The sequence below is a fragment of the Oxyura jamaicensis genome, chromosome 1 (assembly GCF_011077185.1).
Source record: "Oxyura jamaicensis isolate SHBP4307 breed ruddy duck chromosome 1, BPBGC_Ojam_1.0, whole genome shotgun sequence".
NCBI classification, from domain to species: Eukaryota; Metazoa; Chordata; class Aves; order Anseriformes; family Anatidae; genus Oxyura; species Oxyura jamaicensis.
In genome coordinates this window covers 150,304,185-150,376,102 of record NC_048893.1, presented here as the reverse complement: position 1 = coordinate 150,376,102, position 71,918 = coordinate 150,304,185, and the positions used below count along the sequence as shown (strand labels likewise).

Below are 71,918 nucleotides of genomic sequence, written 5' to 3'. Positions count from 1 at the left end.
TGGGCATAGGGGAAGGGCCTGGGTTGCCCTCACTCTCACGAACCAAATGTTTGAGCTGGCTGTTGTCTTTAAATGCTTGTATACCTTTTTTTTTTTTTTTTTTTTTTTTTTTTTAATTTCTTCACAATTCCACATGTTCCTCTATATACTCTTTTTCTCTGTAGAACACACACAGAGAATGCACATAGGACATTCTGTATTCTTTTTCACATAACTGCAGCCTCTCCTTTTGCAAGGCAAGCTGATATAATACAGACCTCCTAAACTAGTTTACCTGAAGACGCTGATTAGCCAGAAGGCATTGTAAAAAATCATGATATACTTTAAAAATTGTCATAACATCAGAACCTGTATGTGTATTTCCACAGACACAGTGGACCAGGTTCATCGTGCCAAAGCCTGGGCACTGAAGTCAGAAACATGGACACCACTAACTGCCTGTGCAGGCATTTTGGAGGCACATTTCATCAGGTCCAGTGTAGGAGGGATGGACTGGACTCCCCAAGCTGCCACATCTTCCTGCTGACTGTAAAACCACCCATGACAGCTGCCTCAAACTAGGCCTGCATCTTATCTGAAGTCAGTTGATGGAATTTTACCTAGGATGACTGCTAAGAAAAAAAAAAGAAAAAAGAAAAAAGAAAAAAAAAACTTAAATTAGAACAAAAAGGGATGTCATAGGGACACTTCCATTTTCTTCAGAAGAGAAAGAAATAGCTCCTTTACAGAAAGCAAAAATAGTCACCCTAAGAGGGTGATGTAATGTAAGATGTGCATTTAAAACAGGTCAGATAAGGATGCTCTTTGTATTCTAAGCACGAGTAAATCTAAACTGCTTGGACAGTGAGACACATTCTATTTTGCAGTGCAGAAATGAGCCACACAATCGTCTTGAAATATCAACATCTCAACAGCAAAATTTACATCAAAATTTACACAAGCAAATACCCCACACTTGAATGACCTCCCCCTGGATACACAGCCAAATCCATTTTAGTACAGAACATTATCATTTATCACATGGGCAAATGCTGCTTGTTTCCATGGCACAAAAAGAGAAAGCTAAATGGCCAGGTGCTACCAATATTAAATGTAAACAAGACAGAAGAGTTAGAGTTTGGTCTTAGAATCAGTAGTAAAACCTCATTAATTTGTACATGACAGAAAATTATATCTGGGAACTGTTAATGTTTGTTTAACCCAGTACATCACCATATTGTTTTGAAAACTGCTTCAGAAGATTTTGCCCATTGCTACAATTATTTTGTAGTAATTGTTTTTTGTCCTGAAAGGTAATTCCTGTTCAGGTAACCTCTGTCCCCAGTGTCATGCTAGTTTTCTACAGGAGAGGGAAGGAACAAGTGAAATGTGTATTCATATTCAAAGGAAGGAGGTTAAACATAACATAGCGCTGTTATTTTAAAAGAATTATATTTTTGCATCAGGTGCTCCTTCCCCGTGTATCTGTATCTGTATGTGTGTTTATGTGTCTCTATACGCACAAATGATAAGTAGCTACATCGTTTACATTTTTATGGCATAAGCCCTTGATTGAATTTTCATAATGCCAGGAGGGCCCATTTGGAATTCTGGTCCTGCTGTGCAAATGCTCTCTAAGACATCTGCCCCAAAGAGCTTATAACTCTAAGCGGATAAAATGTGGCAGTAGGAAATAATTAAGGGGAGATAAAGTGAGTCTCTGCTGGTAGACAGGAGGGTCGGTCAGCTCTAGGACCTGAAAGCATTCGAGCTCACCCAGCACCGATTTACCCGTGAATCAGTCACACCAGCTTGGCTTTAATGCTGTGCTCTTGGCCAGACTCATCCTCGCTCTTCTGCTGGTAGATGACTTGGCCAAGCCACACAGTACCATCGTTCCCTCCCGAGAGAAGACAGACCCCCAGTGGCATAAATCAGCCCTGGGTTTCTGCATGCACGCTTGCTTGAAATCACACCCCAGACACACAGACGTGAAGAGCTGCAGGAGGTAAACCTTCTGTGGTGGTTGTGGTAGGCAGGAATGAGAACAAAGTCTGCAAAAATCTGTGGTTGCCCACTACCACTTCCATTGGCAGATCTAGGTGAAATTCAGCCCCCCCAATGCTTCCATTTCCTTCCACCATACAACCCCATGCCTTATTTTGGTGTTGCCATCATCCCTATGATGCTGGCCCAAGATGCCACAGGAGTTCAGGAAGGTTTTAAAGAACAGGTTCAACTCTTCACCATAATTTATGGCTAACACCTGAACTCCTGTTTCAGGCTCTCAGACTAGTGCATGTGTCTTTAAGTTAAGTCATCCTTGCCTCTGTTCCTCAGGGTTTGCATATGCAGACTGATTAACAGCCACTGAGGTTAATGTTTGGGTAGGTGGTTTCATGAAGTGGAAATCTGCGGAGGGATCTGATGGGATATGCTTAATGGCTATTTGCATAGGATTTGTACATGTACCAAAAGAAAGGTTACTGACAGTGCTTAAATAATGATATGTTTAATTGAGGCTCAGGTTTACTCCTTGGGAATAGAGAGAGTTGAAGAATTAGCAGAAGCTTCTTCTCTCCCACTACTGCTGCAAGAGCAAAGATCATTTTGTATGTCCATCCTTGCGTGGTTACACTTAAACCACACGAGCAGCTTACTTTGTGGGTTTGTGGGTTGATATCCCAAGTGCAACACTGGCGTGTGCATTGCCTTCCCTCCTCACAGCTGTGCTGGGCATGTGGAGCCATAGCTCCTGCTCCCTGTGGGGCCTGCAGAGATATCGCAGGGCAGGGGCTGCCAGAGAGGAGAGAAAACAGCATTAGAAAAGCAAAAGGGAAGGGGGTCATATTCATTCAGAGAAGTGAGAGTCTCAGCAGAGGGGAGACAGTTTTTTTCTCCCCTCCCCATTTCACTGTCACTCAGACGCTCCTATGCACAGCGAATTTATGGGTCTGGAGGCAGTCCAGGGTATGCATGGGCAGGGTTGGACTGTCTGCTGGGCTCTTTAAGACTCCTAAAAATAGAGATATTTCTATTTCCTTAGAGATAGGGGACAAATGAGGTGCATATGTCATCCACCTGGTGAGACTTGCCTTGTCCCCTCCTTCGTTGGCATGGTGGCTGAGTCCCCAGGTCCCACGTTGTTAACAGGCAGCTGTGGGGGACAGGCTTGACAATCTGCCACTGTCGTGCTGCTGGTGCCAGCTGGGTTTGTCCTATGCCTGTGTAAAAAGATTTCTGTTTTGTCCTTGCCAGTGGAAAGTGACTTGGTAGAGACAGGTGGAGAACACTGCTTCACCCTCTGATGTTTCCCTGAGTCTACAGCCTCCTCCCTCTGCTCCTGCTTTCTGGTAGCTAGGCTTTTTAAAGGAGACCGGGCTGGTAGCTCTGCCCAAGGGGTTAAAATGTTACCTCCTGAACTTCCAGAGGTGGATCTGTTGCCTTAAACAGCCTGGTGGGAAATCCCCAGGGGAGCAGGGCCCATGCAAACATCCCCAAGGTCAGCCCAAAGGTGAGAGCAGAACGAAATGGCCAACGTGGTATATACACAGTGATATTCCCAAGACTTACCATTTGCTTTCCAAGAGTGATTGCTGCTGGTTATGTAAGGAATCATATTATAAGCTACCACTTTTTTTTTTTTTTTAATTATTGCTGGGAATCAGACAACATAGAAATCCTGTACTTGCTAAGAAAAAGTCTCCCTTGTCCTCTTCTGGTACATTGCTTCCTCCTGCACATTTTCACAAGCAGGTTAGTAAGTATGGATCTGGGCCTTTGTTGGGGACAGAAATATATATGTTTTGACTTTATATCTCCATGGTTTACTATGTGAATGTAGTTATGCTCCAGACTTGTGAGAGCATCACAAACATAAGCAGTAAATGACTGTAGTATGATACTTATTTAAGGATTGGTGCCCAGTCCTTAGCAGACTGAGTTTACAGGCCTGCCTTTTATTTCTTGAACTTGGTTAACTTAAATCTTCTTCTCCCCCATTGCAAATGTATTAGAGGTTGTTAGAAGAAATCTCAAGCTTTTGCACTGAAGCAATTCTGACAAATTATGAGAATGTTAAAAATTAAAGCTGAAAGAACATTAAATCCATACAGATGTCAAATCAGAAATTAATAAAATATTAATATAGCTAAACTGTTCTCCCTATCCGTGGTGATGAAAATCTTAAAATATTGGGATTATGTTCTGCTGTTGGACCTGACATTCATGTCAGCTGCTGCCAGTTTCTTGATAACATTGCTTTAGTCTTTCCCTTTTCTTCCTAGAAGATGAAGGCCAGAACTGAGTGGTGGGGCAGGGAGCAGGCAGGGCTCTTGTATAAATCTCCTTTTCTCTCTCTCTCTCTCTCTCTCTCTTTTTTTTTTTTTTTTTTTTATGACTACTACTAACTGTAAAAGTACCACTTACAATCAATTAGTTTATATATTTCTTCTTCACTGACTGTACAGAAAACAAGATTTGCTTCATCCCCTTGCCAGCTCAGGATGATATCTGCCCAAATCATTCCAGACAATGATGCTAGTATTGAAGATGTTCCAGGCATTTTGCATTTAAAAAGAGTGCATAGCCTGGATGTAAGAAGAAATGAGTGTGCTGAATAATTTTTTTCTGGAAAATATCAAGTAAAACTGGAAGGTACTAATGCAGAGATTCATTTAAAGTCAAAAGCAAAAACTGCTCCTATCATTCCTGCAACTGCAGAGGCAGTTCCTTTTCTACCTCAAACTTCAGAAGAACCAAACTACACAATGTAGATTTTTAGGTAAGATGCAATGAGTTAATAAAAACACTTAGATTTATAGGAAGCACAGGCTTAAACATAATGTATCATCTTGTTCTTTCTCAATATAAATTTATTTATTTATTTATTTATTTTTGCCTAGGATACTGTGAACTGAAAAAAAAAACAGGTAAGATGCCATGTTCAGCAGATGTTTGTCAGATGCAACATCTCTTCAGGCCTGCATTAGGTGAGCTTCCCTCTTCACCTAAGGTTCTTATCCACAGTTTGAGAATGGGTAGTGATCACAGCCATGGTGCATCCTGCAGACGTTTTAAAACTTGCCTTGACTAATAGCTAGGGGTGAATGAAAGTCACAAGGGCTATTTCTGCAGAAATGGCTTCCCCCTCCATTTCCTGACAGAACCCTTCCTTCACAGCCCATTTTCTCCTCTAACCTGGATGAACACTGTTCTTCCTTTCCCCATCTCTCTTAGCATGCCAGGGATGGTTTCTCATATGCTTTCCTTTCCCTGCTGTTTCTGTTGCTTGCTGTTCTCCCCTAGGTGCTGATGCTGCTGGTGCTGAGAGGGGAAATGAATGAGCTCCCCATGCCACAGATGAGTTACAGACTATTTGCCAGTCACTCAGGCATGTGTGTAGTGGGAACAATGGCCTGGTGGTTGCTTGAAGACAAGGCCACACATAGAAGGACTGCACAATGAGAAGGGTCTCATGAAAGCCTTGCAGCAGTGTGGGTTGCCATTGATTAATGAACATTTTGGAGTGAAGAGTAAAAGTAATGAAACATGAAATATGGGTGTTAAAAACCTTGATAGATGAATCACTCTGTTGTCATACTTTGGAGCTCTAAATATTATGCTGATAACAGCTTTGTACTGCTGTTGTCTGGGGTTCCTCAGCTGGTGTGTGCAAGTATTAGACTTGTATTTTCCTATGAGTCTATTTTCTTTTCCTGTGAAATGGCCCATTTTGCTCATCAGGTACGTTATTACCCAAAGCTGTTCCTTAGAATCATAGAATCATCTAGATTGGGAAAGACCTTCAGGATCAAGTCCAATGGTCTTGTGTGATGAAGCAGAGATCCGTTGAGTAAAGAAGCAGGCAAACGTCCATGGATTTGGGCCATTTATGCATCCATCCACTTATCATAGAATCACAGAATGATTTGGGTTGGAAGGGACCTTAAAAGACCATCCAGTTCCAACCCCCTGCCATGGGCAGGGACACCTCCCACCAGACCAGGTTGCCCAAAGCCCCATCCAGCCTGGCCTTGAACACTTCCAGGGATGGGGCATCCACAGCTTCTCTGGGCAGCCTGTGCCAGTGCCTCACCACCCTCATTGTAAAGAAGTTCTTCCTAATGTCTGATCTAAACCAAATCTAAATCCTAATCTGAACAGTCTTGTATTATTGCACCATTAATCTTCAAGAGATCTCTGAAGGCACTGATTAGGGTCTTGTTGTGTAAGCTCCCCTCTTAGCCACCTCTGGAGAGTAATACATCCCACTATGTACTTTCTAAAAGTAACCCATCTACATTTGGGTCCGTGCCTGATTACTTACCTTTTATGGCCAATGTTGAGAAACAGGTGTTCTAGGTCATGATTCATCTTGTCTAAATTCAGGCATCAAGAATAATTAGGTGAATCACACTCTAAAACCACTCATTTCTCTCCTCTATAATGGAAAATTATAAATGGAGGCCAAGGTGATTAGCTTATATATAGATACCTATCCTGTCAAGGTCTCCAGGGATTTGAGACAAACCCTCCTGCAGGTCTAAGACTGGTGTGATGAATTGCCCTCTGGAGCATCTTACCCCTCTTCTTTGATTAGAAAAGAAGTCATAGAACAGTAGAATGAGTCCAACCTTAATGATTCTATGATTCTACAATTTAGGTTGGAAAAGACCTCTAAGATCATGTACTCAAACCTTTAACCTAGTAATGAAAGTCAAAGGCGGGCACCTACCTTAGATGGGACACTTAATATCTGAGTTACTAAAATTAAATTAAATTAATCCTATCCTCAATGTGAATCTGCCACTAACAAGCGAAGAAACACTAAGAATTCAAGAAATAAATCCAGCAAAATTGTTGATGATTTTTTTAGTGTTTTATTTAAAGTTTTATTTTACATTTTAAGTGGTTTTTGTTTGTTTGTTTGGTTGGTTGGTTGTTTTTGATGACAATAAATGTGTTAATCTAAAACACAGAGTGGATAAATTCTTTTTTGGCATCAGCAAAGTTAAGTTGTGTGCTGTGATGGCAGAGAGATGGTTTGGGGCAGCTTTGGACCTTTCCTCCGTAGTTCTTTTATGGAATCAATCTCTCCTATTTCAAGTTCTTGTGTGTCCAAAACTTGAGTGAGAGGATCGCCTGCTGGAAGTTGTCTCCTGTCACCACATAGAGCAGTAAGTTTCCAAACGTATTTAGTGCTGCTAAAGGTTTAACTAAAATAAGCATAAAAAGGATTGTATTCTTGAAGTGGCAGCTAGCTGCTCGCACTCGGAGCTCGATCCGAATCCCCCGAAAGATGTGGAAGGGGAGGAAGCACACGTAGAAGACCACCAAGAGGACGATGGCGAGTCTGCGAGCCTTCTGCTTGTAGCAAGTCTGCGTGTGGGGCCCTGTAGCCAAGGTATAAATAATGAGCACATAGCACAGAGTCACCGTCAGCAGGGGCAAGAAGAAACCAAACATCGTCAGCAGCCAGTTATACCATCGACTAGTGTCAAAGTCCTCAGCAGAAGACAGGTCAGGGCAGATGGTCCTGTTCTCCATGTGCTTAGTGGCAATTAAGATGCCCAAGGGGCTGACGGCTGCCAGGGAAATCATCCAAACTACTATGCAGGTCACCACTGCCCATCTCCGGTTTTGAATGAAAACGCATCTAATTGGGTGGACGATTACCAAAAAGCGGAAGATGCTGAAGCAGCTAAGGAAGATAATACCGCTGTACATGTTGAAGTAGAAACCAAAGTGAATAAACTTGCACATGAAGTCTCCAAAAATCCAGTTATTTCCATTAGCAGAGTAGTGTATAAAGAAAGGAAGCGTAGCTACATACAGTAGGTCAGTGATTGCCAGGTTTAGCATAATGATGGTGCTGCTTTTCCAGGGCCTCATCTTGACAAAATAAACAAAAATGGCCACAATGTTCCCTGGGAAGCACACCAGGAAGATTAGGCTGTAAAGGACAGAGAGGTACGATTTCACCTGTAAGAAATCTTCATCCTTGCATGTTGTCAAAGGGTCTGCGTGGCCTGGCAGAGCAGTAAAATTGTCTGTGCCTTCAGGTGCCATGTTTGAAGAAACCTTCGTAAAGCTTTACAAAAATCAGATGTTTAATTTTAACTGATTTGTTAGGACAAACGAATTCAATTAAATTTTCCATCGTTGGAGCAAATGTCATATGTTAAAAAACGTACAGCAGGGGGAAAGAACAGGGATATGTTAACATACAAAGCTTTTACATAGATCCCCCACTCCAAATTTAATTTCCCCCTCCTTCCCCTCCACCCCTCCTTTAATTTTGATAATGATTAATTTTACCTTTGCTTTATTTAATCTTCTGCAAGGAAGGTGACAACTGAAGATGCTGCTTATCCGCAAACCTACAAGAGCAGAAAGAAGACTTTTAGGAAACTAGAGAAAGTTTGGGCTTAGATTTTACAAAACTTTGTATTAGCCTTAGCCTTTCAGAAAGCAAAGCTGTACCCACATCTTATCTTCAAAAGTGAGCTAATCAGTGATTTGTAATGATGAAATCAGAGACAGTAGTCTAGTTTCATGAAAATCAAAAAATGTTGGGCTCAGATAGAGATCTCAGGATCTGATTCTCCCATAACCAGACAGTAATGGCTTGTCCCCTGAATATGATCTTATTCTCTTGGAGTCATCAGAGTATCAAACTGGAAGAAGTGCATTTCATGGGAAAATAAAAATAAAAATAAAAATAAAAAAAAAAAGCAATCTTGTTAGTGACATAGTGGCATAAAACTGATTTTAATGACTAAAAAGTGTTTCTCAAAGAGCAGAATAAAGGTAGAAAGCACAGATACTGACTAAAGGCATTGCTCTTGCCTCCCATTTCATGTGAATTGCAACTAGATAGACTTGTCTCTGAAATGGTTTCTGATCTGCCATGGCCAATTTGGATCTCTCCAAAGTGAGTTCAGGACATAACCTCTCTGGGTACTGTTTTAACCTGAGGGAATGGTAACCAAGGACAAAATTATCTCATCTAACCTCAGACTTGTAAAACATAGACATTTAAACTGGAGCCAGTCATCCTAAGACCCTCTTTATCATTGAGAGATCTAGGTTCCTCCAGGGCATAATATATCTTCCCATAAGAGAAGTTTCTAAGATAAATGATTTACTCTTTTGGTATACATATTTGTCTCTATTGATGACAAAAGCAGCCCAAGGAGATGGAATTGGATGTCTAGCCTTTACATATCTCAAGTGAGGCAAAAATGTGGGTCTTCAATGTCTCAGGTGAGAACCACTCCTAAAGAACCTGAACTAGTCCATCTGAGAAAATAGTTTTAAGTGACTTAATAAAGTGCAGGACAGGGTACTATCAAGCCCAAATTCCCCTCTTTTGTCTCAGAAAGACAGCCTTTATGTTAAACCAGTATTACACTGAACAACCATGATGAAGCCATTATTATACCTTATTGCCGTCCTGGAAATCCTCTATATAGAATTAGTTTTTGACGTGATTCATTTAGCAGCATTTAGCATATTGCCTCTATGGCAGTTTCTGCATTATCCCAAAGACTGATAGAACATACAGATTTTCTCTGACAAAGCTAGTCATTAAGGCTGTAACACAACAGCAACGATCTCATCTTAACCAGTCAGAAAGATGGATATCATTTTGTTATTCAGGACTGCTGCTGGGAGAAATTTGAACAGTGTCCCCATAACTTAGTTAACAGAGTAATACTTTTTAACACAAACATTAGCTCAGGTACAGCAGCTTTGCTATAAGATGTATTTGGTAAAAGCTGAGGCTTGTTCTAAACAAATTCAGATTAATGGTCAGACAAAAGCTAGGGATATACACATTTTATCTCTTTTCTGCTGCTTGGTGACACAACTGTCACCCACATTTATATCTTTAACTGATATGTTTTAAATAAAGCTAGACAAAATCTTCTATAATGTTTGATTCATTCCCAGTTTAGTTTCCTTGTACTGCTGATCTGTTCTTCTCTGCAACCTTGAACCCTCCAAACTGAAAATGGAGAAATATTGCTTACCTGAAAACCTGCAATTCTGCTTCTCCCTTTCATTGCTGTGAGCAAAGAGCACTACAAATGAAATGTATTTATGTCTTCCTTACAGTGAAACAGGTCTTAGTACGGCTTTGCAATCACATACACTCGCTCCCTGGCAGACCAAGACTCCATGTGGCAGTAAATTAGGAGAATGGTGTAAAACATCAGCCACTGGCTTAGGGATCAGCTTTTAGACCTGTGTGGTTGCAGGAGATATCTTTTGCCCTCGGTCCCTCATGCTGTCTTGCCTTCCGAGGACAGATCATGCTTTTCTGGCAGCAGTTCTGTGTGCTGAGGTAGCCCTGTAGTATTCAAATAGCAGCTGATCACATTTAAATTAGTGTATGCGTGCATCCGTGTGTTTGTAAAGGAGAAAATTAAATTTATTCTCTGGTTCCTGTGAAGCGAAACCTGATCACCAAACTGAATAAGGCGTGTTGCCATTTCAAGGTTAGGTGAAAAATATTATGACATACTGCTTCTGCATTAAAAACAAATGTCTAACAAAGTCCAATTTTCACCTCATTTAAGAAATGAAGTTTTGGCATGATGTGCTTTTCAGGAACTGTGTCATACTTTCTGCTTGTTTTTGGTGAATAGATTATATACAATTAATGCTGGCCCGTTACTACTGAGATGGCTGAAGTTGCAAACTTGTTTTCTTTTGAGCCTTTGCTTATGGGCTTCATGATTATCAAGAGCTGCAATCATCCATGCTTCTTGAACCAAAAGACTCTTCTTGAATAAAAATCTCATGACCGTCCTTAGCTCGAGGAACAAGATCAAAAGAGATTATTAAAAAAAGAAAAAAGAAAAAGAAAAAGAAAAAAAAAAAAAAAACATAATATGTTGCATATTTAAACTGTAGGCTTCAATCCCTGTTCTTGCAGCCTGGTCCTTACAGAAAGGCCTCAGTTGCCCATCCTTGTGCAGCCCTGTAGCCCTGGTACATCTTATAGGGCCTACTCAGTGATGAGGTGTATGATCCAGATTTCATCTCTAAAGAGTAGGCTTGTTAGTGCAGTTGTGGAGAACCATATAGATAAGAATATTTTTAGGAAGGCCATTTTGACTCTCTTGGGTGCCTGCACCATCAGCCTGAGCTGGGAGAATATTATTTGTTTTGCTAGCCATACATTAGGGAAAGAGCAGTAGTGGGCACAATTAAGACTAGAGCAGCAGCCTGACAGCTAGAACATTATCTATCTGTTACTATTATTCTGTTCTCATCTGACCAAGCTTTTCTCTAGGTCAATGACTAGAGCACTTTTGAAAATGTCTGAAGTTTCTCCATAATTGTAAAATACATTGTCATGTACCAGCTTGGGGATCAGCAACTGTTTAAATAGTTATTACCCTGTTCCTAGACACTGCACGTGTTATTAGAAATCACTGGTATGAGGCTGTGGCCTAATAAGCACAGAGGGAGCTAATTATAGCTAGGGATCATTTAATGCATCCAATTCTTAATCCATTATGCCCCCATGCAGCAGGGGCTGGTATTTATCCCACCTTGGTGGCGGCGGTGCCTTACATGAAATGGAAGTGGGCTTTTCCAGCACCATGGTGGTAGCTGCCAGGGATCCAGGGCAATGGGGTTTTGAACAGGCTCTGGGGTCACCTCCATGGGCAGGAAAAGAGAACAAAACCTCTATTTTTCAGACCAGCTCCAAGAAAGTGGCACTACTGTGAGGTCATTCAGAGCATCTCTGCTTGGAGACCAAGCTGTGCACTTTAGCCTACCCAAAGCTTGTCTAATTTGTGGCTAAAAGGACTGTGCTGCCTCCTACCTGCCCCAGACCTCACGTGACCCTTCCCCAGAGCTTCATCAGCTCCTCACCGAGCATGGACCTTCAGAAACATTGGCTTGTTTTGCAGCCATTGATCGGGCCAGACCCTTGTGTCAGGACAAAGGAACAATTCACATCCGCTTGTGAATGCCTGAACATCACTTGCCTGGTGTTGTGCAGGAGCTCTGTGAGTGAAGACTGACACTCCAACGTGACTTTCATCTCTTCAGCCTGAGGTCTTTCCTCCTCACTAGTAGTCTCTCCACCTCATTTCCATGGATCTTTTAGGCTTGCCTATAGGTAGACCAGTCTGATTCTTACCAAAAGCAGGGACATTTTTCCAGCTCCCCTCCACAAGCAGCAGGTAGAAATCAAAACACCCTGTCGTCTCACAGCTGGCTTCAGTGTCCCTAACTGCAGGCTGCTGTCAGAAGCATTGACAGCACTACCTCTCTTCTCTCATCTTAAAAAAAACATTTGTGGTGCAGTCATGGGATGTGTTGGCTCAGTGATCTGATTGAAAACAAACCAGTTTTCTTATTCCTGGGTTACCTTTCTGGTACATCGGTGAGTGGCTGTGGCTTCTCCTGTGAATGCTTTGGCTCCAGTGATGGGGACTGGGCAGGGGCAACAGGAGGACAACAGGAGCAGACCAACTTGTGCTGGCAGTGAGGTTGCATGGTAGGTAGATTTGTCACATGTGCTATCATTTTCCCTAACCTGGTGACCATTGAGAAAAATTGCAAAAACCAGCCAACAGCAAAAAGGAAGCTATTTGCACCTTCCCTGAAACAACCATTGCAAAATCCTGCAGAGTTCACGTGCGTATATAACTGTTGCCCTTGGTCGCTGTATAGAAAGGAAATGGGAATGATTTGGTAGCAGGATTATTAACTAGATATTTCCTCTTAAAGCTTTATACTATAGGCTGGGCCAGCTATCAGGGAGAGCACGACACATGTTGTATTTTTCCTTCTGTGATGGCAGGGTGAAGAGGGCACACAGGGCAAGAGATGAGTTCGAGTATCGGGAGCACACAGTCTGCTTCAAAAACTTGTGGTCTAGAATACAGAAGTGGAGAACAAAGTCCAATGCTTTTATTTTGCTTTGTTCTGTTAAATCACATGTGGCTGGTTGCAAACAATGACTCTTTCCTCTGCATGGGCTGGCTGTTAGCTTCTGCAGGCATCGGGGCAGAAGAGGTCATAGCAGGGCTTTTTGTGATATCTCAGCATCACTGCTGGACTTGGCTGTAATTAGGACTTGCAGGTGTGAGGGCTGACAAGCTGTTCCTTCACCTCAGGGGCCATTCTCATCTCAAAAAAATCTGATCTAAAATCAACGGGTGTAAGTGAAAGGCTCCTGACGGTGACCCTGGGTTTTGGGTCAGACCTTCAGACGTGGCAGCACACAGTGTGGTGCAGTGGGAATCACAAGGATAACTCTGATTAATTGCAGTGTAGGAAAATAGACAGTTTGTTGGGCAAGTGCTAGGCTCCAGAGCATTATGAGCTTTCATTATACATTTTACTTTTGGTTCAGCAAATGTATAATCTTTCCACAGGCTATTTCCCTTAGCAGACTTGCATTTGTTTGGCTGATCTTACTCTGTATGTGATTGAACACCTAATTACAGCTGGTATCAGACCACCATCAAGAGATGCTCAGTTCTGTTGACAATGATACTGTGCATCTTCATCACACGGGAAAACCAACTCCAGCTCTGCCTTCACATTTCTCCCCTGAGACAGACTGGTAAGGGCAGCATTTTTTAATCCCTAAATGTGTGTTAAGTCTAAATTAATCACTTCTAAATGCTGCCATCCAATTATGTAGGTAATGGAGACTGTTAATGAAAACTTCTGGAAAATAATATTTTACCTTCAGAAAATTGCATGTATAATCTGGAATATAAGCAGTGCTGCCACATCAGCTGAACAGAAGTAGCTCGATACACTTCCAAAAATAGCCTATATGGATCTGAGGCACAATTTTATGGCTAACACCAGTCCTTGAAGTGAACCGGTACTTGTTGACTACAGGGCACAGAAGAAGACAAAACCCATTGAAGCCCTCAGATGATCACTGAACTTTTGGGAGATGTGTTGAGCCATGGGGAGTGGAGAGAAGAAAGGCAATGGGACGATTTGCTTGCTTAAAGCCAGTATGTGGTCAGGTACCTTGGTACAGCTTGGGCAAGACCATAAACTGGTGAATAAAAAATGCTGTGGGAGCACCCAGCTATGAAGCAGTCTTATATAGCAGCTGTGCTGGGCAAAGTTTTCCCAGCAGACATTAAAACATGAACTAAATTAATCGAAGAAGTGGCAAGGGTTGTAATTGTTTAAGGTAATGGGGCATTTCCTGAAATGCCAGCTTAGTTGGTCTGAAAACAGAGAGGACTGATTTGCTGCCTTGTTATTGTTTTTTAATGCAAAGACAAAGCAGTCTCTAAACTCTTCTGAGATGAGATGTGCATATTTGACTTGCAGTGACATGTCAGTACAGGATTCAGCAAAGGGTGCTGGTAATGTGGCCTCCAGTGTCCAATCAAGTTTGCAGTCATTGGAGATATATTATCTTGTGTTGCCATCACTGCTGTAATTTGTTTGCAGGGTGCTATGGCAAGTGAAGGGAAGTCTGCCCTTTGCTTTATGCCACTAACAAAACTTCGTGTTCAGATGACTTGCACCATCACAGCCATCTACATGTGAATTTAATATACGCAGAAATTAGTTTTGCAATTAGCCAGGTGCTCATTCCTCAGCTAACACCAGCCCTTAGCTGTGCAGAAGACCCCTCACTGTGTTCCTGTGCTGGTCTCTGCAGCCCTGCTACCGTCATCCCCCAGCTTGCTCCTTCCTGCACCCACCACCTCTCAGGGGATGATATTTGGTCCTTTTCTTTGGATTTCAGATTGCAGTGGCTTCTCAGACCATCACTGCACCAGTTAGACCAAGGCAACCCAAAGCTGCTGAAGATGCCTACCTTCTTGGAGCATCCTGTTGCCCCTAAGGCTAATAAACCAAGTGTCTGGGACTTTTCTTGCCCTCAGCCCACCATGGACTGCACCATGTGCACCCTCACATGCCATCTCTGAAGGCAGCTCCCTCTGCTCCCCTGCTCTCAGGGTGCTCTGCTGGGTCCCCCTGAGAGTCACTCAGCAAGAATCTGCCCTGCCTTTGGAAGAGTCTCCCGCTCTTTAAATGATGCTTAAGTGCTAAGCATTATTATCCTTGAGCAAATAAATGGCTCTCCAGCAATTCAGACTGGGTGGAGGCTTGGATTGTTGAAATAGCCTTTCAAGGAGATAATTCCTACAAGCTGAGCCTGTAGAATTCATGCTTTCATCTTTATTTTAAATCTAGCCTTTTTCCTCAGATTGTTTTGGGTTCATCTAAATCAAATGTACAAAAGGGAGGTGCTTTTTTTTTTTTTTTTTTTTTTTTTTTTTTTTTTTTCCTGCTGAATCTTTCTCTTGCTTTGCCTTTCCATGCTAGCTTTCACCCAGAGCTTCATGGTCACTCCTGGGCTTTGGTCAGATCTCCTGCTCCCACTCTTGAGATTTGCAGGACTTGAACAAACAAAGCACCAGGCTTAACTGCCATGCCTAGTCAGCTGGAGATCTCTGCCATAAGCTGATGTATTCCATTTGTCTCCATCAGGGAAAAAGTTTCAGCTAAAACACCAGCACTTCAGCACATGCGAGTGTCATTCTGTCCTTTTGAAGACGAGAGCAGTGAACAAGCTGTGGTGGTTTACATAGGCCAAATGCAAAAACTGTGGAGCACAGGAAAATCAGAGCCATGTAACTCAGAAAGTAGCACTTTGCTGCTGGTCTGTGGTGGGACTGGTTCCTGCTGGAGAAGAATCTTTGAAGGAAAATGCCTAGCAAATAGATGAGGGTGTGCACCTTGCTCTCTCAGCCCAAGCAGAGAGCTGGCAGAAAACGGTGCCCCCACCTAACTTCACAAGCAAGCCCTGTGTGTACTCCATGGCAGAGAATAATTATGCAGTGTATTTTTGTCATTGCTCTCAAAGCTGGCACTGCCTATTATAAATACTGTGAAGGTATCTATTAAAGTTGGCAATAGTAGGGAGACGGTGAAGAAATCACAGCACCATATGACAGATTTCACTTCTCCAAAGTAAGAAAATAGAAAATAAAAGACAGAAGAAGCTCTGTGTGCTTGACCCTAACTTTTATTCTTTCTTTCTTTTTTTTTCTTTCTTTTTCAAAAGCCACGGTTTGATTGTTGGCATTAAGATGAAAGATATAGTGTTTGGGGTCAGGGGAAGCGTTGTAGCCACTGTTCTGCATTTTCCTAACATACAATCCTCCTGCTGCGTATTGGCATGACTGATGGCCTGCTAGAACCTGACGAGGGAATTGCTAATGGGGGGCGTTTGCATTAGATTTTGCACATAATTTTCTAAGGAGGTGTAAACTGGTGTATTGCCACCATCTTTGGAGCCAAGTTAATTCACATCAGCAGAGCATCTGGCCCTGCAATGGCACTGTCAGTGCAGCAAGCCAAGCGCAGACACCTCCCCTCCGCAGGATTATCTTGGTGCGTGCAGTGAGTTGCCTGTCTCTCCTGAAATCCTGTGTCCCGATTCAAAGGGGCTTTGCCTTCTGGCATTGCAGGAGGTGGGGTGGAAGGAAACTCCTCAGGAGCCTGTCTGCTGCCCCAGATAAGGTCGTATCCTTGGCAGTCCCAGCAGATGTTTTTTCCAACCTCTTCTCAAATCTCCTCCCTACCAAACCACTCTTGTGCTCACAGCACATGTTGCCTCATGTCTGACATCTTCCCAAGCTAGTCCCAGCCAGGGGCATCCTGCTCTCTGGCTACAGGTACGAAGGTTTCTGTCTTCTTTCCTCCAGTGCTGCTTCTTCTATGTTGAACAAATCCCAGTCCCACAAACTTTTCCTTTTTGTTGGCTTTGCTTTGAACCTCTGTCCACCCCATCCCCTCCCTTCTTGAAGTGCAGAGTTAGACCAGTTGCACCACCTCACCAGACACGTTACCAAAGCAGAAGGGTTACTCGTACTGTCCTGCACTCTGTACTCTTATTTCCACATCCCACTCTACTGTTTGCCTTTTTTTGCAGCATATTTGACTCATATTCAGCTTGTGATCTGCATAGACCTTCGATTCTTTACCGCAGTACTGCTGCCTAAGCAGATAGTCCTGATTTGTGCAGTTTTGGTTATTTTCCCACAAACATAAATTTTTCATTTGTCCTCACTGAATTGCATCCTGTTTTTTTCAGACCATTTCTCCGATTTCTGTAAATTGCTTTGAATCGAATGCTGTACTCCAGCATGCCGGCAGTCATCTTGTCGTCTGCATGCTTAAAGGGTATACTTTCTACCCCATTGCCCAAATCACTAGTGAATATAATAAGGGTGAGCTCACTGCATAATCTGGGCCTGGATGGAAATTTTTGTGATGCTAAACATCCTGGAGCAGGGCCTTGCACTTCTCTCCTAGAAACTCCCAACAGCATTATTTATGTCTGGCGTAGCAGCTCAACCACAGAGCCCAGCAGCACAGGCTTTTGTGTAAAATCTGGGAGAAGCAGCAGATTATCATATTTTGTGTTTCTTGTGTCCCCCTCCCATGCTGATGGAGCACTTCAGAGAGAAACCTGTTCTGTCCCATGAGAGGAGCTGGACCATGCTGGACTAAGCAGCTTCTGTGGCCAGCAGTCTTCTCCATCCCATCATTGTCATCTCTCCCATTCTCCATGTGGGACTGCTTCTCTGGCTGGTAGCTACCCTGGATGCTGCCTACCTGCTTTCTGTCAACATTTTTGATAGATTCAAGACATTCATGTGAAGCGTTTTGACTCTGTTGACTCAGCATTTCCTGAGGGAAAGGCATTCTGCTGGATTTTTTTTTTTATTGTCTGAAATCAGAATGTCTAATTTCTCCCCCGATAAACTAAATACAGAGAAGCCAGCCCTAATTCTGAGAGAAAATGGATCGCTCATCTTGGACAGGGTAATTTTTTCCTAATTCCCACCCTCAATGGTTGCTGTGCAAAGATAACCCTCACCATTAACGTGGTAGCACCTGGATTGAGCTGATGTCTCCTGGACAGCAAGGGTAAATTGCTGATGTCGTTACAAGGCAGTAGAATATCATATGGGCTCTGAATGCCAGGGTGGGGGAAAATAAGCTGTCTGCTATAGAGGTCTGTGCAAGCAATAGAAAGAGAGGTTCGGCAGTGGTACAGTTTATTGTTTCTTTGAAGACCCGGTTCAGAAGCTGCTTAATGTGGCTTTTCTCCCTCCGGTATCTCTGGCTCACAAAGCAGAAGTACAAAAACCTCCACTGTCCACCTAGGAGCAGAAAGGTTTAGAGTGGAAACTTGTGTGGAAGAGATGATGCATTTCATGAACCACAGAAAGACAGCAACAAGAAGGACCTACTGTACAGCTGAAGCCAGACACGTGGTTTAAGCTTTGTTAAACCAGTGGAACGCCTTGAATTTCTCCAGGAGGCCTCAAAAATGAATACATAAAAGTGTCCAGACTAAAGGTCATCTCTTTGTACTACAATATTTTTCAGATAATGCAAGAAAAGGAGAATTTGTATAAAATTTAAAATCAAATGCTCCCCTGAGACAAAAAAATGTGGTGAAAGAACACCTGCTGAGATCCATCTGGTTGTGACCAAAGTCACTTTCTTGACTCCCTGCAAGAGAAATTTGCTAGTTTCCACCCACCGGCACAGACTTTTGTAGAACAAAAACTCTTTCTTCAGTACTACATAACTTTTCCTTAGGAGTGATGAAGGAGGAGATTTTTGCATGGGAAGTACATCACTTGAGGTAGTTCTCACAGTTATCACAGCAAGGACAGGTGGCAGAGGTATTGATAACTTCAGGGTAGAGAAATCTGATCACTTGTGGTGGTCTAGAAGACACCAAATACAGCCCTGTGCTGAATTCCAGATACCTCTCCCTAGCCATTGCTGGTATCCAGCAGAAGTACCATCCAAACATTACACCAAAAGTCAGACGGGGAATATATAATTTAACCTTATTTGTCAGGACTGCATTTCAGGATTAATGTTTATTCCTTCCCTCCCAGTGACGTGCTGTGAAAACCCCATTACAATGGATTCACGTGTCTTGGGATGGTGAAAACACATGCTGCTGCCTGAAGGGCTCCTCTCCGTGGGCCACCGATGTAACCGTCTCCAGACACACCTCCTATTTTGCTTTGATGTGATGACTGTGGAGACTACTGCCCATAGTGTCACATCTCTCCCAATTTGGTCAGCTCGTTTGACTGGAGGGAGAATGGTGGCCATCCATAAGACCGTGTCAGCAGGTGTGGCCTATCCAGAGTGAAGGGGCAACACTCCTTGAATTCAAAAACCCACCTTTACTTTGGGATGAGACATGACAGCACAGCTCTTGCAGTAGGAAACACCGCTGTGCCTGTCCCAAAGTGCCATTAATTCGGCCTCTAACATCAGGGAGAAGAAAGTATTCCACATCCCAGTGTGAGAGCTGTCCCAGCCACAGTACCTTCAGGGCAGGAGGGCTTTTCTTGGTGCGTGTCCCCAGGAGCTCTGGCTCTGCACCCAGAGGGAAGCAGGGCTGCATTGATGGGCGCCTCTGTTTGAACACTGGGCATTTTCTGGGAAAACAGTGGATGGCTAAACAAGTTACACTTAAGAAGTTCAAATCAAAGAGCTGCTCAGCATTCACAAATGTCATTTAACTCACCTAGGTGGTGCTTCTCAGTCTTATGCCATCTTTATAGATCTGGGACTAAATTAGAAAATAAACTCTGAACTCATTTGCTTTCCCTGGCTTGGTACATACTGAATCAGCGTGAAAGCCTGCTTCAGAGATGCAGGGTGTGCGGTGAGAAAGATCTGTTCCCAGTGCCCGTATCTTTGATGCAGACCCTGAGACCACTTGGAGAGAGATCTGCTCTGCTGGGGAGAGCAAGGAGAGAAAGATGTGCTGATGCCACACTTTCCCCTCCCGCAGCCAGCTTTAGAGAAGACTGCATTTCAGCAGTGGAGAGATGTGTGATGAGAAAACACAAGCTGTTATTACCTGCAACTCTAGAGTGGCCAATAATAAGGGAGAAAGGGAGAAATCCACCATTTGTCGTGTTTGGCTCAGCAGTCAGGAGGGGGTGAATTCACTGCTGCCCTGAAGTGGATAAACTAACTCCCTGCATTTATCCTTTCTAACCATTTGCTGTGCTTAAATGGTCCCTATCGCTGCTTGTAAGATAACATCCATGGGGACAATATCAGCTGTATTTGATCTATGATAATTTACATGTTTATAACCACATAGGCATGCTAGCCGTACTTGATTTAAAAGTATAGGCCACAGATTGTGTTTCTTTGGAAAAAGCTGGAACAATGCTCCCACCTTGCTCTTGTGGATGGTATAAACAGCCTTTTGATCTTCCTTTTTCTGTGCCCTGCTGCTTCTCCAGCCCAGACTTCCTTTTCCAAATCACTCACTGGTTTCCCGCATACTTTTTTATTATTTTTTTTATTATTTTTTATTATTATTTTTTTTTTCCCAAGGTGATCCTTTTACTAGAAATGTTTTGTCTACCCTCTAGTGGGAATTTGAATTATAGCACCAGCAGCGCCTCGCTGGTGGAGGACAGGAGGCTGAAGCCCCTAATGCAGATCCGGGAATTACTGCAGTAACTGGTTCTCATGGTGCTTCCAGCACAATACGATGCCCAGTTCCTGTCCTCTCCCTTCCTCGGTGGAACTGAGGTTGACATTTTTGGGAAAAAAAAAAGGGGGGGGGGATATGCTGCCAGGATTTTGTTCTGATAGAGAGTGTTTTCACTGATATTTGTCAGCCACATACTGAACTAGGATAAGTAAGTATTGTGATATTTATAATATTGAGAGGGGATATTCAGAAGACGTATTAAAAGCTGCATCTCAACCCCATTTGCTCTTCTTCGAGATCAAGGAGAGTGCTGTCAGTTGTATCTGAAGGCAGAACATAGCAGACAAATGTGAATCAGGGTGTGCTGGGTAGGCTCCTGGCCCCAGCTCTGCTCAGCTCTGGGCTGTGCTACCTGAACCCATGTGCTCTCCTGGCATCAGTGCATGCACTGGGTGAGCAGTGGGGCCCTGCTCCTTGGGTGAAGGCAGCTCGATAGTTATGTGGCTTTGCACCAAGGGGAGAAAAACTTCCTGGCCTGTGGTGTGACTTGCACATGCCACTGCAAAAGGGTCCCCTGTACTGCTGCTGATGCTTCATGATAACCTGCAAATTAAAACCTCCTTGATACAAACTGATGAATGGGATGAGCACAGCTCACTGCTGGCTCCTGGCTGAGATCACACACAGTGGTAGCCAAATACCTCTGGTGAGCTAGTTCCCCAAAACCTTCTCCAAAGGAAAACAGAAGTGAGGGAAGCTCCTTTCACAGATGCAGAATGCGGCATTGAGGGGGCTGAGCAGAGCAGATGCTAGTCTAACTCAGCTTTTATTCCTGACATGCCACAACTGAGCAATCAAGACTCCCTTAAAAACCTTACCCTAAGCCTTTAATGCACTTTGTAAAAGCTCTGGGCTGGGAACTGATCTCTTCCCTGCCTGGCTGCTAATTTGCTTTGTGACCAGAGGCGAGTTGCTTTAACTCCACTGTGCCTCAGTTTCATCACCTCTAAAATCAGGGTGATGTATAAAATATCTCTGTGCAGCTTACCAACAGACAGGTAAGTGTGAGAAAACTCCTGTGGGCAGCTGCTGCTGCCTTGTCTGTTAAGATAACTTCCTGTTGCTAAAAAGCCTCATGAAGCAAAGGGAAAAGGGAACTTTCAAAAAGATTTATTGCTTTAAATTGTTGCACAGTATATTTGTATCTCTCTGTCTCCTAGGTCTTCTTTATTATTGCCGAGACCATAAACAATTGGACCAGCCTGGTTCACTCAGTGGAAAATTGCCCCTTTGGGATCATTTGGGGATGGAAATAAATCCACCCGTAGTACTTCCCTGCTTTGTGCCAAACCACCTCCTTCTTGCCCAGCTTAGTTTACCAATATAGCCCCAGTACAGGATGTGTGAGTGCTGTTTGTCAAGGTACCTTGGATGCCCTTTGAAGGCCCTCACAAGAAGGTGTTTTTGAGCCCTGTCAGCTGCAAGTCCAGGGCATCAACTTGCATGGTGGTGAAAAGACATGAAAGTCTATGAAAAGAGAGGGAAAGAGCTGAGCTATCATGGGGTGCTCATGTGGTAGTACCAAAATTTCTTGCTACAGGTCCACCAGCAAAGGATGGGTTCTGCTAGATGCAGGACAATTCTCTTGAAAGTGACCTGGGAGGCTGCCAGCTAACCAGTGCTTCTCAGGGGCAAACTGGAACCACAGAGATTTTAGGAGAACCATTAGAAGGCATAGAATGAATTTCCTAATAATTCTTCCAAAAAGCTGATGGAACCTGAGGCTGGTTGTGGTGAAGGGAGAGGGAAGGTCAGAGCAACCTCGTAGCAGGTTTGCTCACTTTGGTGACAAGGAAGCGTGCTGGGAACACAACCATGTTTAATGAAAATACATGAAGGAAGATGTTCCAGGAGATAGTACCTTCTATCTTGTTTTATTAGGATTCAATGTAGTGTTGGCCATCTGCTCCCAAAGCTGTATTCTTCTCTTCTTCACCTTCTATTCTTTTACTGTTTTATAAAGTAAAAGAAAATCTGTAAAGTAATTTGATTGCAAAAGTGGAAAAGCACCTTCCTTCCTTCCTTCCTTCCTTCCTTCCTTCCTTCCTTCCTTCCTTCCTTCCTTCCTTCCTTCCTTCCTTCCTTCCTTCCTTCCTTTCGAGCTCAGAGTTTTGTTTTACTTGTAAAAGCAGAGAGCATCACTGTTACTGAAGCTTCCAGCCAATCACCTCTCTTTAGGTTTAGGTATCAGTGATACCATCCATTGTGGGAGCAGAGAAACTGAGGAGATATCTTAGGAGATAAAATACATTTTACTTCAAATACCTTTTAAGATTCTAGCAATGATGAACCAAACATACTCTGCATTATACTTGCCTGCAGCAACCCAGAGAAATCGCATTCCCTCTGTGTGTTTTAAAAAATCAGCATTTGAGTCTTAAATTTTATTTGGGAAAGACACTCAGCACAGTGTTTACCAACTTTCCTTCTTCTCCCCCTGGGTCCCAGAGTACAGCTCTGACTCAAAGAAGGAATGCATTTTTTCTCCTGTGTTAGAAATTGTCTCACTGGCTCTGCTTTCTACTACAGCACACAAGAATCTTGAGAAACAAGAAAGACATATTAGTTAAAAACACTGATCTTTTCCAGTTACCAGTCAGATGACAAGCATTGCGGTATGCCTTCTTTAGGGCAAACTTCTGTTCCTCCTAGACTTAATTGTGTGGCCGTTGCATCAAAGTGACATTTGCTGACACCACCAAATGCCTCTACTTTCACAAGGAAAGAAGGAAAGATAAAGGAACAGAGCAAGTGTTTTTTTTTTTTTTTTTGTTATTGTTTGTTTGTTTGTTTTTGTTTGTTTGTTGTTGTTTTGTTTTTTGTTTTTACATCTCTTCTCATATTCTGCTGGCAGGGAAAGGCAAATGCTTTTTGGGGCTGGTAGCAATAGAATACAAACTCTTGTTTGTGGTTTCAGTGTTTAGGTTCATTCAACCTGCATTGTCAGAGTACAAAACAGTGACAGAAGGAAGCAGTCATTCCAAGTTTATTCTGCCAGCTTAGCCTCATCAACAAAATGACAACATCTGTCTGAGGTCTAAATGACTCAGTGGTGGGGCTGGCACTACCCTCCCTTCACGTGGCGGATCGCTGCTGTAGAGTTAAACTGTAGAGCTAACATCACAGCAGCCCAACCGCACATACCATTACACAGGGATAAAACTGCAGCCTTGTCTCACATCAACATCCAACACAGACCTTAGGATAGTCAACCATTATCAAGTTATGGTAGCTTTTTGCTCTACTAGCTGTTAACCAGGTTATTCATTCTGGTACCATATGCAGTATACTCTACCCTCTTTTTAGGCATTCAGTCAGACACAGAGCAGTGGAATTGTTTGAAAAGCATTTGGATCAAGACACAGGCGTGTTTTGCAAGTTATTGTTTTGTTTGTTTGTTATGTAGAATGTTGCAGTCAGTATTTTTTCTATCTTGGAGGTCTGAGTATGAGGTGAGTTTGAGTTTTGCTTCCACTTCTTACGGGAACAGAAGATGTGGGCAGAAAGGGTAAAAAATGCTGTTTGCCTTTCCTGGCAATTAATGGTAGAAAATTACTCTGCTGCAATCTCTGACACTGAGTGAGTCACTGTGAAGAATAAGGTTTGACATGTCTACAGAAGCAGTCAGCAATTCCATAACTTCTTCGTTAGCTTCATCAGAGCTGACATCTCTTTGAGAGGTGTGAACCTAGTTTACCTTGCAAAGTTTCTTTTTTGGACTCTGCAGTCCCTGGCAGAGGGTAGCTGGCTGGCATGTACTTGAGTTGACATGACTGTCTTTGCAGACAAACGTGCTAGAGATTTTTAACAGAAACCTGGTTACTGGAGCATAACTACACTATGAATTAGCCTGCAATAGCATATTAATTTATGTAGCTTTGTTGTCACACTGCATACAGAGTTTGGAAAGTGTCTCCTGTTTACTGCAATTGAAGCACTTATCCTTGTTTCAGCAGTAAACTTACAGCTACTAAAATTAGAAGCTATCGAGATCTCATCCTCCACAGTAAGCAAAATGAATGAGTCACATGAGATAATGATCTCTCAGTCCCACAGAGCACCTGAGCAGACCTTGAATTCATTAAAAATGCCTGCGCTAAGGTTGAGCTTTTGTCCTTTTTTAAATTCAGCCAAGGTAATGGAGCCAAGCTGCTCTTCTAGTGGATATTATTGCCCCACTGATGAACCATGGTTCCCAGGAGTATTCCCTAATCTGCTTCAGCACTTTAAAATCAGCTAGTTTAGCCCCAACTGAATGAAGAGAGGCAGTAGGTGAGACAGGTAGAAGGCAACCAAACTACAGCAACGTTAAGGAAAGAGGAGGAGATGGAAAAGCAGCCCCTCTCCAAGCCACTGAAACTGGAGGACTGTCACTCTTCTTGCTGGCAGAGATGAAAAGCCATGAACACTTCCATTCCACACTTTTTACCTTTAGCCACCCCATTTTGTGTTGTATGTGTAATTTTATGTAAAAGCTTCTGTCTGTGTATGATAAGCTCAGCTTGGGCTTGAGACAGAAGAGCTTCTGAGAACAAAAATTAAAAATGAAATGATGGTCCTTGCTCAAAGATGAAAAAAAAAAAAAAAAAAAAAAAAAAAAATTTTTAACCCATTCAGAGGCTTCAGATGTGTTAAGTAGTAGACACATCTTGGGCTTTCACTTATGTGAAAGAGAAGAGAATTTATGCCTTTTTGTACTTTTTGTCCATGTTGGAGAGGTAGGATAATATGAATCTATGTCAAAAAAAAAAAAAAAAAAGACATCTCATGTGAATCATCTCGTATATTTGTGTAAGTTGTGGTTTTGAATCAAACATGCATGTGTGAAACCAGGTAGCTTGACCACGAATGATCACCACCTAGTGGCAACCTGAAAAAATCAGACTGACATTTCCAAGTAAAGAAGAGGACAATCCGAAACAGAAAACGTGTCAAAAGGCCTGTTGCATTGTTTCTAAACAATGTATCTGATGGTCGTGTCTTTACCAAATAAAATGCTTTAAATGTCCATAAGTCATGCAAAACATTACAATGTTTGACCTACTTACATGTGGTACCCATGCAGTGCTGCCTATGGGGAGTGGTGCTAACCCACAGGGGGTACCAGGCTTTGCCAGGGAGTGTGGTGTCTGCTGCTGGCCAGACACTATGCCCCAGGCTCCTCCATTCCATGGCAGGGTGGTAAGACAACCTTCAGTGCCAGGGATGTCCCCTGGCATGACTTGTTTCACTAGCACTGATGCTACCAGTAATGTATGCCTAACTGCAGAGCTTAGAGGCCAAAAGGGACATACAGAAATCAGGTGGTTTTGTGTCCCTCTTTCTAAATGCCTTGATAGCCTGATCCTTCAGACACCTGACATCACAGGCTCCTTTTGTCTTTCTAGTGCTTCATCACCTGCCCAAAGAGAAAGCCTTTCCTGATACTTCCCCCTTGGGGTGTTTTCAGACCATTTGGTTTTCTGTCCAGTTCCTTTCCTCTTTGGTCATTCCTCTGAGAGTTCTTACCATGCTTCACTCATCTGGTCTTCCCTGAAGGGCAACCTCCAAGACCAGACACAGTGCTCCAGCTGAGAGGTTAACAACGCTGAGGAGGGTGTAAGGGCTGCTTCACACGCCTTGCACGTTTTATTCTTCTTTATGCATCCCAGCATGGCATCTGCCTCTTTTAGAACTGAAAAACAGCAAAACATTGTCAGCCCACTGAAACTGCCAGCTCCTATGATTTTCTGCAACAGTTGGACTTTCTCTACTGAACCATTACCTAAATAGTTTTTACTCATTTTGTGTTTGTACAATTCATTATTTCTACTTAAATGCAGTACATTGCACCTGTCACTGCGTTGTAGCATCCTGTGCTGTTTCAGACCATAGCTGCAATTTGTCAACATAATTTTGTCCTCTCAGCTTCATGTCTTCTGCAAATATGATAAACAGACTTTATTTCATCATCCAACTCGCTAATGAAAACACTAAATATCCCTAAACCTGGGACAGACTGGTCAAATCCCCACTCAGTGGCTCCCTCTACTTCAATAGTAAACCACTCTGAGCACAGCACTGTAACCAGCAAAAGTAGTTACTAATATCCTCTAGACTGTTTTCCTTAGCTTGCACAGAGGAGTATCACCTCAGACAATGTCAAAACTCTTTCTGAAGTCAAGATTTATGACACGTTTCTTTTCCTAATGTGTTGTAGTAGGAAATCAGATTAATATGTTTTTGTACATACCTGATAGACTCGTACTGGCTGGTAGTCAAATGTACTCATCTTCTGTAGACTCATCATGTGATCGTTTGTTCTAGTATTTTTCTGAGGTGGTCATTAACATGACTGAGGTTTTGGTATGTTTGGTTGGTTGTTTTTTTTTTTTGTTTTGTTTTTTAATTCCTTGTTCCTTCCTTTTCTCCGTATATGTATCTCCTTGTATATATTTCCTTATATTCACCATGTTTCCTCCTTTGGTTCTTCTCTCTCATCCTTCCCTGGGACAACTGAGATTTTGTGATTCAGTTCTTCAGTGGCCCGTGCTCATCAGGTCCATCTAATTTGAAAACATATGATTATCTAGGTGCTTTCTAACTATGTAATTCAGTGGTTTCAGCAACCGTGACAATTTGCTGCATCTCACTCCAGCTCTAATAAACAAAGCACTGCATCAGTGACAGCACTGAAGTCAATGGAAGTTGTTCTCTTGTCCAAACTAAGCTCCCTGTGTTTCTGTAACCAGCCACAGAGCCTGAAGCAAGAGAATCCTGCATTTCCCAAATAACTTTAGAAACGGTCGTATGGGGTAACTTAAAATTCTACTTTCAAGGAGGCTTAAGATCTTTTCTTTTCACTCCCTTTTCTTTGGTCGCTAAGAGAGGTAAGTATCATCCTGCTCCTGAGACAGCTTTTTTGGGCAAGCACTCTACTGCAGAGGGAGTGAGAAACCAGCTGCAATTCTCACTGCATTATCAGCACACCTGCCTATGCAGGGCGTTATGGTACCGAAGCCATCCCAGGTTTGCTGGAATTCTCACCAAGGGACTCTTTCATAACCTTAAGTTGATTTCTGACTTGTTTGTGTAATTGTTGCTCCCAGGCTGCTGAATGTATTTGCTCCACTTGCACCTTGTGAGGGAGAGGATGGCCTGCTGGAAGGCACCTCCAATCACGACATAAAGGAGAAGGTTACCACACGTGTTGAGAGCAGCCAGTGGCCGGGAGATGATATAGGCGGCATGGATTTGCTTCTCCACATGGCAGTTGGCTGTACGCAACCGCAGTTCAAGCCGAGCTATCCGAAAAACGTGGAAGGGGAGGAAGCACACATAGAAGACCACCAAGAGGACGATGGTGAGTCTGCGAGCCTTCTGTTTGTAGCCAGCCTGTGCCTGGAGCCCAGTGGCCAAGGTGCAAATAATGAACACATAGCACAGAGTCACCGTCAGCAGGGGCAAGAAGAAGGCTAGGCTGGTCAGCAGCCAGTTATACCACCGGATTGTGCCCAGGTTTTCAGAGCTGGTAAGGTCAAGGCATAAGAACCTGTTTTCCTCCTCTTTCGAGGAGATCAAAAAGTTGACGGGGCTGACAGCTGCCAGTGAGATCATCCAAATGGCTGCGCAAGCCACTGCTGTCCAACACTTCCTTTGGATGTGGAGGAACTTCATCGGGTGGACAATCACCATATAGCGGAAGACGCTGAAGCACGTGAGGAAGAGGATGCTGCTGTACAGGTTGAAGTGGAAGCCAAAGCGGATGAACTTGCACATGAATTCGCCAAAGATCCAGTGCTCCCCACTGGCGTAGTAGTGTATCAGGAAGGGGAGGCTGGTTAGGTACAGCAGGTCTGTGAGTGCCAGGTTCATCATGATGATGGTGCTGCTCTTCCAAGGCCTCATCTTGAAGCTGTAAACACAGATGGCAATGACATTTCCTGGGAAGCCCACCAGGAAGATGATGCTGTACATAATGGGGAGGTACAAAGTCTTCAGACTAGCTTCTACATCAGTGCAGCTGGGAAAATCACCTTTAGTAGGCTGCCAGGAGGTGGGGCTGGCTATATTTTCACCCGTTGTGTTCATGTTTTTTTCCTTAATGCTTAAAGAAGAGAGAAATGATTAGTGTTCACTGATGGATAAGACCCTCTACCAGCTGTTAAAACCAACAAATAGCCAGGTCTTTCCTTTCAAGTTGCCATCACTGCCACTCTTTAAGTGCCTTTATTAAAAATGGAATGGTCTTGCTTCTTTGGTGAAAAATGATCCTAGTATATAGGCCTTTTATTCATAGCTATTTAGAGATAGATACAATTTTTATTTTAAAATATGTATTCTCAAGGAAGGCTCTGCACAAGCACAATATAGCTAAAATGTGAAGGACTCCCAGCACCACAGTAAGTGGGGTGTGTTCCCCAGTACACTCGGTTCAACTTCTGTTCTCATTTGAGGTCAAGTGCAGCAGAAGGAAAGATTGCTTGTGGTGTGCCACTGACCAGAAGTATAGAGAGGAATGTCCAGAATGTTACTGCTCCATAAAAGCTATTCACATCCTTGCTAATTAACTGGAAAACAGAGCAGATGTTGAAATGTTTGCGTATTCTTTTTGACTCTGTAGTTAGGTAATGTTTTTCTTTCCACTTCTTGAAAATAACTGATACAGAAATATTTCATTTTTAAAATTCATTAATAAGATTAATATCTCAAAAAAATTGCAATATTTTTAGGTTTTCTATTAGCTGTTATATCTATTCCTAAAAATATATATAAATGGTGTGTTTCTTAGACAGTAGTCTTAGTATTTTTCTGAAAAATCAGAATAAACACATCCAACCTTGCAAAGCAGCCATTCTCAAGATACATTCTGGGACTTGAGGAGGATTCAAGGGATGTAGAGATTGTCCAGTACGTAGTACCTCTCTAGTAGAAAATACAGGGCCACTGAAGCACCTAGGAAATAACTGCTAATACTGTGCCCAGTAAATGTACTTGTGTGAATGTCTGTTTTCTTGTAAAGCTGTTTAGATGGGAGAAAATTGAATAAATCTCTACTGTAATTACTTCCTGAGGTAGGCAACCTCTTACGGGATGGTGCCCTTCCTAAAATTACCCTGCCTTTTGTCTATTAAAAGGGATCCTACTTAATCATCACTTCCATTTCTTGTTCCACTCTGTATTTTCTTTATGTGACTTCTACCCTCACTCATTTGTGAGATCTCACAGTGACAAATTGCAGGATTTAAATTCAAAATTGTGTGGAACATTTGGTTCAAATGCATTTAAAATTCTTTAAAAACTGAAGCTGGAGCTTGAGGAGATGCATGCCAAACATTGGCATTTGTTTATAAAGAACAAAGCAGCTTCAAACCTCCTCTCATGGCGGTGGATAGTGCAGGGGAAGGTTTGGGTAAATTCGTGGCTCAAATTCAGGTTTGCAGCTATTTCCACACTAGTGCTTTCCAGGCTGGCATCCTGGTCCCATCCAGCCATGTGAGAAGAACAAGACAGCCTGAGCAAAGCCAATGCTCTCTGTGAGCCTCTGTAACACCCTGAGTAGAGAGATGCACTTTGTGTAGGGGAAGGCGAGGGTGATGTGCAAACGAAAGCCAGTTAGAAGAAATGCAGTGTCACCATTGTCCCCAAACCAGCCTGAAGCTGGTATGGGTAATGTTTAACCAGATTAGCAGTAAATGCCCCATCCCACAGCAGCAGGCTGTGGCGTGCTGTCTCCCCAGGAAGCATGAGCTCTGTACACCGTGTGGTGTTTACAGTGCACAGCTATTAACCGAGCTGAAGGGCATGGCTGGGTGCTGCTCCCTGCAACATTGTGTTTTCTTTGTGGATTTGTAGGATTAACATTTTGTCAGCAGCTTTTTTTTTCCCTGCCTAGCAGTGTGCTGCTGCTGCAAATGGACCTAAGGACCGTAGGGCAAATACCTATGACCACCAAAGGGCACGATTGCAGCACTCAGCCTCTGCAGTCCCTAATGACCACTTTCCAGCAGTTTTCAGAGCCATCCCTTTCGCTATGGGTGAGATATCTGACAGGAGAAGGTTTGGGTCACAGGCCAGGCCACCCCCAGGCTGGTTAAGGATGCTCAGGGTGGGAACGACTTTTACAAGAAAAGCACTGCAGGAGATCATTTCCGAACTGTGCTGAGATTACACCCAGCACAACAGGTTGCCAGTGACCGGTGAGAGGAGACAGCGAGTCTTTGCTGTTGGCCTTATTATTTTGCTGTCTGAATTACAAATAGAATTTAGACAAAACTTAAATCTAATTAAGCAGCAGTTTGTGCTGCGGCAGATTTTATCACACTAAGTAATTGGCTGTAATGGGACTTCTGCAGCCTAAGCTGAGGGCAAATGATATATGCTGTAGACACATAATGAACTTTAAATAAATTATCCGAGAACAGAACTCAAAATAAAAGGGAACTAGATTATTGAAATAGAAACTCTCTCTCAGTCTTAACAGTGGAGCCACTGCTTCATTACATAGTACTCTTTACTGTAACCAATTGATTGGAGTCACTTTAAAAAATGTTGTGATTGCACGTCTTTAATTGCAGTCACGTATAAGGGAAACTTGTCTGCTCCTGCATTGTGATAATTTAATTAGAGCCTGCTGGAAATAAAAGCCAAATGGCTGCAGCCATGGCAAAGTAACCTAATGCCTGTAATTGGACTATATTTCACACAGATGTGTTGCTGAATAAATTAAATGGGATTTGGCTCACACTGTTTGACTCTTCCACCGGCTGGGATCTAAAAGTCACAAATTACATATTTAAGGGTGAAGATGCGAGTCCTCCTTCCTTTAGTCTGTATAACTCAGTGAGCTATCTCCATATGGAAAGAGGATGTGGATTTGACTTGAGCTTTGGATGCATTCCAGATAAGTTTAATTTGTTCCATGCTTTCATCACCCTCTAACCCTTTGCTTGTCTCCCTCCGCTTTGCCCTCTGTCCAAGTTCACGCTTTTAAATCAAAATACATGTTTTACCTGTAAATCCTCGGCACAATCTCTTCTTTTCCTCATAGCTGGATCCTTAAATATCCTACTCCAGCTGGCAGAGTGTGCTTGTAAGTGCATCCGTCTGGTGCAGTGGGGCTGTCTGGAGGGCTGCAGCAAATCCCCCTGGCTAAGGGGTGGGTTGTGGGAAGGCTCTGCCTCCGTTCCCAGGTCTTTGCCAGGTGAAGGCAGCATGGGCAGCTCTAACCCTTCATGCTTGTGTGCAGGCTGGCTGTCATGTCCCCATGTCAGCTGTCCTCTGCTGCCTGCACAGGATGCAGGGACTTGCCCTGAGCCTATGACCGCATCAGCCGGGACTGCCTGTAACCTGTCTGGTGTGGCTGGAGCGGTTTGTTTCGGGTGCTTCCAGACCTCTTGGAGGGAGACAGTCTGGGTGGAGAGGAGAAACACCACTGCTAAGCCCATGTGAAGAAGTATCTGCTCCCCTGGTCCCAGAATAGGGGAGGTGGGAGATGTGGGCGGAGAAGGAGTGAGAGCAGGGGTTTGAGCTGGCAGGAGATGCCCTGAAGAGATCTTGGTGGATGCGGAGAGAAGGACCAAGTCCTGGCCTTTCAAAAAGGGTGAGGCTGCCCTTGCTCTCCAGACTGGGAGCTCAGTGGGATCAGCTGCCTCTTCTGCAGGGAGGGACCTGAGAGATGAGCAGGGATTGTGTAAGCTGGGCACAAGCAGGATCTTGCAGCTGGGAGAGATGTCCAAGACCACATGTAGTCTTTCCAGGTATGCTTGTGGGGACAATGCAGCTGGAGGAGGGCTTTGCTGGGGAAAGGGATTGCAGGACCAGCAGACAACTGTCCTGCCAGAACCATACCATAGGGATAATAGACATTTCTGCTGGCAGGACTTGTCCAGAGGGTCATCAGAGGAATAAAGAAGCCTAGGAAGGAAGTCAAAGTCTCATATTGTTTGCAGAAATACCCAGCCTGCTGTGAGATCTGGAGCATGTTAAAGGTCCCAACTATCCAGTCAATAAAGCAGAAGAAAGATGTGTACTTCCTTTAACATAGTGGCTGACCCTCAAGAAGGGGTTAGCAGAAATCCCCTTTTGAGAGGCAGGAATGGCACAGACAACTTCTAGGGCACCCTAGGACAAGTGTTTTACTTCCCTTGTACATTGAACTGAAAGGAGCATGGGCTTGCCCAGAAGTGCCAGGGTAATTACAGTGTGGGAGGAGATGGTTAAAGATTTTATGGGATGATTTAGCTTTCTGGTGTGGTGCTACCTGAGACTATGACATTTCCTGCAGAGTCAGTAGTTACACATTTTGCTTGGTCTCTTTCCCCTTCCTTTATTATATTTATTTATTTATTTATCTTGGGATAACTGCTCCATTGACTGTCACCTTGTTCAAAGCAGCGATCATTGCTCTAGTTTCATATTTCTCTCTTTCCATTTCCCTGAAGAAAAAAAAAAAAAAAAAAAAACACTTGCAAAAGCATAAGCTTTCCAGATTTGATTTTGAATTAAATATTTGCAAACTTATGTGAACAGGTAGGAAAGTTATTATCTTGAGAGGGAAATGTTTAGATGAGGCTGAAAAGAACTTGAATGTTTTCCAACACTGAGCTTAATTTCAGATCTGGAAACATTGCTCATTTGAAGCTATTATTTACTTTCTCATGATGATAAGAGATGTGAACTTGGAAGCACGAGCAATTATGTACTGCATAATGTAATGGAGAATCAGGGCTCAAATTACTTAGCAAATACTACATTTTGAAGTCTTGCATAATTGTCCCATTTCTTTACCATTATGTGATGCTTTCAGTATGTGATACCTTCACGTGAATGACTTTCAGCTTACTGGTCATACATAACCTGTTCTCCATTATTCTTTCTAGGGTAAGTCTGGCCACATCAGTACCGAACGTGAATGTCAGTTTTGGATTCCTAAATACAAATATTCAGAAATAATCTGTCAGTTGTCAACATATCCCTGAGTAACAGTTGCTATGAACCATCATTATTCTATTATAGAAAAAGTTGAAACCACTTTTTGCGATGTAACTACCTGCTCCATGGTAGTGATTTCATTACTATACATGATGGAAACTATTTTGCAAAATGCAAATATGCCCTTTGCAAAGGGCATATGGGGAACACAGAGACACTAGGGGCATGCAGCTGAATGTTCTCAGGAATGCTGTCTGTATCCACACATACAGATAAAGAGCTCTCTATGCTTTATAAATATTTCTAGATATATATTTTAATCCATATAATAGATAAAGGATGTCAAGTTCATTGCTCAGTATTTTTTTAGTTAATTGATATTTTAATTAACTGATAATTTGGTTTTTGATATTTTCTGTTCTTGTATGGTATATTTGAGTAAGAGTGGGAATTGCTGTAGCATTGATTCAAACTATATTCAACTGGATCACTTCTTGAATGCTGTGTTTCAAGCTTAGAGCTTGTACTTCAGAGAGATTTTGAAAAATTGTGAGGAGCTGGAAAAGAGCTTCAGGAATGAGTGGGAGATGTGGCATATCTAGAGAGACTTTTGAGTCTTTAGGGATTTGCTCTGGTTGGTTTATTCAAAAGCAATTTTAAACAGGAATGGATGACAGCCATGCTCACATCCATGGGAAGAGACTCAGTGTAGTTAGAGCAGCGCCAATCCAGGCTGACAGCAAAGCACAAGTATTTCTTGGTGAGGGTGGCTAGCTACTTAAACAAATCCTCTTAGTAATATGGTAGATTCTTCAACTATTGGAATTTTGAAATCAACACAGTTTTTTTGCATAAATATTGGTACAGTTGCAGAGCAGGGTGAGATGATACCATCATGCAAATTCATGGGAGAGTTTCACAGGTTTCAGAGGATAGAAGAAACTCTAGAAAACGCAATACGATTCTTGTATATGCCCATTGCCTTGAGTTGTTTTTTGTTTGTTTGTTTGTTTGTTTTTCCTCATAATTCCCAGTAACTTTGGTTTGGCAGTGTGGGTGTTTGCTTGTTTCTTTTTTTGTTGATTTTTGTTTGTTTGTTTTTAATAAAAGGCAATCTTGATTTGGAGAGAGAAGGAAAATCCTCTTATTCTTTTGATAGATTGTTCTATTGGTAAATCATGCCCACAGTTGAAATCAAGTGCTTAGATTTTTATATGACTCTCTCTAGCTTCTGCTTTGAGACTTTTACCTTCATGCCTATATCTGCTGTAAGAAGTAGGCCATTTAACAATGGCTGCATTGTTTTTAGTTGAAGAATATAAACATTGTAATCCAATCACCTTTCATATATCTTCCTTATTAGGTAGCTTTAGATCATCCCACCATACACCGGAGCTTCTCTAGCCTATTCTCTTTTGCTTTACATGAGCTTTGTTAGGTAGAGCATGAGGTCCTCTGACCTCTATCCCATATTTCTGCATCTTGGACAATGTGGTTGGAGCCATGCCTCTGCCTGTGGTACCAGACTTTCAGAAATCCCAGGCATCCCTGATGTGCAACCACAAGTCAGCTCTGCCCAAGCTACCCCATAGGATACTGCTGAGGGGTGCTGGAGGTGACCTCTTCTACTCTCTTGACCCCACAAGCCCTAGTGTGCTCCTGCAGCAGTCAGGAAATCCTCCCTGTGCGTGGGGGCTCTCTGTCCCTTCATCCTCTGTTCTCATAAGTATTTCTTCTTTCTATGAGTAGAGCATCAAGTGCTGACTGTGGGCATCCTGCCAGAGGGATGAAAGGAGAGATGGCCATCGTATGCCTGTCCTCTCAAAAATCCCAGAAATTGAGAAAATCTTTCTGTCCAATGCCATGGCGGAAAGACAGGAATGTAAATAGCTGTCCTGTGTTAGGAAACCACTGCCAAGGGTGAGAAAGGCAGAGGGAAGACAGATTACAACGAATGAAGTCAAAGGATCAGAAAAATTATTCTGCCACTTCATCAGCAACAGTGAGGAATGAATTATTCTGCCCACTTTTATCTTACAGAGCAGTGAAATCAAGTAGCATTGCAACCCCTATCATGCAATGCCAGTGAGGAAAGGCCCCATAACATAGGCTTTGTCAAAGCATCTCTCCTGCATTTCAGGTATGTATGCTGAGCTACATTGTCTTAATCTTGTGTCCAAAACATCACGGTGAATAAGCTAATGGTGATCCAGTCATCATGCATTGCCTCCTCCTCCCATAAAATATCAGGGATCACCCTGCTGTCTCTCCCAGGAAAATTAATTGTTTCTATGTGAAAAGTTTTTCTTCAATAATTTAGTTAGCTTGGATCCTTTGCTTAAATTTAGGTGTTCGTTAGCATATATTTTTACATGAATTTCACATGATCCAATGTACAATTTCCCTATATACCATTATGAGCCATTTTTATCTGGTTATAATAATTTTAAATTACTTTGAAATAGCCATGATTACTTATTTATTTTGGGGGGTGGGGCAGGGTGTCCTTATATCTAAAGATTTCACAGATGTTATTTATGTATCTTTGCAGGTTTCAGATTGAGAGGGAAACTTTCAAAAGTGTTATGGACATCAATAGGGGTTGCTTAGTAATTACCCCTGATTCCTCTAATAAATCTCTTCTCCTGGCTTCACTGGCTGCATGCTTCCTTCCTCCTGTGTTGGCTCCCTCTGTCTCTTTTTCCAACAAAGGGCTTTCATACTTTTCATTGGAGATATTTTAAAGGCCTTCCACTAAAATGTGTTCATTGATTTTGTCATCAATGTGATTTAAAAACACACCCAACACACTTGTAAATTTTCATTCACACCCACAGCTTTTCCCTTGGGAAAAACTTTCCTTTTCCTTTGGCTCTGCATAAAATTCCCAGATTTCATCTCTCATAAAAGTGCTGCTGCAAGCTGCTCTGTGGCAATTTTTGCCACTACAGCACCTACACCACCCATTCTTCTGGTCATTCATGCCCCTTTCCTCCACTGAATACTTCCTTCCTGCACTCAGTGGAACACCAGGCTGCCAAAATTTGATGCCAGAGCCTCTCTTTTTCTCTTGGTATGAGATGTTTTCCCCCACGGGAGAGGTGGTGTGCCTGCAGGACATAGCAGGGCAGATGGATGCACGCTGGATGGATCCACACCCTTCCTGGGCATGGCAGCTTTGTAAGCCAGACGTGTACTCCGAAGATGTATGCCTGTTCTTGACCTATTCTCCCATGTGTTTTGTAGCTGTTTACCAGAGTGAAAATAAATAAATATATTGCCAGAAATACCTGTGGAAGCTTACACGACAGGATGAGTAATTGGTACATTAGTCTTTGGTATGCTTTATTTGTAGCACTTTTTCTTTATTTAAGTTCAGTGGGATTGTAGTGCTATGGCAAATTAGGCAAATACTGCAGAACATATTTCAGCGGTGTGTTATCTCATGTATCCCACTTGGGCACTGACTGTGTCTTAACTAAAGGTTTATGCTTCTGAGTTTAACTTTCTTCTTTCACTTCAGTTTTCAAGAGTTTGACGGTATTTTTCAACCCATCTCTGGTACAGCATTGAGGGAATTCCCTTTCCTCCATTGCTGGTGCTACACCCTGCTGAGGATTTCTCTTATTTTTCATGGTGGGTGTTACTGGCAGATCATTCTGCAGCTTACTGCAAAGTTATTTCCTCATTCCTCTTCCCTTTATTGGGTTGCAGTGTGAGTTGCTTGCACGCACAGTTCTTGGTAGTTAGGGAAGCACCCTGCTGCTGTTCTTTAGCTGCACAAGTCTTGTTTGGGCACAACAAGACCAGGATGAATGTGGGAGAGCAAGAAGGAGAGGGTGGTGGCCAGCAGAGGGGCAGGGAACTGAGGTGTGGAGCTGGCTGGGAAGTGAGGAAGATGAGGCTTAGGAAGCCCACACAGTTTCATGCTGTGTGAGACTAGACCTGGAAAGAAGGTCAGTGTTGCTATGGATCACATTTACCCTTATGTCCTCTAGCTAGAAGACAGGAATGAAACTCTTGCATATGATGCACTTGTCCAGCACAGAAGTCAGTTACCTCAACACCGAGCATGCTAAGCAAAGAGCAAATGTTGGTAAAGGTCTAGGTGTGGTGGTCACCTCTTGTCAAACATTTCTTAGTCCGGAACAGTGCCTGAGTCAGTCTGCTGGCATCTGCAGATTGCATGCTTGGCTGGCCCACGGGCATGCTGCTGGTGTTCACAAAGGGCTGTGTTTTCCCTTATTCCCTCTGTTGCTGACTTCTTGCAGTTTAAAACCAAAAATGTCATCCAGTCAAACTCTGTGGGATGAGGAATTTGCAGAGCACAGTAGGAGAATATAATGAGAAACCTTTTCTCCTTAAAGACAGACAGGCACTGGAACAGACTGCCCTGCAAGGATGTGCAGGTGCCATCCTTGGATGTTTTCAAGTCACAGCTGGACACAGCTCTGAGCAACCTGGCCAGAAATGAGTGCTGACCCTTCTCTGAGAAGGGGATTGCAGTAGAGACCTTCTGATGTCCCTTTTAACCTGATGGATTCTAGAATCTTATGATCCTACAAAGACTGAAAGCTGTAAAAGTCAAGGGGAATATCAAAGACCCAAAATTTCAAGAGCAAGCAGTTTTTTGTTGTTGCAAGGAAGGCAAACCATGATACAGCACAACTATTCTAGACCTTAGCCAACCCTTTCCCACAGCTAGAGAGCTCTGTTTACCAACCAGGCTTGTGTGTACAATCCTTATTTCCCAGGAGTCATCAAGACTGCAGGGATGAATTTGCTATCTGAAATTGCTTAGTTCTTCAGTTTTCTGTTTTATCAGTCCTCAAGATAGTGCAGACCTTTGTAGTCCTTTTTTATACTTAGAATTTAGACATGTATGGCTGTGTACATACATGCATACTTGGATACCCCTACTATTCACATGCAGAACTCAGCCTAGATTTTAACAGAAACTTGTGTCACAAAATTATTCATTTGACTTTGTGGTTTGAAACATATTTCTAATGTTTCATTCAATATATCATAAACTTTGATCAAGCTTCTGTTCACCAAGAATGCTTTCTTTGAGGCCTGCCTTTTGGTATTGCATTGTGGCACAAGGCTAGGAGCACACAAATGTCCTGGTGGGGAAGCTTTGAGACCTGTGTTCACAGATTAGGTCATATTCTCTCTTTAGTATCAAAATGCCTCCTCATGCAAATTGTGTTTTTGACTTGAGCTTGATTTCTTAGCCCAGATTTCCACCCTCTGTGGACTCCTTTTCAAAATGAAGTAGGATTGGGCTGGCTGGTCATGTATCCCCACCTCCAGAGAGCTTCTGCCTTCTTGGTTTGTTGATTTTGAGTTGCCAGAAGTGTTCTTTATACATAAATGTCCAGCTCCAGATTTCATTTCTGTTCAACAATCTGAAGTGTGGGTGATTTACTGGTATTTACTAAAATACTGACTCTCACTCTTGCAATTGGCAATGAGGGCCAAAGACCTGAGAGCAGAGATGTGCAGAGCCTGCCTGTATTAAAAACCAGGCGGTGGTCAGTGGGACAGCTGTACATCAGCTCTGTTCTTCGTGGTGAACAGCAGATGTCACTCTTGCCTAACATATAGAGGTTTGTTTCTCCACTGGAAGAAAGAATCCTTTGTGGAAGTGTGTGTGGGGAGGGGAAAAAAAGTGCCTGTTGGTCATAATTGTTACTGGGTGAAAACTTTCCTATGTAGATGTCTTCTTACCTGAAAGTAAACCCTAGGGTTTTCTGTTGTGCCCATACCTTGTTCTGAATCTCTAAAGAAAGGTATATTCCTGTGAGTTTTTTGTTGTTGTTACACTATATTTATCATTTTCCTTGAGCACAATCTTTGAAATGTGTGTCTGGGGACTGCTGAGTCGTGCAGAACCACCAGTCCCCTCAAAAACTTGCCATCTTGATACAGAAGCCAGTGAGAACTGGGTACCCAATTTGGGTACTGCAGGGCTGGAGGATAAATTCTTTGCCATCCCTGTTACATGCGAAGAGCAAGCCAAAACTGCCCTGCTATCTTTGATAGTGTAAAGTCTTGCAATGAAAGGTTGCCAGCCCTGGGCTGTGAGGGCAAATTCCACCCTCCTCTCTGCTCAAGTTCTCAAGACTCACCTGGCAGCTGTGCAACTACTCATTGCACTTATGACCCAAGCACCAAGGTCTGAAGCTTTTTAAAAGCTACAGAGGAATTCATACTACAATTGTGTGTGTTGATATGCCTGACTTATTTTTGAATAACTTGTTCAGAGTTGCCTTTAGTGTACTGGGAGGCTGGACCTGTGCCTGGACAGGAGTAAAATGCCTGTAAAGTTGTAAACTATGTGAGCACATGTGCTATGTGCTATTTTGCCCCTTTTTTTTTTTTTTTTTTTTTCTCCTCTTTAGTGAGTACAAATCAAGTTCCCTGAACAAAAATATCAGATGCTCTCACAGGGGTGACAGCTCTTGGTGTACCTCACAGAAAATATCACTTTTTAGAGATGTGTGGAAATCACGGTAATGGCTGACATCTGATAGAGTTTGGGCTGGTGGTCTCTTACAAAAATCATGCTCTCCTAAATAGTAACCATTTTAAAGACTTTTCACATAACAGAAGGGATTTTCCTACCAGAAAAGAAATGAATAAATAAAAATCCACTGTTTTGATATACCAGCTATGCACATTCTTCCAGTTGTGTCTGGGTCCCTAGAAGCTCAGTTGCACTGTACGGGACCAGAAGGTGTTTACAGAAAGAGACCATTTTTTTAATTATTATTGTCTGCTGAGGATATGCAATCTCAAGAATGAGGCAGGATGGGGGAGTTACACAACTGGGACATCACTTGAGAGAGATACTGAAGGCAAGACATCTCGCTATTGCACATCTGGCACATACGCCTTTCTTTCTGAATCCCACCTTGTACCCACTCTGAGGTCTCTGCTGATTTCAGTCAAGCGTTAAATGCTTGTTTTTAAAAGAATCTTTGAAAATATAAGATTAATCATATTGGCAGTGTTGTTAATAATCCTACTGAAGAGGATGTAAGGATGTATGTCAGTTTGGCAGTTCTTTAATTTCTCCAGAGGAATTCAGTGCACAGCTTCTTTCATAACAGCAAGTCTCATGCACCCCAGAGGCTCTGCAAGAAGGCAGTAGTGTGTCAGGAGAAAATAAATTGTTGGCAAGTATACAAGTCTAATTAAACCAAGGGGTTCGAGTAACACCAAGGGAAGCCTCACGGATCCATTCACTTATGTTATTTAGGAATTTTATTTCGCTGAAAAGTATTATGTGAAAATAAGAAGCTGTCACAGGTGACACAGTAAACAACAGCCTACAGTGTACTGTAGGGTTTTATTTAAAACCAGCAAGACAACGGGTTAACCCTATGTGATTTTCAGAGGCGCCCGCTTCTTTGCTGCCCCAGGCGCTATGGTCACAAGGTCTCACTGTCCTCTCCTAGCAGGGAAGTCGCTGATGGCACAGGATGGCCAGCACAAAGTCAGGTTGGGTGCTCGGTCACTTCTCCCAAGCAAAAAGTGATAGCACAAGAGGAAATGGCCTCAGGTTGTGCTGGGGAGGTTTAGGTTGGATATTAGGAAATTTTTCTTCGCTGTTTTGTGAGGTATTTGAACAGGTTGCCTGGGGAAGTAGTTGAGTCCCCATCCCTGGAGGTCTTCAAAAATGTGTATATGTAGAGCTTAGTGACATGGCTTAATGGTGGGCTTGGCATTGCTAGGTTAAAGGTTGGTCTTTGTAGGCATGCTTATATCTGATTATAAAACAGCAGCTTATTATAAAACATCTTCCAAGGTTTTTCCTTTATATTTCTTATTTTGTGAAGTATTTTACGTTACACTGTATAATGCCTCTATAAACACCATCCAGTAACAGTATGCATGTTTGTCATGCCAGAGGGTAATATTCCTGATGAATGCATGCTCCCTTTTAGGATGTTAATACAGAGCATTAAGCAGCTCCTCAGCAATGAATACTACTGCAAATGCCTCAGCCTTGCCTTCTCCCATTTACAATGAGTCTCCACTCCTCAGCAGCTTACAGTGAGAACATCTGTCCTTACCTTCAGGGCACTGCAGTGAAGCTCATCCTCAACTGCTGAATGGCTGATGTGCTCAGGTAAGGATCATGGCCTTTCCCGAGAAGAGATAGGACACTGCAGGCCCTCCATCATCCCTGGAAAAGGGTTTCTGCAAGCGGGGAAAAGATCCTACCATGAACTTGCTGAAGACCTGGTGCTAGTATCACCAGCTCCATGCTAGAACAGGTACTTCTTGTCTTCACTTCACCTTGAGTACCGAAAACAGAAAACAGATCAAACGTCACCAAAATCCAAACAACAACAGCCAAAGAAACAAAAAGCATTAATAAAATATACTAATTAACATACAAATAAAATAGATAATATATAATGTACTTAACTATTATATATTTTAATGATGTGGATAAAAATTAATATATAGTATAATTAATATATAAAATGCATTAATACATTTCAAAAAAATTTCTAACAAGATCATTCCCTTGGACAGACAAAAAAGTAAATGTTATAACACAGCACCCGAAGCCCCCACCAAAAGCTGTCCTGCTCTTGCTAGCTTTAACCCAGTGGCTGTTGCAGCAGAGTTGCACATCCCAAGGAAACATTATATTCGTTTTCCCCAGCTATCTGAACAATATTTGAAACCACACTGCTCCAGGCAGACGCTAATCTGCGGAACATGGGATTTTCTAAGGTTGGCTGTTTGTCAGTCTCTCCCATGGCACAGCTCCATGTTGTTAAAAAGTCTTTGGGAAACCAAGCAAGAATGATTGCGGCTGCTCGCTTGGGAGGTCTGGCTGCTCACCTGGGAACAGGGGTAATCGAGTATTTTCCTTGCTCCACTGGATGCCCAATTACTCGAGGTCAGGGACCATCAGCAAAGGGTTTGAGAGCATTTCCCTTGCTCAGTTTTCTGTACCTAATTACAAGGATGGCAAAGAATGCTCCTGAGGTGCAGGATATTCAGGTTTAAAACCCAGAAGTTAAACCCAGCTTCCCCGCTTCCTGAGGGAGAGCTGTAGCCTGCCAGCCACCAAGACAGGGGCTGGCGGAAAATTATCCACAGGTTTTATCAGTGCAGTCCCCCATTCCACTCTGGTTCCTGGCTGCAGACTGAAAAATTGGCATGGGTTTTGAGAAAAACAAACCCACTATTTTTGTTAACTCCTTTCTCAGAAGATATTACCTAAATTTAGAAATAATAATTCACATTGTATCTTCATTCCTTGTGAGGACCTCAAAGAGAAAGCTTCTCAAACAGTGAATGTGGACATTAAAATTATTGCTGAAAAGGGTCTTTTTCCCCCATCTCATTGCAGCTGTCTGTGCTCCCACAGATATGAATGTGGATGCTTACTCTTATGTTTGTAATCAGTCTCGCCCTACCTACCTGCTGTCATCTACACCAGTCTGCTCTGTACCTTGCTGGGAGAGGGACAGCTGAAGGGAACTAAGCTGTACTGTTAGCTACATGCCTGTGCACTTCAGCCCTTTACGGTCAATGGATGGCTAAATTGTACAAAGCAGTACATATATATGTATTGTGAAAATAACACAATTTTTAAAAGATCCTAACTGTGAAGTAAGACAATATGCATCGGAATAGCAAAAGGCCCTCTGTGTGAGCTTTAGTATCATGTCTTACAATAATTGTCAGTGGATTTCTTAAACTTTAATATTTTGAAGGTAAAAACAGTGTTTAACAAAAAGATATCAGATTATAATCAAAAAGATTGGTTTTAATCACTAGCCTTGTTCACCAAACTCTGGCTTACACATAAATCACTGAAACTTCTTCAGGAGGGTGCTTCGGTGGAAAACTGTCCTGGTGCAGCCTAGATTTTTTTTTTACTCCCATTAAAAGGACATACTAAACAAAAGTAACTCTGAGCTGTTACTATCATATAAATAATTTACCTGTTAAAAACTTAGTCTAATATATCGAGGCAAAAATTCAAAAGGTAGAGCTATTGCTGTGCTAAAAACTCCCTGAAGTGAGATAAACACTGAAATGACTGTTAAGACTGGGAGAAACACAAAATAGATTGGCTGAAGAAAAGCTTGTTGTATCAGATGATATGTCTAGCATGTGATTAAGAACTGCATCACAGCAAAAGCTGAATAGCTGCCAAGGGCACTCATTTGCTTCCCCCTGCAGTCACGAGCAAGTGACTTGGCAGAAGCTAAAATGCAGGGTGTATGCTGCGTGGTGCATGGGATATTATGGGATATTCTGACCTTCATGCTCCAGCTGGTCAGTAGGCACCGTGGAGGACTGGGTAGCTGAGGCCAGCTCAGCACCAGAGATATTTGCAAGTGTCACGTCACTGTGGGGCACAGTATTTTTAATCATCATCTTTTCTACACTAGCACTGCCAGATGCAAGCGTAGTACAAAAGATCAAGGTGCTGCTGGTGTCCCTTACTTTGCAGGGAAAACTGGAATAATGTACGCCACTGTAGTCTAAATCTAATTTTGGAAATCTCCAGGGATCCACCACAACCTGGGGCAGTTTCAATGCTTAGCACCTTTATGGAGAATATTTTTTTCCTTACAGTCGCTGGTGGCCGTGTCACTTCTTGTCCTTTCTGGGCACCTGGGAGAAGGGTTGGATTTCCTCCCTCACTCTCCTGCCAAACTCTGCCTTCCCTCCGGGCGGTACAGCCCAAGCCAACCTCACCCCATAGTCGTCATCCCTCCTGTGCATCTTGCTTGTTTTTTTACAGTGGGGAAGCCCATACACCTCGTCCCCTGTGCTGTGGAGTGGAGGTGTCTGGGGACCCCAGGGAGACTGTCACCACAGGGGAGGAAAGTAAAGTCTCCTTTCCCCACTTTTAAAAAGTTACTGCTCTGGCAGCCTGCTGAGCATTTTTGTGTTGTTTTGTTTGCATTTATGGTTTAAATATGAAAAGCTTCATTATGATGCCATTCATTATCTCAATCTAATAAACTTCATAGCCTTCCACCTTGACATTTATTTGCTGTTAATGCATGGGCTTTAATCGCTGTACTTTATTTGGCCCAGGTGAAGGTTACTTGCCTATAAGCAAGAAGCAGACATAAGCTGTCATTTTGATAGTTGTGTGAGCTGTAGCCAAACTGCTTTACAACTCTGTGTTGCTTAATTGTGAACAAAAAAAAGGCACTGCTATGCATTATTTCCATGTTCTGTGTGCAGTGCTCAGCTTGTACACAGTTCAGATCATGAAAAAAGTCCACTTGTGCAATCTCTTTCTACCTCTTGCTAATGGAGAAAAAATAAAACACATACACACACAAATCCCCCTAATAGCAATAAAAGAAGTATAAAAATAAAGATGACAGTTTAATGGAGATTTGTTTGAACAGCATGTTTTTCTTTTAACTAGTTATAGCGGTGCATTACTAATGGTTTTCAACAGCCTGAAATGGAACTGCTAAAAACATTATGAGGTTTGCAAACATCTTATGTTTTGGGCCACTGGTTAGGCACACAAATGGTCCTACTGAGCTTTCAGAGCTGCAATAAATGCTCTAAACCTTGTAAGGCAACTCATCTTTTCCCTATCAGCCATTGTGCTTCAGTTGTTGGTCTCATTTTTTGTATACAAATTATTTTTTTCCAAACAAAGAAGAATTTGTCTATTACCATGAGGTAACGCTGTCACTTGACAAGACTTAATTTTATGGTCATTATGAATAGTGTTATGGTGATCACTCTTCACTCTCTTTTATGCCTACTTTCTTGGGAAAGCCTTTGACTCACAGAAAAGGCTGTGCAAAGAAAAGCACTGGAGAATAACCATACATGACCTAATAGAACAATTTCTCTTCACAAAGCTCATCAGAAGACTGGGATTTCCTTAAAAAAGTTTGCTGTGAGCATATAAATTTCATAGTAAGAGCTTCTGGAATAATTCTGTAACAATGAAATGGAAAAATAATGCAACAGACACAGCAAGGTGCTTGGCAAAACCTAACAATATGACATTTAATATCTATTTATTAATAAAGTAGATATACAACTCTTGGTTCTCTTACTGTTTCTCCTGGTGCTGTTGCTTCTCCACTACTAAAATAAATTTATGGATCTTGACAGCCTGATCAGGGCATCACAATAACCCACGCAGGATTTCTCATGTGCAAGTGATGCCTTGCTCTTAAACCATGCGGGAAATTCCTTGGTGGTTGTCGGAGCGCAGAGCCAGCTGTTCTTCTGTGTAAGAGGAATAGCACAAAAATAGCTGTTCTGCTCAACGCTCCCAGCCACATCAATCTCCATAACAGGCATTGGGATCTGTGCGTGACACCCCTCCATAAAATTGCTGCATGATGTGATGGTTGGTTGGCACCCAAAATAGTGTTTGAGCCCTGGATGCCAGGGATAAGCCTTGTTAGTCATTAGTCATTAGTGCCCTGACTGCAGGACAGCCAGGTTTTTGGTGTGACAAGGACAGAGCAGTCTTTGCTCTCCACAGACTCCTGGTTGGTGCTGGAAGCTTGGCTCATTCATCCCTACTTTCTCTGTTGCAATATTTTTTCACCTGAACAGCTAGGGAAGGACATTTGTCTTTCCTAACAGCTTGCAGGACACCCTGGCTCCTGGCTCCATCCCCACTGCCCTCTTCCCCATGGCCATGCACATGTGGAAATGCTCCCACTCCCTTTCCTCCACACCTTCTCACAACCATGATCAAGGGAGACTGCTTCTTCCAGAACCACCAACAGCAAAGTTATTAGAAAAGGCAACGTAATAGGGTGAGAAATGTTTCCACTGGAAGAAGATCACATTTTTGAGATCTATTTGTCTCCTGCTGCATTGTGTTTCCTCTGTTTCTTAACCCCACAATTGCCTTTCCTGTGGTCCATGCCCTAGTGAAACCACTGAGACCAGTGCACTACATTGGGCACCAAACAGAGGGAACATCTGCACCCCTAAAAAGCCTAATGAAAATCTTTTTTTATATTTTGCATGCATGGTTAGACAAAATTCATTATCAGCAATTTGTAAATGGTCCCTAATTTCTCTTAGTCTCATGGTAGTGTTTCCCATTCTCCTTTGCCAGATCTTCATATGTAGCCTCACAGAGTAATGTTTTAACTAACAAAATTTGTCATCTTGCATGTGACATTATTCTGTGGTTGAGTCAACTGGATTAAAGTGAGAAAGGACATAACTGCTGGCTGAGGGCTCCGTGCAGCTCTGACAACAGCCCTGTGAAAACAGAGGGACAAAAGGCAGCAAATGAAATACCCTGCAAGCAGATTAGCTGCAGTGTGCTTAGCATTGCTGTTCTGCCCAGATGACGAAAACAGTTTCTGCTTGTGCTTATATTCTTATTTGTGCTGTGCCAGGATCATGCGCTGGCATCTCTGGAACATGAGTGATGCAAACTCCTTATTCAGACCAAAGAACTGCTCTGAACCTGCAGGTATGTATAGCACAACCTGCCTGTGCTGCAGCCCAGATATCCTGAGCTGGGCATCCAGATACTCAAAGTGACTAACTCAAGTGATATTTGCTAGGGATAACATGAAGAACCAGGGAAGAAATTGTTGATGTTTTTCACTATTCTGGACTTTCCTTGCCATACAGCCCAGTAGGAGTTTGTAGCTGGATTTTTTGGATTTGCTAGTCCATCAAGTCATAGAGTATCCCAGATTGGAAGGGACCCACAAGAATCATTGGGTCCAACTCCTGGGTCAGCACAGGACCACTCAAAATCAGGCAATATGTCTGAGACCGCTGTCTAAACACTTCCACTTCCCTCACTTCCCTGTGTTTTTCGTTTGTTTGCTTGTTTTGTTTTGTGTGTGTGTGTGTTTTATCTGCAATAAATGTAGAGCTCTCTTTTTCCTCCCCTTACGATTTTATCATACTGATCTAGTTTAACAAAGAAATAATGCAGAAACACACACCTATCACAAGATGACTTTCCACGCTGCCCTTGCTCTGAAGTCAGCAAGAATGCTGAAGTCAGGACTGACTTCACGTCAGCACAACTAAACAGATAATCTGGTTTGTTCTTATGGGGAACAGAAAGCTGGTCAATGCAGTCAGTATTGTATAGTGTGCAGTCACCTCATCCTAAGGTAAGTGTTTTGAGCTTAAAACACCACTAACTAGGCCAGTTTAGGCTATAATGGGGGACTGGATACCCAGTTTGGGTGTGGACCCCCAAGCTCAGACAAGTGAAGTAAGGCCTATTGAATTTGCAGTGAAGGTCATAGCTTGTTTTTAGTAACTGCCCTTGGAGTGCTCCTAAAAAATGAATGCAGGCACAAAAACATTTTTATTTTTATTTTTTCCCATCCTTTGGCAACAGTAGCACAAATTCTTGTCGTTCAGCTGATGGTCAGCTTAAAAACAGCTTCACCTTATCTGGTAAATGGAGCTGAGGACAGGTTTTTCTCCAGTGGCTTTTACATCAAGTAGATTAGAAAAGCCCCTGAAGTTTGTATTCTGTACTTCACACTGTAAAAAGTAAGCCATGGTAAATAACCTGCGATAACTCTGTGCGAGCTGATAAGGGCACAAAGGAGCAGGATTTTGAAACTGATAATCTGAAAAATGCATAACCACATGTGTGCACAAGACAAGCGAAACTGATACTTATTAAACATTGTCACAGAGCTGAAGGATCCCTACCAAGTGTTAAACCTCCATCGCTCTGGAATTTGTGCAAATACAGCAGAGACATTCTGCATCCTGCAGAATGAAACTATTCATAATGACTGGTTAAATTGCAACAGATGCATGGAAAAATGATGCTGATACTATTTAAAATAGTAATTTTAATGTTGATTACATCTAAAATATACATTAGAGGCTTCTCACAACATTTTAATTAATTATATACATGCATATATTAGCTTGCTTACAGAGAAATATGATAGAAAACCGTCTCTATATTTTATGCAGAGACCCAGGACTGTCACCTCCGTGTGACAGAGGTTTAGCCACTGGGCTGTAAGGTCTGTCCTTTCTGCTTTCTTTTTCCACTTATTTCTTGGCCTCACCCTGAATATCCTCCCTCTTCCATTTGCTTTCTAATGATGTTAGGAGAAAGCAGTCTTATTGGAAAAAGACATTATCTTCTTCTTGTATATTGTAAAAGAAAGCATATTTTGTTAGCTCTTCATGCACTATCACATGGGAGGACACAGTCTGAGCCTTCCTTACAGCATCAGGGCCCAGAGGGCAAAGGACCCATCACTTCCCGCAGCTCTTTTGGGATAAGACACGAGGTAGGTACCAAGTTGTTGAGGCAGAAACAATATCTGGGCCCAGAAGCACAAACCTAGGCTCCTGGGGACTTTTAAACTAGAAAATTAAAGTGCCTATTCCTCAGGGGTACATAGCAGTGCAGCAGGGGGTGTGCAGGATTTTCTGTGTCAGGCAGCTAATTCCTGTCCAGGTCTTTACGGGTTGTGTCTGGACCTTACACACTTCCTTCTGCAGTGGTTCCAGGACCCATTTATATAACAGACTAATGACCTGTGAAATTTCAGTTTAAAATGCCTTTGGAGAGTTATAGTAAACTTTTAAAATGTAACTGAAGATACATTCCCATTCTGTTTTTACTCTTACTACTCATAAAGTAGAAAGCATTTCATATAAAAAGACTCTAAAACAAATCTCCTCTTCTCATTTTAATTTTACTCAAATAATCTATAAACCATTTTCTATAAAAGCACTGTAAAAAACATGACTTTCTGCTTCTTCGCTATGTCAAGTTTTCAGAGTGGTATGAATTTCTGAGCTTCTGGAGACAAAGGCTTATAAGCAAACGTTGATGCTATCCTAACTACTGTGCTATGACCAACACTGCAGTAACTGAGCACACCAATAAAATACTGCAGTGCTGTATAATTGTCGTATTAATTGGAACATTATTTACAGGGAGGGCTGCCTTCACAGCATGCACCTACTTTCTGAAATGCTCACAGCGCTCAGTACGCAGCAGGCAGCCAACATAAAAGTTCAGTTAAAGAAACAGTAAAATAGCCATCCATATAAGTGCAAGTTAATGAATGGAGTCCTCCTGGCAGGAAGACTTGAATGTGAGCAACCATTTTCAGCTTTGAAGAGAGGTGACCTTAAAAGGCTGACAAACCTCAAAGGTAATGCAGCTTTTACGGCAGTGTTGGTGGGGCATGATAGTTTTTAGAAGAACAATGAACATCAACTATTGTATTAAAATATATTGTACATTATAATTTATATTCTCACAAAGATCCTTTATGGAAACCAGAATCAACCATTTGAATTTGTAGGAAACCACATCACATTTAAATTAACTGCTGAAATAGCATTTTACATACTAAATGCTGTATGTGATAGTTGTTTATGGAGTGTCTCTTTCAAGAAAGTTATCCAGACATCATGAAAAAGAACAGCCACCCCCCTCTTTCTGTGCACCTAAAACTGGCATTAGTGCCAAGTGTTCAACAAAGCAATTCATATATCCAGTGTCCCGATAAAACCCTTTCAGCTGGCAGAAGGGAGATTTTGTCTGTCCCCGTGCCATTGCAGTGTCCAACTGACTTTTTAGTAAATTCAATATATATATAAAAAAATGCAATGCATGCAGGGTTTCTTCAAAGCTTACAGATTTGAAGGATTGTTTTTCCCAAGATTAATGTTTCATTATCGTATATAAAGTATAGCACAGCTACTATGTCATTACTCATTTTTACAACACGAGCTCCAAGCCCACGTATGACTATGCAGTTTATTCATTGCAGGTATACAACACTGAGTGTTGGAAGAGATTTATGGCAGTCAATATTTTCACATGGTGGTTTGTAAAATCTCTTTTATAATTTGCTTCCTAAAATATCCGATCTCTGCAGACTTTTGGAAAGATTGTCCATCCATAACTTTCCAATGCAAAGCAGGAAGATATTTTTTTGCCATTAACGAAGAGTTGCCATTAATCAGGCTTTCATTGCAGGCTCTTTTGATGCGTCATTTGTGATGTTACAACTTACACACAGTCCTTGTAAAATGAAGCCAGTCACTTCCTTAGTGATTATGTGGTATAATAGCAGCCTGGATGCCACTTCATCTGCAATGAACATTAAAACATTTTATGTTAGGTATTCAGAGGAACACAGAACACTCTAGAGCCTAATTTCATCTGCAGATCCAGTCTTTTCCTCAGAAAACACTGAAAATCGGTACTGTATTTCTCTTAAAGTTTTCTGTGGTGCTTTGAATACTGTCAACCAGCTTGTGGTTGTCAGCAAACATCTGTGTACATCCAGGTACCTATCTGAGACAGACTTGCATTGTGGGATTAAGGAATAAACGGGTACCAGACATTGCCTGGGATTCCTCCATGTGTCTTATCCCTCTCAGGCAACCCTGACTGGGTGCAATTGTCAGCCACACACTTATTTAAATGTTCTCTTTAAGTTTAAAAGCTGCACAAAAAGAGAAATAAAGTATACTACTGCTGGTCTTGAAAAAATCAAAGCTGTCAAAATCATTAAACACTTAAATTCTGTGTGTGTGTGTGGGGGGGAAATGAAGTACTTTCCCAACTCAGAGAAAAAGGTTTAAGACATTTGGTATTTGTATCAGGACTGTTAGTGAGTACCGTACCAGGGTAGCAATTTGGTTCCTGTTGGACAGAAATCGCTAGTTCCCACACGGATGTTATCCATCCAATTGTTAATTGCCAGTTCAGTTGTCACATTTCAGGTCAAATCATTTTAGGACCTTGAAAACTGACACTTTGTACTTGTACATTACTTGGTTGCTCCTTGCTAAGTATGAACGGTGAAGGGTAGTAGGAGAAATTCAAAAGGAGTCTTCACTGGCAAAGTTTCAGCCAATGTAGCTTTTTTCAGTGGTCATTCTTTGTAAAACAGTCTATAATGAGATAGTACAGAGGTCTAAATGCCAAAAACCATTGTGCCTATGTTTTGGCTTATGAAAGCCATATTCAATCCTCACTTGTGGATTCCAACGAAATACCTAAATCATCTAAAGATGATACCTAAGTCTGCAGCTGAAAGCCCTTTGATGGACCTGGGTAGCAAAAGGACACCCGAAGAGACGATGTCTGTGCTGTTTGGCTTCATTGCATACCTTGCAAAAAGCTGGTAAAGGGAGCTAGCTGGCAGCTTCCAGCCCTACAGGAAGCTCGGCTGCTTGCACCAGCCCACCAGCCCTCTTGCCTCTAAAATAAATAGGGATCTGCTGACCTTGTGCTTTAAGTGAAAAGGAGATGGATGTAAAATAATCGTTTTGGCTGCCTGAAGAGTGGTAGGCATTCAGATGGGTCAGCCTCATTCAGACATGCCAGATTCCTCTCCAAATGAGAGATGCACAGCTTGCCAGCCCACTTCTTGGGATTGCAGACAATGACAGGGACCAGCACTTAGGGCAAGCAGCACTTTCCAGTGGACCCTGGGTACTAGGATGCAGCTGACAGCCAAGACAAATAGCAAGCCCCAAAGCCAGCAAGACCATTTTGAAACTGTACTCGTGGGCTGGAAAGGGCTGGCTGAGCATCACCAGAAAATTACCCCTTTTTGCAATTATTAATTATCTAAAAAGATACCTATTGGTTATATTTTTTTTTGTCTACCATTGAAAATAAAAACCAAAAATCTCTGATACACATCGTAGAGGCAACAGTATGAAATTGTTTCATAAACTGAATGTTGGTTAGAAAATGATTAGTAACTCATGGCCAGCAAATGACATTCCCAGGAGGCTAGGGGGATGGGGGGATGTGAGAAGGCTGTGCCCCTTCTCCATTAGTATCTGCTGATGTAGCATGCCTCTGCTTTCATCACTTAATGGAACCCGATCTCTAGTGCTCTGCACCTCCCACTTGATCACGGCTGGGCCTGCTGCTGTGCATTGCCAACAAAACCACTACCAGCCCAAAGGAAAAAAGCACCTAGCAATTCAGACAGCACCGAGATGTAGGCAGGTTTTAGGCACGGTCACTTTTTGGGTCCCACATGTGGATTTTAGAAAAGGTACAGTGCTCTTGGAGAGCAATCAGCCCAAGAGCAAGAAAATCCAAATTCTTGACTTCTCTTTATTTCAAAGCCTAGATTTTTCCTCCCAGAGTAGCTGCATTGACCTCAGTGTTCTGTATCAAATTCAGTTGAGATAGGGAATAGGCATATTCCTCCTGCAGTTTCAAACATTGGTGGGATTCCCTTGGCTCTCTGACAAGTATAAAATGATTACATATTGTTGCCAGATTTGTATAAATAGTTACCAGACTTCCTCTGAAAACCCACTGCACTTCAGCAGTGTTTGGAATAGCATTTTGCATTAGTTAAGGCTGTAAATAGTACCATCTTCCAATACGATCTTCCTTACAGAAATGATACTCCATACCACTGGCTCATTATTTCTTTCCAAACAAATCTGCCTCAAAATAGAATTTTTCTTTGTTTCCATTTAGCAAAAAGAATTTTGAAAGAAATAAGGAAAGTCAGTTAAACCTACCTCAAGTAAGGTAGGGCATGTTTCAGTGGGTATGTAAGTTAGACGAGTGTTCCATAACATAGATCAGACCAACTCATATTTGATTCACGAGTGAATCAAGTTACTAAAAGTTCACATTTCAAAAGCAAACAACTATGATGAAAGATTTTTTTAATGTATTTTTTTTTTTTTATGTTACAATGCTGCTGCACAGTTATAATAGAGATAATCCAGACTCAGGCAAACCTGTGGTAGGCCAGATGCATATCACAGCTCTCTGTTGGGCTATATTCTGGCACTGCACCTCTTGCATCCATTTTCTCCTGTTTCTTCCCTAATCCTTGCCAATGACAAAATAAATAAATAAATAAATAATCTATTTTAAAATCTATCATCAAAAATCTATCATAACTTAGTCACTCTTCTTGTTTCTGTCATAAAGTCACAGAAAGTTTGAGTTGCAAATAGGAAATATGAGTTGCCGAAACATGTGAACTCATACTCTCTTTTATTCCCTTTTGTGATTTCTGGAGGCTTTGCAGTTTTAAATGTTGTTCCTGACTCCATATATATCAAAAACTGTTGATGCCAAATGCCAAAATACACAGATGTCATCCATTTAACTGAGTAGATTTTACTATCGGCTATGAGCATTTCATGAGATCAATCTGATATTTTCCCTTAGCACCACTGATTTTTTTAACTCTTCCTTAAGGTAAATAGGTGTTTGGCCAAATTCCCCTGGTTCTACTCTTATGAATTAATTTCATGTAGTCACTTTGGCTATCATGGCATACAGAGAACCACGATGTTTGATTTATTATTTCATTTTAAGAGCTCTTGAAATGCCTAGTAAATTTGATCTTTCTGGTAATTCCTAATACTCCATCTATATCATAGCTATATGCACACCACGTTATAACTTTTCTAGATAGAAAACAAAACAAAACAAACAAACATAAAAAAAAAACACCACCAACAAAAAAAACATAGTCTCCTCAAATATAAAAGAAAATTGAAGATATAAGAACCACACCTCTATACATGTTTTCCTTGGCCTTGAATGTATTTATTAATGCAGGTCATGGATCTAAACCAACATAAGTTAACATAAGTTATTCTTCAGAAATGCTGAACCTTATTCTTCTGGGAGTGTGCAAGTGTGCCTGTGAAAGATGGCTGAGTTTGACAATGATGTCCTAAGCCTGAGCTATATGAAGAATAGTAGGATTATGTTATTACAGACTTAGTCTGTATTTCAGTGTCCAAGGAGCTTAAGAAGGGGCAAAACATTCCCCCATTTCTACCACTTTTTTTTTTTTTTTTCAGAAAATACCAGAGTGAGGAACCAGCCCAGAAGCTCTGTGTTTCAAATGCTGGGGAACAATTAGCTGAGAGCACTAACTACGTGGGCAAGCCTAAATACCCTGCAGTCTCTGTAGGGCAAGGGGATGACATTGCATGACATGCAGTCTTCCACTTTCAAACATGGCACTTGGAGACAGAGAAAGCCTTTCTGGTCAGATGTGGTGCTTGCAGGACAGAATTCTAAGGAAACTGGTTTGACTGAGGAGACTCCTGCATGCAGTCTGGGACAAGGAAGGCACTGTGCCCCACTCAGGACAGATGGACAGAGGCAGGGAAAATACCAAGGCTGGGGAGAAACCTTTATTCTAAACCTGTGCAGGGCTCCCTGACTTGAGGCTCCTGCAGGAACATGGCGTTTTCCACCTGCTGCATTCAGTCACTCACGTTAGGAGATGAAAGCAAATGTCTTGTGCAGGACACTACAGCCAGCCTAAGACCAGTAAAGGCAACTGCTAGTGAGCAGAGCTCATTTGGTAGCATTCCCAGATCTTGCCAATGAGCAGCATGGCACATACCAGCAGTCATTCAGCAAACTAAGCCAAAGCTCTATTATTGATCTCAAATGTCCTCTCCTTTTCCCAGCAAGGCACTGGAAATAGCATAAGGCTCTCCACTCACTTGGCAGTGCAGCCTACCGACACAGCAGGGAAGTGACATGGGACTCATCACATGGCAGAGACAGATGGGCTCTTCCTGCTCTCTACCTCCTCCCTTCGCCTGTGCTTACTTGAATGCTCTCCTCCCCTTCTCCTGCAGGCTCAGCTTCAGCGTCTAGATAAGCACACCAGTTTTTGAACATTTCCACAGACTACCAAGACACTACAGGGGACGTTGGCATTGGGCTCGTCCCTGAAGGTCCTCCACCAGGTGGCTGGCTGCTTAAGGCATATTGCCCCTTGTTGCTGAAGGAGGTGGAGGCCCAATTAAAGTCCTCTGAGGGACTCCAATTATCAGGTAGGTCTGCCTGTCTCAGCAGGATGGAGTACAGGCCACAGCTATGAAGAAAATACTCTCAAGATACTAACATCTGCTGAAATGTGCAAAGGCAGTAGTCAACAAAAAGAGAAAAAGCAAAGGAACTTTCATTATGGCTGTTCCTGATGATTTTTGCTGTGTCTGGGGCTCCCCACACCCCGTCCTCCTCTAGAGAGAGCATAATTTGGTTCAGTCTGGAGAACGTGAGGTGAAGTAAACCAACTCAGTGGAGACAGTTCAAAGGTAATTAGCTGAGCAGAGACAGAGAACAGACTCCTGGGGCTGAAGTTAAGGAGAAAACAAGCCTGGAGATGCATGAGAACTAGTACCTGAAGGACCCGAAAGAAAGCCTTCTAATTCACTATCACAGGTGTGATCACTTGAGCTGAGACAGGTGGGAGTAAGAGTTACTTCAGATCTGCAGGGCAGAGTCTTCAGGTTAACTTCTCTACTTGGAACTACTATGTACCCCAGCAGAAGGACAACAGTACTTAGAATTGCAGGTTTGTGATGATCTCCTCTCTCAACTTGTATTAGTCCACAGCTGTCTGTTGTGGGGTTCCTTTCAGGCCCGTCATGATATGTGGGGCTGTTTGTGTCAGACAGCCTTGGAGCAGGGATGAGGCAGAGTGGCCATTGGGAGAATCAAATAAGACCTTCTACTCCATCTGACAAAACCATCAGATACACAAGTTTGGTTCCAAAATATCTTGGATCTGTCTTACTAATCATAATTTGTGTGTGCTATGGCTATGGGCCAAGGCTATAGCGATCAGTTACCTTGTTGTCTGATAGCAATTCTCTCCTCTTTTTGTCACTGGTAATTGTCCTCTTGATCGCAGCCATGTGGTCATTGCTATTATAAGGAACTTACGAAATGCTAATAAGGGCTTGTTTGTTTGCCTCACTGCTACCTTGAGGCACTTCTCTTGTGCTTATTGCCCATCATTAAAGCCTGTCCTGCCTCCCCTGGGTCTCATTGCCCAGATAAGCTCTGTGGCCCCAGGAGACACTTTGCATAGTTTAAAAATTAGCACTCAGGCTGAAGACGGGAGGATTGCCAGCTAGTCAAGCAGCACTAAAAATCATTTATTTTTTATTCTGCCTGTCTCAGTGATCCACCTTCCAAAAGCAAATTATATGCTTCAATTTCCAATGTTTTCCCAATTCTTGCCTTACTGCCCTGTACTGTCTATTGAATTTTATTCTTAGTTGTACAGATCATTGCACTGTTACAATGAGATATAGGCCTTAATTCTCCTAGTGCTCTTTCTGTTTTGTTTTGTTGTTTCATTTTATTTATTTTTTTAATTCTTACTAAAATAAAATGGGAACTAAATAAACTAAGAGGTGGGTAGAAGGGAATAAGGAGGAAAAGATAAAAGCAAGACTAATGGGACACTGAGGAGGAAGATTAGGGAAAGGAGAGAGTAGGATTAGCAGATGGGCCAGGATTCAGCTGAAGTCAAGCTGTGTACATGGACTATTTACCTCACTGCTCTCTGGGGGGTGTGAAAGAAGTCAGCTGAATCTGTGGAAAGGATTTCTCTGTCGTCTAGAGAGCACTCCAAACAGAAACAGGGTGCATAGGAGGTCATTCAAGCCCATACATTGCATATTTAATCATAATTTCCTCTAATGCAAGGCTTATTGCCATAGGCATGCTTTCCATTTTATGCATCCCTCCCTTGGGCTGCACATAATTCTTTATATTGTGGCTGACATTTGGGCATCTAAATTACAGCTCTCTGTCTTGCCTTGCAGACTGCAATGACTTTCTTGGCTTTAGAGTATTTGCTGTCCAGATGGTTGCTGTCAAACAAGAAACAGGTGGCAGCACTAACGTGTGGTTTGCCTATAAATTTCTTCAGAAAACAAGACAAAATTGCAAAATGTTCTTAAGCTGGATGGTCTGTGTTATTAAAAGTTGTTTCATCATAGGTAGCTTACTAATCTCTGTGGGACTCAGGGAGAGAAAGCCTTAAAGAAGTCTGTGTGCAACTTGAAGACAACTATTTCTCTGACTTGCACGATCTTTCTCCAAGCACCTGACACTGACCTTTTGGGCCTGGCTCCCACCTCCTGTAATTTCTTCTCTCTGCAACTCCTGCATTCGTTTACAGGGTGAGTGCCCAGCAATGGATCTGACTGCAGCAACAGAGAGGGCACTGGTGAAGTGAGCACAGAGGAAGGTGAGGAAAGCCCAAGGAGACGTGTGGGTGCTCTTTGGGTGCAGGACGCCATCACCCGCAGGCAGGCATCTTCATTTAATCTCAGTCATGCATTCCCTCCACTAGATGGTACTAGGGCAACACATTTGTCTTTGCAGGCTTTCCCAGTGATGATAACCATAATAATAACCTTCATGTAGAATCAGTAGGCTTTTCTAACTACAAGAAACTTCTGGTAACAACCATAAAACTTTCAAGGTGAAATGCTCAGAATTTAGTAAGGACCAGAAGATGGGTGTCCTGAGCAATCCTAGCTTGCTGTTGCATCTATTATGACAATGTTTAATTGCATATATCATGTTTCTTTTTTCAATATTTTTTCCTTTCTCCTCTAGGGGCATGTGTAATGCAGAACGCTGTTACACCAAACACATGGTAAGAATTATGTTAAAATTAGACCCTATCACTACCTTCTTCCCCAAAGTTACCATTTAATGATAATTAAATTCATTTTCCTGTCCTCACCAACACATACATTGCTTGCTGCAATATCTGGCATCCAAATCAAGGCAAAAGTAATCCTGGTAGTTTATTGGTGTCACTGGCAGCCAGCAGCCCAGTAAATGATAGTGTCTATGATTTCAAAATATTCATATATCTTACACAGATGTTTTTAATACTGGGACTTCTATATCTTTGGGATTTTTTTCAAGAGGAAGGGTGAGTGAGCACGTGGAGAGGAGCGAATCTCCATGTTTGTAGTGATACCACAGTTCTTACATCCTAGGTGGAGTGCAGTACTTTATTCCATGGACAGGACTGTGAAAATCTTTGTCTATTTGAGTTGTAGGATCATGTGAGGGAGATGGGCTGCATTCTGCCATTCTGCTTCAAGACAAACAGAACTGCAACTTTGCAGCTAAAAATGCTACACAGCAATAAAGGAACAAGCTCCCAGTCTGCACTGGAATCTTTGTCAGCTCATCAGATGAGCACAAAGCTGTCTGAAAGAAAAAAAGAAAAAAAAAAAAAAAAAAAAAAAAGGACTAAATAAACACCTCACTATTTAGGCATGCTGGCCACACCACCAAGTCTCTCAGACTTTTAAATCCAAGAATCACTGAACTTCTTTGGAAGAAAAATTTTCAGACTGACTGCAAAAATTAGCCACAATTTCTTTCATTTAAAACCTTTTGACACTTGGGCTCAATCTTGAATACTTATCCACAACTTTTGAATCACCTTCATTTTATTTGTTGGATTTACATGTATGTTGACACTTGTCTCTGTTTTCTGTGTATGCGACTGGATATATATCTCTTCTCACATCCTATGACTGTAAGACCTCCTCGAACTCTAGAAAAGAATCTGAAGAGACAAAATGAAAAGATAATGTACCCTTCACATTATTTCTCACTTATAATTCTAGAAGCTTTTATTGGTCATTAGTGTTATACAGTAATGTGTGAGATTCCTCAGGAAGCTTCAGGTTGACAGTATCAATCTCTGGCCAAAGTGTATGTAAGATGTTTTGAGGGCATTTTTAATGAAGAAAAAGGGGATTTTCATAGATGTCATTTTTTAATGTAAGTATTTCAGAATTCTATTAAAAAAGCTACTTGAGGGAAGACAGTTGGAGTTAGTTCCATCAGCATTAAAGCAAGATTAATTTTTACTTTTTTATTTTTTTTTAGAGCTGGTACCATTTTTTATGCATCTAAAGGACTTTTCTGCCTGCTAGCAACTCTTTACTTTCTAATGAACCTATGACTGACAGAAAGTTGAGCTTTTCTTTCCTCCCACTAATACCACCATTGTGTGTGCCTTGTTAACCAGTATTGTGTATCAGTCACAAGCTGACTCCTTTGTGTCTTTGTAAAGTATCAATTTAGTCAGCATTATCTACCGGGGAGACAATGGCTCTGGTAAACCCAACGCAAAATCCTGTAACATCATAAGCCCTAAAAACACTGGTCCAGCCAGGAAGGCTTCAGCTCTCAGGAGGCAGCGAGGACAGAGCAGGGGAGCTGGCTGCCTGTGCGAAGGGGCAGGTGGACATCAGGGCAGGACTGGCCATGGTGGCCAACCACAGCACAGGAGCAGCTCAGGGAACATCTTTTCTTGGGCCACTGGTGGGGTTGCTGGGCTGGAATAAACCTATGTCACTCAGATCTGTCTTCCAGCCCAGCTTCTACTTGTCTACGCTGACATTTGACGTCACTGACAAGTTCCGAGTGCCAATTTTGATTTTTGCTTAATCAGTTTTTCCAACAGTAAATTCATTTCTCTGTGCTGAAGAAACAAAAGCAAACCCCATGACAGAACCTAGCAGCTTGGTTGCTGGCCCTGGCACTCTGCAAGAAGTTTACGGCTCCTGATACTTGTAGACCTCTGTTCGCTCCCCATCCCTCTCCAGGTAGGCTTAAAAGGGAAGGGTAGGCCAGCTTAGGCTCTCCTTTCATGTTTTTTTTTTTTACTGCCTGGGCAATGGTCAGCAGAAACACCCAGCCCCCATTACACTAGAGAGGGGGAGGGCAGCAGCTCTGTGGGGGTTCTGTGTCTTTGGATGAAATTGTCCCTTTGTTAGTCCAAAATAGCGCAAATTGGGCAACTTTCCAAGCATGCAGTGAAAGACGTCTGTTTGAGACAGTGCTTAGAGAAGGCTGAGGATGGAGGGCTGAAAAAGAGGTGCCTGACTGGCTGGGTTCCCGCCGGCGTGATTAATGTAATGTTGCTGGGATTTTACGGCATTATTAATGAAGTGCTAGGGGGGCCTGGAGCACTGGAAAAACATCTTTGGAAAATTATTACTAAAAATCTGAATTGGTGCACCTTTCCTATTATTATTTTCTTTCTTTTCCTTGCCCGTAGATTCCTTATCGTGCTGGAGAAGGGCTATAAATACTAACCATGGGAGCAAGGCCACGCAGGCGCTGCTTCCTCCGCCTCCCCAAGGAGCAGCGGCCCTGATGATGGTGGGCTCTGGGTGCCACCAGCCCAGGGGGGCTTTGCCTGGGAGCTTCACCCACCGAGCCCCTCCTGGCTGATTTTTTTTTTTTTTTTTTTAATTTTTGTATTGGCTTTGCCATACCTTGTTGGGTTTGTTTTTTGGATATATTTTTTTTCTAAATCTTCAGCTCTTGAGATCTGTATTTCGATCGTGTCATCTTGTCTGACGATGGCAATGGTGGGTTTGGTTTTGGGGCGTGTTTTTGGTGGTTTTGTTGATTTAATTTTATTTTTTTTTTAATGCTGTGCTTTCAACCAGCCTTTGCCTGTCTGAAGCTTCCCGTTGCTAAGAGACTTCTCCCCTCCGCCCTTTTAGCAACCCGGTTGCCATAGTGCTGCCAGCCTCTGCTGGCAAGTAGCAGAGAGCAGTCATTACTCACCCCCACACCCCCCTAAAAAGAATTAAAAAAAAAAAAAAAAAAAAAAAGAATCGGGGCTGCATGTGTAAATACACCTTTTTTTCTTATTAACTCATTTCGGGACCTGGCGGGAGGATCCCTGCACACGCTGCAGCTGCACATTGCGGTATTTTCTTGCAGAAGTTCTTGGCTTGGTCTCTGCGTTAAAACAACACGAACTGCAGTGCTGACTCATGGACACCTGTGACGTTGTTCATGGCAGCAACAGATATTTGAGGATACGCTTTCCAATACATGGTTTGTACCTGTGCGACTGGCATTGCACCCTCCCCGAGTGTAATTCATTCCAATGTAAGCTCTGCAGTTTTGCAAATCAGATTATCGTTCCTTAGGAACCCTGATATATGTCTGGAGCTTTTCTCTTGCAGTACTTCTTACATAGAGTAAGAGCATACTTAACTAAAATGTGTGGTGTGCCACCATCAAAACCTGAAGGAACACATCCTGTTTGAAAGCTAGCTTTTCAAATGCACACAACCAAATTTGTATGAGGAATCCTTCCCAGACCAATAGTCTCTCCCATTTTTTTTTAAGAAAAAACATATCCCCAGTGATTTGGGTGAGAGGAAAGTTAATGTCAGCCCTAAAACACACTGAACAAAAAAGAAAATCTAACATCTTTCCACTTAGAAAATGGTGAGCTTTCTTGTTGTCATTCTGTTGATTGCTACAGGGTAACAGGGAGCATGGCAATATGGACTTGCAGGTCTCTCATCAGCCATGCTATCCACTACACCTAGTTATGGAAAAAAAAATATATATATATGTATTTGACTTCTATATAAAAATGAAAGTGTGCATAAAAAACTATCTTTAAAATGTCCTGCTAATAAAGAATTTGATAGTATAAGGTTAGCCACGTGAGAGCATAATTTGTGTGAGTTAACTGTGAGATTATTTTGGGGGGAGAGAGGCTTTTACCCCAGTGAATGTTAAAAGCAGTACTTGAGTTTGACATAGGATAGCTTCAGTTATTCTGTGATTTTAGTTTCCATTAATCACCACAAAACCCTCCACCTCGGTTGTCAGTATAATGCCTCTCTTAACATCCAGAGAACTTTCTTCCCACGTTCTGCAGTTGGTGAGATATTGTGCTAATAAATGCAGCGAGGAGCTAGACTCCGTGTCCTCAGATGCCCTTCCATTTATCCAATCCGGCATCTGCCTACTTGAACAAGTGCATCAGATACAGGCAGCCTGCCAGCTATTAAAATGTTACACCTACCGCCATGAAGCTAAATTGTACATTTTGTTTTCCCTTGTCCTTGAAAAGGGCTCACTCCTGAAGTCAGAGGAACGTGCTTAATGTCTGCTTGTCTTAAATTCCCTCTTTACCCAACTATCCATTCCCTGATTTGATATTTTATATTCTCTTCTCTTCATGCTATTTTGGGGAACAATAAATATCATTGTGCAAGGAAAGACATTTAAAAAAGAACCTTTGTCAATGGTATGGAAAACAGATTTCAAAATCCATTTCGACTCTGATGAACCATAGAAATAAAATATGGTGAAAAAGATAAAGAAATTGGATTGTTTCATTTTTTTTTTTTAATTTTATTTTTTTTCCAGTTAGGATGTTCTTATTCTTCTTGGTAGTTGACCTGAGATAACTTCATCTGAGGGGTTCCTGTGCTGTGGTCATAATGTAGACTTCTCTGAGAAACACTTTGGTCTCAATAAATTGGCATTTGCTTATTGAAAAAAAAATACCTTCTTAGCGTTACTATTTGCTATTCTAAAGGAATGTGGCTGTGTTCAATAAATTAGAAATTAAAGGTCTATGGTAAAGATATTTTAGTTCTGGAAATATTGATTTAAAGGAAAATATTTCCCAATTTATTATGTGAAGATCCTTGCCTAACCACAGAATTAGGTGAAGATCCATACCCTCACTCAGATTTCTTTTGTTCTAGACTTCATTTCATCTGGAAGAGAAATTACTGGAATAAAGGTTAAATATCCAAATCAGAAATATTATTGCTTGTGTTCCTTGATGTTTGAAATGGTAATAGAACAAATTGAACATTAACCTAGTAGGACCAAGGCATCTCTATTTGCCTGGTTTTGACATCTGAATTGGGCAATAACTTTTCCTTGCTGAAATTATGCAATGGTTGTTAGTCAGTCTCTCATTTCCTCAAGCATTTGTGCACAGATTACATCCGCATATTATATTTTATTATGACTCATTAAAATGCAAATCGACAGCAGTGTGCTATCACAGTTCCAGGATAGATCCACATCATTAAATGGGTCTACATTTTGATAACTTTCTCATAGCCAACACAGCACATGACCTTAAACACACATTGACTTCTCGCTTTCTGAGTGTCTGAGCAAGGTTAGCTTTACGCATTGTTAGTCTCTCTGTACCTCTACGTCTCTACTTGTTGTGTGCAAGTCCTCTCCTTCATATTTCTTTCCATTTTTCTACTTTTTTTTTTTTTCTTCATGCTCACCTGTTCTCAAGGTAGAATCACTGCCTCATGGTTTAGATACTTCCATGAGAGCTGTCTGATTCCTATACATCATCTGACTATCACAGTCCCAAATTTTTTCTCTACTCGCATAAAACCTGCATCGCTGTTTTTCCTGTGTCACTTCCATGTCTACTAGTTTCTTGCACTATTCTCTCTTCCTATCTGAATCTCTCCTCCAATCCTGTCTGATGCAGTTATTTGATTCTCTACAAGACACTCCCAGTCACCTAAAATGTTTATCAGCAAATGCTTCCACCATCCGTAAATTCTGAAAGACAAGATATCAAACTGACCCAACAGTACATTGTCCTTATGGATGGTGCCAGACAGGACATTTACTTTGTCCCTTAAAACCTTTACATAATGATAACTTTACATCAGCACAATTTCCATTTTGCTGAGTCTTAGTTACTCTGGCACTAGAATTAGATTATAGGAAATTGTTGTTTCTCACCAGTTATATGCCTACCCTGTTCCCCTGTTTTCTACCATTGACCATACTTTGATATTATGATGATGATTTTCCTTGCCACCCAGCCTATATTTAAAAGAACTGTTCTGTAAAATTTCTTCCCTTGGACGAGTTAAAATTCCTTGATCTTAGCATCTATTTCTTGAGCATTTAATGTAAAACCTAAAATTTGAATCCCAAGATTCAAATATATATTCCTTTGCTTAGAGAAGATTACTGTGAAGGAATGTCCAGTTTTAATTCAGAGCAGCAATCTACCTCTGTCAAAGACCCCTCTCTACTGACAGGAGGAGTCATATTCATCTTTCAACTCCACCAAAAGAATTACATCCCCAAATCATGGGCTTTGTATTGACACACTTCTTTGTGCTGCTGGCTTAATTTCTTGTGTTCCTGGAGCTTGGTGCCACTGGTACAGGATCTGTGGATTTCTCTGAGTATTAATATGGACATCAAGTTACTTGAACTTAGCCCATGGTTTTGGGAAGACCTATGTTTACCTGGCCACAGACAGAGAAGGCAAACAAAGATATGAGTCCTGAAAAATGAGATGTTGACTCTAAACTTTCACCTGCTACCAGAGTCACAGCTAGGATTAGCTGAATCTGGGGCTACCGTGACTTAGTTTAGATGGTTGTGACTGAAGAAGGTTGAGGCATTCTGGCTGCTTTCAAAATAAATATGTTGATCATCTGCTCTCATTGGCTCCCACTCCAGTTGGCTTACTTGAGTCTTTAAAAGTAGCATGTCTGTTTGTCATGCACCTGGTGTAATTCTATTTTTGTACTACTATGAGGCATTTTATAAAGCATATAAATCATGCCAAGTACTGCAGTATTTTCAGCATGTATATGTGCATGTAATACTAGCACATAGCCCCAAAGAAAATCATTTGTCAGAATTATAGATCTCTAGATATTCATTATTCACCATTGTTTGGATTTCTGTTCAAAACATTTTATTATCCTTTCAGTATGATAGCAGTTTTCTAGACCATTGTGCAAGCTTTAGTGTTACTTAGCAGTTAATCTCACCCCAAAATGGAATAACAAGCTTCTTTGTCTACTCAGATTCACACTGTTTGCTGTTTGATCTGATCAAAGAAAAAGTAACTCCATTCATTTTTGTAGTACTGCTTTTCTTTCCACTGGTCTCTCAAAATACTAATATAGTGCATGTACAGCTGTGTGTGTGTGTAACAACATACAAGAGGTTATAAGCTTCAGTCTGAAACAATGTGTGCTAGGAAATAATAGTATCCATTAAGAGTAAATAAGAGAAACTGCAGAATGTTATGTGGAGGTTTTGAAGGACTGGACAGGATCCATAGATGCTCAGATGTTGCTGTGATGGAGGCCTTCATAAATGAGTGGATAGATAAATATTGTATTTATCTTTCACTTTGTTTGTTTGTTTAAGCTTTGTGTATATGAGATTTCTTTCTCAAGTAATAAACATCTAATGAGGTTCTTCTTAAACCAATGATGACTTAAGGTAAGTCATGTTAGTGTGAACAGGATGAACTTTCTATTCCTTTTCTAGAAAAGTGATTGTTTAGACCCATCTATATCTATTTCCAATCCACTCCTTCCATGCCTTTCAACTGGAGATGTCTAAGTAGAATTCTTTCTTCTCTCTACAGAGGATAAAATGTAATAGGCCACAGCTTCAGAGATTGTGTTTTTTTTTTGTTGCTCTTGCCATGTTTTTTGTTTGTTTGTTTGTTTGTTTTTGTTGTATCATTCTTTTTCTTTTTTTTTTCTTTTTTTTTCTTTTTTTTTTTTTTTCTTAGCCTAATTCCCTATTCTCCTGTAGATTTGTATTTCAGATTTTAGCCAGAGGCACAAAGTGCTTCTCACAGCATCTCTTGAAACTTCTCAGTCCATTCCATGAAAATCAGCATGAATGTTCTTGACTCATGGGATTCCTAGAATCGATAAAAGCCTACAAGGGCAGCTACTAAGTGAAAAACCACAAAAAGAAAAAACTAAAGTCAAGTTGTCTACAACTCAGACTGCCTTTTCACCTTTGGTGAGAAAGTCCATCCTCTTATCTCAGAATCAAGGCTTCTGTCCAGTTTTCACTGGAGACAGTGTAAAGTTTTTTTCTGAACTTGAGTGAGAACTGCATCGGTCCCCTGCATTCTTCTACTGTATAACACGTTAAGAGTAAGCACTTATGTGTAGCCAGGCCATGGCAATACACCAGATCACTATTTCCTTCCCAGAATAAGCAATTATCTGGCAATGTTTCATGCTTGTACATTTCTTTAAGGCTTTTAATGCTTATCAAAACTTTAAGAATGGAGATTGTATTTTTCAAGACACCATGTGCATCTCGAAGCCTAACTTTCAGTCTAAGTCAATTGGGCATTCAAGTCATGTTGGCAAAGAAGAAAAAACTTCCTGAGCCTTTGAGGTAAGATTTACAATTTTTATCATTCTTCTCTTTCTTTTCAGTGTCACGTTCTTGACATCTTGCTCCATTCTATCAGTGCAAGATGAATGTCAAATTAATTTCACCTGGCCTTTTATGATTTGTCTTGCTCTGTAAGATCCACTGTTCACACAAGGAATAACAAAGAGTAACTACTGACCATTAAGATAGGAAATAGAACTAAAATTTATCATTATTACAAAATAAAACTTATCTGCATTTTTACATGCCTGTAAATATGGTATTTCATAAATAGATCAGAAACTTTTCATATCCCCAAACTTAGTGTCCACAGGCCATGATATATGGAGGCAACCAAGCTTCAGTCTCTAAGGTAGGTTTCAGTAGAAATTCAGACACCTAAATTTAAACTGAGAGTCTTTTAGTATCTGGCCATAGACAATACAGAATAGATAAAAGTGTTTGAGAACAATATACTCCTTCACTTCACCATTCTCCACCCCTGGCATTGGAAAACCTTATAATGAGGCTGGCTGGTTCCCTAAAAAATCTTTGTTCACACATTGCCCCTACCTGGTCACTAAGGCCTCCTCATGTATTTGAAAGACCTGAAGTTGGAGACTAGAACTGAGGATGCTGGTAAAGGCATGTGTAAGTCTTGTGTCTGCAATAGGTTTTAAAATTACCCTGCAAAGTGGCTAAAGACATCTTACAGCAATTGTACAAGTGCTTGGAGAACAGAAATCTTGGTGAGGGAATTTCTGTTTGAGATCTTTGGGAAAATTTAATGCTCTTACATTTTCAGTTCTTAACTGAAATACTTGAATGGGAACACTGATTCATAATGTTTCCTTCTGTGGCATCTACAGAAATTAAATAATATCTCTATAGGGCAAAAAAGGCACCTCTAGAGGGCTGTCTCTCTCCACTTTCCCCACAGGGACCATGGGAGGCTAAGTATGGAGGCACCTCATGTAGATGCCTTCATCTAGGTGGCATGATTTTTTCTAAGTTTTGTATGTGCAGGAACAGACTTAGATGTTGAACTAGAGTTTCCAGGAGATGTAGGATAAACTTCTGCTCTCTTTCAGTAAACCAAAGTTGGTTCCTAAAACAGAGAGAAGAATGAAGCTTCCTTCACCCATTCCCTATGGTAAGTGAAGGAGAAATGGAATAACCCAGCAGAGGACACAGACTGCAGTAAATGTATATGTGGTCTGACACCATGTAGTTCAAGACCTTTTTTTCAGGAAAACACCAGGAAAGAGCAGGCCTATTGAGAAAGAAGTGGGGATTGTTTACATACTTGTGTATACACTGTGTGCACAAGTAGTTGTACCCTGACTGCCTTATGTTCCTGCAGGAAAAGTGCCACACAATTCGTGCTCTTTGAATGTAGTGTTTCAAAAGCAAAACCCAGACAGTGTTCATGGTGTGTTTTGTTGGTTTTGTTTGTTTGTTTGGTTTGGTTTGGTTTTATGGGACATTGAAATAAAGAAACTGTGTAATGTCCAGTCTAATGTGCAATACTTACATATTTTTCATCTTCTCAGGTTATATTTTTTGTTACACAGTTAGTCAGTTTGAAATCCCTGTAACAGAAACTTCCCTGTTTCCCCACCTTTGCTTGCTCTCAGTTTGCCAGAGGTATAAATCTTTTCAAAATAGCAGCTCTTCCTCCCCAGAGAATCTATTTATGTGATACAATAACTACAAAAATAAACACATAGATAGCAACAGACTGAATTCAGATTTTTTTTCACACTGTAAAACTAAGAAGGCAAAATTTTAGCTTTCATCATGCCAAGGGCTTCCAGAATACTCACAGCAATCACGAATCTCTTCAAATTACTTTAAATGTAGCTGTTTAACCTTTGAAGACCTTATACTAGGATTTGACAAACTATTTTCAACAGTAAATTAACAGTATTTTCCACTCTTCAGTGGCCTTTGTTTCAGATGTTAGCAGATAATTTCATGTTTAATGCAGGATATACATTCATTTAGAGATATGTAAAAGAGTTTTCAAAGTAGCTGCTGTGAATTAAGAATAAGTACTGTATTTATTCTAGGATGTTTCTAAAACCTAAGGATTTTCAGCAGTGAAGTTCGGAAAACCCAGCGCTGCCTTTAGCGCTGCAAGTCTGTGTACTCTGCTTCTGGTCATACACCCTGCTGCTGTGATTTCTCCCCAGCCAGCTGCCGCTTGGGCCACACTGAACCAGCGTGGGGCTGCTACACCCATGAGCACCGACAATCTAATTGGACTTGGCCATTTCCACCTGATTAAACTCACATTGGAAATCAGCTGTTTTGGTGGTGACATTCATCTGATACTGTGCGAATTTTCACTGCATTCTGCTATGCAGAAGTCCAAAGGTAAAATATCATTAAAGAGCATCATTTTCCGGAGTTGATATGCTGAGTAGCAAAGGCAATTCACTCATTCACTCCTTTGCCCATAGGTGAAGATACATGACTGGCCAAGGAGTGTCAGTGGAAATGTAAGGGGGAAGGGAAAGGACATGAATATTTTTACTGGGAAACATCATTTTCCATAATATGGGGTTTTGGCACATTTAGGATTCTGCATCAGAAGTGCTTTGGATTTCAATGAACTGGACAGCTGGAATAAGCAGGTGCAGAGAATACCAGGCTGTGGGCAGCACAAGGTCTCCTTCCCATCCCATTGGTATTTCTGCAGGTCATGGGTAAGAGCTAATCTATCAGTTTTGGTTAGTTAATTTGTAGTTCTGCCTACATCTATCTGTTTGGTTAGTGAATTTTGACAAAAATGTAATATTGTTTCTCTCCCCCCTCTGTCCATGACACCCTACAAATCACCTACAAGGGAGAATGCAGGACAAAAAACAAAAACCACCACCAACAAAAAACAACAACCAAACAAAAACAGAACAAAACAAACAAACAAAAAACCTGAAATGGCTACAGCAGTGCAGTGAAAGTAGGGAAGTTCAGAGCTAGAGAAGGGCAATGCAATACTCCTAGAGAAGAGAATACATTAATTATATGGACAGTTTTATTTATTTAGTCTCATGTTCTCATACAGTTTTTATTGATCACAGAACAGTTTAGCATACCAGCAGAAATGCTTTTCTGCATCCCAGTGGGTATTACTAAAACTCCAGCAATATTTTACATTCATTGAGGTCAAGAGAATCTGTTACATGTGCTTCCATTGCAATATCCAATTTTTAGCAGAACTAGTCAGCATTAGTTTCCACAGATGAATGCATGTGAGGGTTTAATAGCTGTAAATGGCAGATTACTAAATATTGATGGATTAGTTTAAATCTCAAATTCAATAAACCAAGGATGCCAAACATATCAAGACAGCTTTAATGTCTCTTCAAAAATATTGATCATTGCATTGCTGATTTTTTACAAAGCCTTCAGTGAGACCAAAATATCTATACATTCACTGATAGTTGAAATGTTGATTGCAAGTTTTATGCAGAAGAAAATACCACATAAAAGTAATCTTTCATTCCATAATACTTCTTTCAGAGGGTTGGGGTAACAATACTCTACTGTATTCTCTTTCCTCCAAATAAAATCAACAGCCAGCATTTTCTTTTCACAAAAAGTGGTGTCAAGGTTGGAGTCTCAATCACATGCATGGAACTTGTGTGTGTTATGCCACCAGCCACAGCTGTATCCCTTGGCTTAGAAGTAAACTGAGGTTTGTATAATGAGCTGTTGGATTGCTGATGGCATGGAATTATTTCCCTATTCTTGCAGCCCTGCTTGGGACTAAAGTAGCAGGTTGAGAGGTTTCTACATCCTCTAGACACTAGCTGGCCCCAGCCCTACTGGATGTCTCCTTCTTCCCCCAATAACTGCCAGTGCTGGTCTTTTCCTTCCTTGGACCTGCTTGCAGTTTTCCAGACTTCTTGTAGCTAGCTCTTCCTTTTTCCCTGTCCAAAGGAGCAGGCAGTTAGTTCCCACTTAGCCATAGAAAATCTCACAGTAGACATCCCCCTTTCTCTTTCCTCAAGCAGGAAAGTAGTTACATTTTTTTTTTTCCCTTGCTTAGAATAGACATGCTCCTAAATAAGCTTTTGAGCCTAAATTCTGGTGCCCAGTCTTGTCTCAAAACATTGGGAATTACACTTGTTGGCTAAGATACTCATTACCTGAGAACGGCATCTTTATTTCTAATCAATGCCCTAGTATTAGTGCTTCTAAAAACAGCCTTGTTGTCTCCAGTCTTAACTGTGTCCTTCCACTGCTGTTACTAACCTGAGAACCACTAAACCTGAAATATGGCTATCACCTACCTCATTAAGTCAGTCTCATACTCAATTATTGAATGCAAGCTTGTTTTGACATCAAAAAGCTAGGCAGTTTAACATTTGTCTCTGCTTTGGTTCTCCTGGTAGATTCCACATCTTGTCCTGCTGACATAACAAGCAGCCCTTTTTTTTTTTTTTTTTTTTTTTTTCCCAACTAGGATACAGTGTTGGTCTATTTTAGCTATGTGGAGAAACACTGGATTTCTTGATATCTTTCTCACTTATGCCCGGTATTTTCTGCTTGACTTCACTAGCTTATTGTAGCTCTCCTTCAAAACAGTGACAGGACATATATTGAGGTTAGGAGCCAAAAAAAGTCTTCAACTTTCCTCAGAGACAAATGTGTCCAGAAAAACGTCAATTTTGAGCACTTCTTTGTAGCTAATAGCACTTAACAAAAGCTGTTACTAAATGAATGAGATGACCTCTACATTTAAAAATAGGTCACTTGGATTTACTACCCCCTTGTTTTCTCTCTTGTCTCTTCACTCAGTAAATATAGAGGCACTGTTCAGTGTTACTGCCAACATTTCTCTGAACTCAAGGCAACTTAACAGTTCTTGGCACAGGTGCCATTAGTACCAAGCGAGCTGTCTCTTCTCCTCTCTCTGTCTCCTCAAGTGTGAGGTCTGATTAACTTTGAAGAGCAAAGTCTGCAATTCTCCTCTCACACTGTGTAACTAACATACTCACAGTCTGGGTATAACGCTTCCCCTTACTAGTCTGTAAACATGTGATCTTTTTACCAAAATATTGTTCAGAGTTTACAGTAAAATTCAGAACTCAAGGCAAAGATTAAATTCAAAGGATTTGCCATTCCCCAAATGCTATAAAGACTGCATAGATAACTATTTTGGCAAAGCTTTGCCATCATAAAGCCCCCAGAACATATTCTTCCCATCTTCTGCAGCCTTCCAGGCAGATGCTTGTTCTGTGCAAACAGCTCCCTAGATCTCTGTAGCAAAAATGTCCTTGTCAAATTTGATTGTTATGTGGTTCATTTCCTAGAGTTTTTGACCTTGCAAGTCAAAAATGATTTGGTAAGCTCTTCAATGAATAGGTCCTAACCTTCTATGGAGAGTTGTTGTGCTCTGTACCAAATTGCAAAGGCTTTGCTGAATGATTTTCTTGTCTTCTGCTTGTTTTCTGACATCGTGTCAACAAACTGCAACCAAATTAAAGTAATGTAATCTGCTGTGGCTATGCTAATAACCAAGACCAGATCCTCAAATGTTTTCAGCCTTACTGAAGACCTATCAAAAATAAAGATACTTAGATAATTTTAAAAGTTGGGGTCCACACTGCATGCCATACACATAAATCACCATAGACC

General features: G+C 41.7%; 2 protein-coding genes and 1 long non-coding RNA gene across 4 annotated transcripts; 1 reads left to right on the top strand and 2 right to left on the bottom strand.

The window, feature by feature from the left end:
- Window positions 1-6,947: 6,947 nt before the first annotated feature.
- LOC118160940 (2-oxoglutarate receptor 1-like) lies at window positions 6,948-8,329 on the bottom strand. Its single transcript, XM_035316036.1, has 2 exons — window positions 8,299-8,329; window positions 6,948-8,071 (listed from the first exon to the last, which is right to left on the bottom strand). The coding sequence occupies exon 2, from the start codon at window positions 8,047-8,049 to the stop codon at window positions 7,078-7,080; it is 972 nt and encodes a 323-aa protein (XP_035171927.1). The 5' UTR covers window positions 8,050-8,071; window positions 8,299-8,329; the 3' UTR covers window positions 6,948-7,077.
- Window positions 8,330-27,598: 19,269 nt separating this feature from the next.
- LOC118162747 (2-oxoglutarate receptor 1-like) lies at window positions 27,599-31,630 on the bottom strand. The gene is made up of 2 exons (XM_035319145.1): window positions 31,552-31,630; window positions 27,599-28,646 (listed from the first exon to the last, which is right to left on the bottom strand). Exon 2 carries the CDS (start codon window positions 28,628-28,630, stop codon window positions 27,599-27,601), a length of 1,032 nt encoding a protein of 343 aa, XP_035175036.1. The 5' UTR covers window positions 28,631-28,646; window positions 31,552-31,630.
- Window positions 31,631-55,718: 24,088 nt separating this feature from the next.
- On the top strand, window positions 55,719-61,406 carry LOC118162753. 2 transcript variants are annotated; one of them, XR_004748607.1, is made up of 4 exons: window positions 55,719-55,821; window positions 57,260-57,442; window positions 57,885-57,924; window positions 61,038-61,406. It is a non-coding gene; the product is annotated as an uncharacterized LOC118162753 (long non-coding RNA). The 2 variants fall into 2 exon arrangements; XR_004748608.1 differs by having other exon boundaries at window positions 55,744-55,805.
- The last annotated feature ends 10,512 nt before the right edge of the window (window positions 61,407-71,918 follow it).

Excerpts from the sequence above, each read along its gene's own strand:
- LOC118160940 (XM_035316036.1), bottom strand. The coding sequence starts at position 8,049 with ATGGCACCTGAAGGCACAGACAATTTTACTGCTCTGCCAGGCCACGCA.
- LOC118162747 (XM_035319145.1), bottom strand. The coding sequence starts at position 28,630 with ATGAACACAACGGGTGAAAATATAGCCAGCCCCACCTCCTGGCAGCCT.